This window comes from Pollicipes pollicipes, unplaced genomic scaffold (assembly GCF_011947565.3).
Source record: "Pollicipes pollicipes isolate AB1234 unplaced genomic scaffold, Ppol_2.1 Scaffold_4881;HRSCAF=5763_pilon_pilon_pilon, whole genome shotgun sequence".
Taxonomy (NCBI): domain Eukaryota; kingdom Metazoa; phylum Arthropoda; class Thecostraca; order Pollicipedomorpha; family Pollicipedidae; genus Pollicipes; species Pollicipes pollicipes.
The window spans coordinates 48514544-48584314 of NW_023596576.1; the positions used below are offsets into that span (position 1 = coordinate 48514544).

General features: G+C 52.8%; 4 protein-coding genes and 1 long non-coding RNA gene across 6 annotated transcripts; 2 read left to right on the forward strand and 3 right to left on the reverse strand.

Annotated features, from left to right (window-relative positions):
* Positions 1-10329: 10329 nt before the first annotated feature.
* LOC119101340 (translocon-associated protein subunit beta) lies at positions 10330-15585 on the reverse strand. 2 transcript variants are annotated; one of them, XM_037224654.1, is made up of 5 exons: positions 15478-15585; positions 12831-12959; positions 12171-12446; positions 11646-11729; positions 10330-10739 (listed from the first exon to the last, which is right to left on the reverse strand). In XM_037224654.1, the coding sequence occupies exons 2-5, from the start codon at positions 12954-12956 to the stop codon at positions 10605-10607; spliced, it is 621 nt and encodes a 206-aa protein (XP_037080549.1). In that variant the 5' UTR covers positions 12957-12959; positions 15478-15585; the 3' UTR covers positions 10330-10604. The 2 variants fall into 2 exon arrangements, with proteins under 2 accessions (XP_037080549.1, XP_037080550.1); XM_037224655.1 differs by having other exon boundaries at positions 15539-15584.
* A 492-nt stretch (positions 15586-16077) lies between these two features.
* LOC119099852 (uncharacterized) lies at positions 16078-17938 on the forward strand. The gene is made up of 3 exons (XR_005094421.1): positions 16078-16161; positions 17443-17541; positions 17860-17938. It is a non-coding gene; the product is annotated as an uncharacterized LOC119099852 (long non-coding RNA).
* A 2119-nt stretch (positions 17939-20057) lies between these two features.
* LOC119100516 (dual specificity protein kinase TTK) lies at positions 20058-28186 on the forward strand. The gene is made up of 8 exons (XM_037223603.1): positions 20058-20256; positions 20765-20910; positions 21817-21983; positions 23093-23217; positions 24141-24224; positions 25802-25888; positions 26661-26834; positions 28175-28186. The coding sequence occupies exons 1-8, from the start codon at positions 20134-20136 to the stop codon at positions 28184-28186; spliced, it is 918 nt and encodes a 305-aa protein (XP_037079498.1). The 5' UTR covers positions 20058-20133.
* Positions 28187-29092: 906 nt separating this feature from the next.
* LOC119101379 (argininosuccinate synthase) lies at positions 29093-35898 on the reverse strand. Its single transcript, XM_037224714.1, has 9 exons — positions 35567-35898; positions 34880-35006; positions 34511-34629; positions 32603-32748; positions 31770-31891; positions 31300-31442; positions 30714-30852; positions 29817-29918; positions 29093-29314 (listed from the first exon to the last, which is right to left on the reverse strand). The coding sequence occupies exons 1-9, from the start codon at positions 35879-35881 to the stop codon at positions 29157-29159; spliced, it is 1371 nt and encodes a 456-aa protein (XP_037080609.1). The 5' UTR covers positions 35882-35898; the 3' UTR covers positions 29093-29156.
* A 7581-nt stretch (positions 35899-43479) lies between these two features.
* Positions 43480-50214, reverse strand: LOC119101539 (photoreceptor-specific nuclear receptor). Its single transcript, XM_037224885.1, has 6 exons — positions 50056-50214; positions 49491-49594; positions 48693-48793; positions 45000-45095; positions 44216-44459; positions 43480-43790 (listed from the first exon to the last, which is right to left on the reverse strand). Exons 1-6 carry the CDS (start codon positions 50205-50207, stop codon positions 43552-43554), a joined length of 936 nt encoding a protein of 311 aa, XP_037080780.1. The 5' UTR covers positions 50208-50214; the 3' UTR covers positions 43480-43551.
* Positions 50215-69771: the final 19557 nt, after the last annotated feature.

Sequence of the window (69771 nt, forward strand, 5' to 3'; positions counted from 1 at the left end):
AAGATATTTCCCTTTGTTTAGCATAACTACATTTTGAGGCAAAAAAATCGTTAACCAAATGTTCTCCGCGATTGACAGCCTGAGTGCCGTTACTCCAAGCTGGGCTGCGGTCGTTGAAATCGTCGAGGATGAGAAAGGGTTGCGGAAGTGTGTAACTAGGTGGTGAAATTGCCGTGAGAGCTCCACTTTATCATAACTGGGGGATGTACAAAGATCACACATCGGTGTTGGGGCTACGAGGTTCCACAGAATATGCAACAGCTTGGAGAGGTGTGGTGAGTGAAAGGTGCATGTGTGTGATTTCATTTTTGATATACAGCGCCACAGCGCCTTGGCGACGTTCACCGCCTGTCTCGTCACCATGACATGAGGAATGGTTTGGCATTTAAAGTTGTGTGGACGTTAGTACGAAACCCTGTCTCCTGTACGGCGATGAGGATGGGAGGTAATACTGCAAAGTGTTTTTATTTCAGACCGTTTTGTAATAAGAATGTGGCAATTTCACTGTAAGACTTGGGGCATTCAATGGTGAATGGACCCGTCTTCACCGGTTGCTGGGAATCAGCCGAACGGAACGTACCGTGGCCGACCCATCGCCACCCTCACTGGCGGACGAGACCGGCGGTCTTCGTCTGGGTGTGTTACGGCAGGTGTTGTCATTGGGACTTCACGCACTCAGCCACTGAACCTGTATGACGTCGCCTGCCTCTCACCCTGATAGGAAGCTCTGGCACCGCGGGGAATCGAATCCCGTACCTCTGGTTTCCCAGACGCAGGTGTTGTGCTGGGAAACGCGAAGGAAGGGCCGTTCGTGTGATGGCCAGAGGGACCCGGCTGCCGACCGTTCGTGGCTGGAGAGCTCGGATGCAGGGCGGTCTGAGCCGCTTGCGAACCATGCGTAGCTGGCGGGCTGGAACGCCAGCCGGCCTGGGGGCGGGAGGGTGTGGAGGGCTGCGCGTGCGAACGCGCCTGGCCAGGGGTGGCTCGAGGGAACAGGTTTGCTGGGTTTGTGTGTTAGATGTGACCGAAACAGTGTTGAGTGGAGCGATAATTTTGAGCGGAGGTAACTGGGGAATCGGTGCTGTCTGTGAGCCACATGCCGCAACTTTTACTCTTATTGCTTGCATGTATGCTTTTGTGGAAGGAGAAAAGCATGTTTGCCTCCACAGTGCGTCGTGCCGGGAGGTAAAAGACACCAGTCTTGGCCTTTTCGGAGGAGATCTATGTGATCTGTTTTGCAAGTCGGGCACTGAGAACAGAAAGTATGATACTCACTGAGATCGACAGTCCCACAGCTGAGGAATTTTGGGGGCGACGTGAGCGCGGACTGCTCCTCGGGAGTGGTCTTGCCGCACGTTAGGCATCTTGGGCTCTGCTTGCAGAACTTGCTGCCGTGCTCGAACCCTCGACATGTGAAGTAACTGAATGGATTGGGTATAAATACCTTGGCTTGATATCAGAAGTAGGCAGCTGTGAGGACCTCTGGGAGGCGGGTGGTTCCAAAAGTCAAAACAAGTAAGCTGGTGTCCTGACGCTGTCCATTTCGGAACGTGGTCAGTCGGAACATGACAAAAATTTCAGCTCTGAGGTCCGCCAGAATCTCATCCTCCGTTATGAAACGGAGCTTAGGTGCAAAGACATTACCTTTGGTGGTGGTTCTCGCGAAGTGAGAAAAATTGACTTTCTTGCTGCCAAATTCGGTGTTTTGGAGAAGATCCTTGGTCTGAGCAGGAAAAGTTGTTTTGATCACTAGTGATCCAGCAGCTGGCGCGTCAATTTCAAGATTGCATGGACCAAAGATAGCTTGAATTTGCTTTGATGGCCAGATGACTTTGATTTTTGCGAAGGAGACATTCTTGTCACATGATTGCCCGACAGCGAAAGGATCGAGTGGATCGAGAATGGGTTCAGAGGTGTGGCGATCACTGTCGATGGTCGAGCAGTGTCAGCATCAGCAGGCACCGCAGGGGTCGAAGTCTAAGGAGGGTCAGGACCAAGGCCGTTGCACGGAGATGGGTGCTGTGCAGACACCGCTGCGGAAGCGTGGGTACCAGTGGAACGGGCCTGGGGCGTGCGTGTGTCCTCATGTGACGTGGCAGTGAAAGTAGGGCCGACGACACTTCCGTTGTCTACATCCAGGGAGGCATCAATTTCAGAGGTGGGGTTCGAACCAGCGTCAGTGTCGCCGTCTCGCGCTTGCCACGCCTCTCGACAATGAAGAGCATGAAGGGGTGAACGAAAACTGAATAAAAAATGTGTGATTTAAGAATGATGACCGAAACGCGGCGAAAACGACGAGGGAGAAGAAGCTCCTTGGCCAGCAGCCGCTACAGGAGTGAACCCTCAGCGTATGATGGTGGTCTAGCAGTCCGGGTTTTGGTACAGAACGGGTCAACTATGCATCCTGATGTGTTATCCAAACAGAGATTATAAGCGTATGCACGCTTGCTTCCCTGCGCTAGTGAAAAACACAAAATTTTAATTATCTGTCTTTTGCAGATTAAATCACGGTATAGTCAGCGCTCCCACAGCTGAGGCACTTCTCGGCAGACGTGCAGACAGAGTTTGTCGCCGCACTCGAGACACTTGCCCTTTGTTTGCAATGTATGCTGCCGTGGCCAAGGCCTTGAGATTTGAAGCATCGCAGTGTGTTAGGTATGGATGCCCTGGCCTCACAGCGGAGATGTCCGGTGTGCAGATACTCTGGAAGCCGCGCCGCCTGAAAGGTCGTGACAAGCAGGCTGGTGCCTCGCTTCTGCTCGTCCCTGAATGTCGTCAAAAACCGGACATGGCCAACATGCGCATGCGTCAGGCGAGGGAGGCAGGGGCGCATCCAGTCTTGGTAAGATGGGGAGGAGACACTGGGTTGGCAACGGATGCCTTGCTGGTGACCTCCCCCTCCCCCCCCCCAAAAAAAATACTCTGTTTGGTCTGCTTGATTTTGAGTGGCACGTTTTTCTTCTTTTTCATGAGTTATTTTCTTTATTTGAAACAGAAGCTATAAGCCGCCGGAAGATTAAATCCAGTTGTAGTTTGAAATCAGTAAACTGAAGGAGCTAGCGCCAAAAAATTACATCTTATGAACCTTAAACATTTTCATGTTGCAATGATTCGGTTAACTCTTGGTAAAACATATAACACTCAACGGTTTTCCTGAATTTGTTCGGGGCTCTACAGAGATATTGACGACCCTGTGCATGGAATGTCGAAATGGGTGAAAACTTTGTGCTGAGATAGCCAACCCACATCTGTATGGAGATGTTCATCATTTATATACAGAGAGGAAGGGAAAAATATGGCTGTTTTAGACGCGTGCGCTCGCAGATCCTGGAAAAAGGAGTCCCGACGCCCAGCGTTGCAGTTTCCGTCGGCCGCTCGTCGGCTTTGTCTCTTAGTAAAATGGAATGTTTCACATTTTAAGATATTGAGGCAAACACCATATACGACGAAATAAATTCAGGTTGCAAATATTGGTTTGCTTTTAACTGCAAAAGACTACTTAAGATAACACAATTCCATGAATTGTTAGATAAGTTACCCAATGCGTCAACATTTCATTATTTCACGGAACGTTTGCATGATGCCAGGGTCGTTGCCAGATGGCCGCGTCAGAATTGCCACTGTAGTGGACGAGCTGACTTATCTGTGGTACCTCAGCGTGCCGGGACGTGACGCGTGTGTTTGTGCCTGCTGGCGAAACCCTGTGTATGTTTGGGTGTATGTTTTTGTCCTTCAACATGGTGTTTTTGTATGCTCGTTTTTATCATGTTTACTTGGATTCCAATGCTCGGCTATGGCGCTATTCTTACGTTATATGATTTCTAGTCCTATGTCCATCATAACTCGTATCACTGCTCAAATTCCTGTATAACACAGCACAAACCGTGACTCATGTTTCGAAACCTGCCCTCGACGCATCAAGGTGGTCTAAGGCTAGCTGACCACTGAAACCGCGAATGGTGCTGACGCACGCTAGGAACAAATAATTCGATGATTGTATTCGTTATCAGCACTAGCACTACATCGCCAATGGAGCAACGCTATTTGTGTGACGTTTGTGTGGCGTCATAAATGTCTAGGCGACCTTGAAATAGTCTGCACGAAAGAGTGTGCACATGTTCGCGGCTATCAAGCTCAGAAATCTGAAGGACTTATGCCATAAATGGGGCATGGCTGTCAACTGCGCCTAAGGGTCTTCAAAATGGGTATTTCAGTTCAAAACCATACCCAAATGTGGAACACTCCAAATAACACTGGGTGCGGCTAACGGGCGGACGAAGTGATGACGTAATTTGAAAAGCTGCCTTTGAACGCTTTATGCGTCAATTTGATTGTGTAGCAGATAGTGCGGGTCATTCATTTACCCGTGTACTTTTCAGATTGTTAATGGGAACGGATTTAGAACACTTCAAATTCCTAGCGTGATGATGAATTCTCTATTTTTTGTTTCGGGCTACTATCAAGGGTTTCATTTTTTAAATCAGTTAAAGGAGGGCCAAAACGGGGGCCTAAACTATCCCAAAAACCTGATTTCTCCCCGGATTTCGGCCATCTGAATTTGCGTGCTCGATTTAAAAATGAAAACAAATTGCAGGTTCGAAATTGCTTTCATGCGGAGGAATGGCTTCCCATCTCAAGTAAATGTGAGCTACCTTTTTGTGAAAAGTTTAAAATTGGGTGCAAGCCACAGAAAAAACATCCGAGCATAACACGGCAAGGGATCAGTGATTACTACCGCGGTTGACGATCGTGTCGTATAGCCGCCAAAGTCGCGATTATGCAACAAATACACTTGCCACTGTGGGGAAAGCATGCGTTCATCTGCATTTATTTGGTCGAACATTTCCCCTTTGTTTGTATGCATTCAGGGGGCTCAGAGGAGCACTGGGGGTGGGGCTCAAGGCAGCATTTGAGTGCTCAGTCTCTGCCCCCTCCCCAAAGTATATGAAGTGATGCCCCCGGCTGCTTCAACTGTTAAAACTGCTTACAAGACAAGCCCTAAATTGTGCAGGTGGAATGCACGCTCGCTCATACTTAGTAAAGCAGTGTATATGTTTTGAAAAGCTTTCCGGAGCATTATTTCGTGACAGATGGTCGCTCTCGGACGCTTGGCTCTCGTCGCTCTGATCACAACTGCAACGTCGGGCGTCGACGTTCTTTCTCCTGAAGATTCAGAGCGCACAGGCTCAAAGCTTTTTAATATGGCCGGTTGCACTAGCAATTTCTGAAGGGGATGGGGGTCCTCAGGCAGACAGGGTGGGCTGTGTCAAGGAAGTTGTTTCTCTCATTTCGATCCGTCCTTTTGAGCACCAAGGAGACCCGTTACCTTCCCCGGGCAAGGGGCTTCATGGGTAGAACACTAGGGGTACATAGACTTTCTCGGTCAGGGGCTTAAGGGCTCTTCTGTCCCAGTCTGGGGTACATTCTGGCTGTCGTTCTGGCGAAGCGGGGGTCGGGGCGGAGAGAGCTCTCCCCCTTCGGTACTGGAGTCCCTGATTGACACAGGGCCCTTCCATTTTATCTTTGAATATGCATGTGTGTATGTATTTGGTCTAAAACTCAGCCATCAAATGTCGCATTCGAATTTGCGTCCAGTACATGAAGTACTGGGGTGCATTTGTCATTGAATGTGCATGTGTATATGTTCTTGGTCTAAAACTCAGCCATCTGATGTCTTTTTCGAATTTGCGTCCAGTACATGAAGTCACCACAATGTAGGAAAGCTAATCGCTTTATGCCTATCATTTAAATACAACATCAAATATGCGATACTGCCAGGAACCAAAAACAAGGTACAGACCTAAAAACACTACAAATATGTAAATACAAAAAAGGCATGCAGGTATGAGTGTGCACCAGCCACAAGATCACCGCATCGCAAATCTCCGCCCAGCTGTTCACGTCCGTCGCAGCACGCTTGAAGGCGGACAGTGAGCGGTACTCACGTACACCTAATGTCAGCCTATTCCACGAGGACGGCGCTCGGTATCGAAAGCCCCCTGCGAGCATGTCAGCCGGCGTTTTGGCAGCTCCAGCCGTCCTGCTTCCGTGGAGCGAGTGGCACGGTGGGACACCGAGGGCTTGGCGGTGAGCATGCTACGCAGTGCGGGGGCTCCTTCTGGTAGTCAAAACCCTTATAGACTTTGATGACGCCCCGCACCTCGACTAACCGCTCTTCTCGGTCCCATCTCAGAGCCTGGAGTGCCGGACCAATCCTGTCCTGACGCGGTGTCACTGTCACAACCCTGGCGGCAACACTCATCGCTTTCCGGATCTTGTACAGTCGATTTTTGGCCGCGCTTCCCCATGCCCAGCAACAAGGCAGAGCACACGGGAATACGTGGGTTTCTGTCAAAAGTTTTAACATGTGCTGGGATAAGTGGTGCCGCCGGCGAAAAAGATATATTAAAAGGGCGTTGCACGTCTTGACCACTTAACCAATGTACGAAACCCAGGACAGACCGGGGTCGTTGACGACACCGAGCAGCCGAACAGAGCGAGAGGGTGACATGCGGGCGCTGGCGACAGCCGAATGAAAGCTCTCGCCCTTTTTAAATTTTGCCTTCTTCCAATAAGAATGAACTCAGTTTGTTAGGGCTCATTTTGGGAGTTCGGGGGGATCAGCTCTCCGTGGTCGCCGAAGTATGCTCAATTTGCGTCTGGAAAGCAGTGAGCTTTCGGTCACCTGCCTTCGCTCGGCCCAGTTTCTGGGTGTCTTTAGCGGACATGATGACTCGACAGTTGGGCGAGTAGCACGGCAAGCCGTTTGTCAGACGACTGAACCGGATCGGTCCGGCTGTCGATCCCTGTGGTACGCCGTGGGTGACGGACAGGGAGGGGGGGGGGGGGGTCGCACTACCATCTCTGGTCACTTGACTCCGTGCGATGAGGCAGCTTTTGAACTACGGGGATCAAGTTCATATCATACCAGCTTGTTAAGGAGGACGCCGTGGTTGACGCTGTCGAAGGCTTTGCTCAGGTCAGCTGCTGTGATCGATGATGTCACCGCTGTGTAAATTGTGCGATGCCTAGTCGACAGCGTCGCGTACCGTATCCGCCGCAGAATGGCAGCGGTGGCAGCCATACCGTTGGCCGAACATGATACCGCTATCAGTGAGGTTCCGAGATGATTGGTTACAAGCTACTCTTTCAGTGACTTTGGGTATGTGAGACGGCAGGGAAATAGACCGAAAGTTCGACGAAACTTTGCGTCACCAGGTCCGAAAATTGGCACAACAGCAGCCACTTTCCAGGATTCTGAGAACGCACATGACGCGATGGTTGTGTCAACGAGTCGCAGCAAGTGGAGTGCAAAAACAGCCAAACAGCGTTTCGCCGCTCTCAGAGGGGCACCGTCGATGCCGACCGCACCCGACGCGTTCATAGCTCTCACGGTGCGGCCCAGCTGCGGCAGTTTGATCGGATGCGGCTTAACGCGGCCACTAGACTTCCTGAAGACTCTTTCACCGTAAGTTCTGATTGATCATTCCACTCTCAGAAGATCTTTTAATGGTCCAGCATAAGGGGGCCCACTGACATCTGACGGGGTTCTGTCCTCGTCCCTGTTTATTGGATGCGCCCTTCGCCGACTCGGGTCCTCGTGCCAACACAGGACTTCCTGTTAGGCACTGTGGGCTCCTGACCGACACAGCGTGCCTCTCGTTGTCCCAGGGGCCCGACCGATGTAAATCACAGGTTCCGGTCTCGTCCTTGCATGGGAAATGGGCCACGGCGCCCCGACTGTTGGTGGTTTTTGTCGGACATAGAGGCTTCCTTGCCTCAGGGTGCCTTGATCAACACAAGGGGCCCTCATCCTAGTACTTGAGGGCCCAGGCCTGCGGTTCCGGCCCCTGAAAGCGACTCGCGATGAGCTCTTTTAGCCTTGATCAACGGTCCTAAGGGGCCCGAATGTCCCCTCGGGACCAACAATCTCCTACGCCCTTGCTGCCAAGAGCTCCTCACTCATGTGGCGGAGCTCAGGGGTGAAAATAGTGCTTCTGATGGTGCTTCTGGCGAAATGAAACGAATTGGTTACCCGTTTACCGCAGAATTCCTTGGTCTGGATCAGCGTTTTGTCTGAGCTCGCGTCTCAGTTTTGATAATCAGCGTGCCGCTAGCCTGAAGTCCAATTTGAAGGTCAGATGCGCCCCAGATCTCCAGAAGTGGCTTCGAGGGCGAGAAGACGCTGATTATGCGAAACAAGACCCTCTCACTCCTGGGTTGCACTACCACGTAGGAACTAAGTTGATCTAGGCTCTTCTTAGGGGCCTGCCTTGGCCGAACGCTTTCAGAGCACTAGCTGCCGGCGCGTCACGACAAACTCTCAGCAGAGGCGGAGTCAGAGGCCGTGGACGAGCGTGGGTCAGTAGGGTTGCGGGCTGCGAACTCGGCGTTCCTACACCCAAACGCGGGTGTCGGAAGCTAGCGAGTCGACAGGTGCGGGCGCACAGCGGTCAGTGACGGAGACGGTAGAATCAGCGCGCGCGGGTCATCGCCGTATGGTCGGTGTTATCCGACGGGCAATTCATATCGCAGGCCGGGTCCGAGTCCGTGCCTGAGTTATCCCGCTTCCTTTTAGCACGTCTCTCGCCCATGGCGGACAGGAGTGCGCTCAAGGGATATGAAAAGTTGAAAACGTAATTTTGGGAACGAAGACGAAAACAAGCGAAGAAAAAAGTGGCACAGATCTCCTTGGCAGAAGGCCGCGACAGTGTCAACCCCAACCTCGACGCGCAGGAAATGTCTCGCCATACGGGTGAGGCCACGGATTTGGGTCGACAATATCTGCGATTATCAATGTGGGCGGTGCAGTGCTTTTAAGAACCGGAACATCACAACCCACGCGCTCTTAGGCTCGATGTCCCGCGGTGTCCGCCTTCCCCGTCAGGGTGAGTTTTGCGACGCCTTAAAGCCGCACCAGTTGAGTGCGTCGTAAAGCCCCAATGACACCAACTCTTGCGCTGGTGTGTCCACCGCGCACTTGCGGGCACACCGCACGTTTGATGTAAAAGGGGACAGGGCGTTTTTTGAGTCTGATGAAATCCAATGTCATGTATCACATCACAGGTGACAAGCACAGTTCCATCCCAAATGGCTAGCCCGGTATAGCCTTTTCCACGTGTTAAGCGTGTCCAACACATGTTCACATGTGTCACCAGCACACTTGACCTCGGCACACTTGAGTTTATCCCAAACAGTTAAGTGATAGTTAACCTTGGACAGTCGGGTCACATCTCGCACATAGCTAGGTGACAGTGCCTTATGCGACCAAGCGAAACCTCGCCTTACCCAGTCGCCTGCCTTGACCCCGCAGGAGCGTGAGAAACTCTGAACAGCAGGGCTAAAGCGATAATTGCTCTAACACTTCGTTGAAAATGGCTCAGAAAATGCAGGAACGGTGGGTGCCGGATAGCCAAGACGCGGAGATCGTCGGGTTGGAGGGCGCCTTGGCGTCCAATGTCACCGCGCACAGACATGAAAGGGAACCGGTCCGCGCACATCATTAACCCTATTTCTGTCGGATATGCGATACCGTGTTGGCACCAAAAAATTATAGGCACGATATAATAATAAAATGGTCCCAAAATTTATTTGCCCACCAAATAGTAAACGCTGCTTTGATTATAGTGGCAGTTTACCCAAATGGACTGCTACTTTTGCGAACCGATTGTGCGAACATTCATGGTAAAGTTACGCACAGTTTAGGCTTTCGCCTGTCGACATTTGCGGTGGACGCGCCAGGCCGCAGGACCATTATGTGGTTTCCGCGACGGCGGTGCTTTTCGACAGCAGCGGCATTGTTTTGCGAACTATTTGCGCCCACAAACACATCGGATGCTCTCCTCAGCTACGGGCAAACCTCTGTAGTCTTGAGCAACAGGTCGTAACATGGACTTTCCCCAAAGCGTGCCAAGGCTACAAAGCATGAGGCTAATGCAACCGCAGTTTTAGCGGTACATTAGAGTGCCCCGTTACATTCTTCAGTACTTGTCTGCTACCTTGACTGTCTGATCTCTGCCATAAATCCAGATAAAGGAGAGTATAATTTACTTTGCAAACAACAGCGGTTGCCATTTCGAACGAAAACGAACACATGCGAGGCATACACAAAATGAGGAGGGGTGAATTTTAACTGAAATGCGAGCCAGCAGAAGGCACTTCTACACTATCGCATTGCACACGTGCCGGCGCAGCGGCACCAGGTAATACTACGCGGATTTCAGTTGGGATCGAGGCCAGCCACCACATTCGAGTGATAGTTGTCACCAAACCGCGATGAAAGGCCATGGCTTCAACTTAAGACATACGGACATGAACAAACTTCAGAGCTTCAGTTCCATTTCATTATATTAAACCCCACCCGGCCAAGTCAAAGTAACAAAACCGCGCTTGCATTCTTGTCGCATCCAATTGAACCATGTTGCATACGACTGGTGTTCAAAACTGGCAACAGGAAAGTTTTCTAAACACCACCCGCGTTCAGTCTGAGCAACATGACCACCACTCACGGAGGCTTCGCAAGCCGACGCACCAGGAAACCACCAGTGTCACACAGCGGCGTTCACTCAGACTTAAAGTTCTCCCACCACCCGCTAGGTGACACCCTACTCGCGCTTCTTGATGGCGTCAGCTCGCTTTTCCCGTAGAACGGTGTCGTACTTGGACTTGGACGAATACCAGAGCATGAACGGGATGCCAAGCGAGGGCAGCGTCATGACGGCGAACACGATCCAGTCGAGCTGCAACAGACGACGCCACGTCTCAGGGATGAGGTACACCAGCTAGACCGTCACGGCTGCGTTGCGGCCAAAAGTACGTATGACAATCGCCCGTCAGATAAAGTCCGCATGACTTAATTTCGTCAGGATTAGGTACCCAGGGTATCAAATTGGTAACACCAAAAGTTAGCAATGAAAAATAAATGACCTGTTCAGGAACGATACCATTCATCCACCATCCCGAAGTCCATTTTCTGCATGGATCGCCTTAGGCTTTATGTTCGCCAGCCTCGGAAACTGCGGGTGAACCCACGGACCCCCGTTCCCACGCCTATGTTGCTCAAGGATTATTCAGTTAGTACATTTACTAAAACACACACACAATGCTGTCCTGACGAACTTTGTTGATGCAAACATTTTGCATGAACACTTAACACCACACAAACATTTGTTTGCGGGCTTTTGCGCACGTTCTCTGGCCATGCTGAACTAAATGCCTTACGTACATTTTCTTGCGAGAAAATGCGTACGTATTCTACGCGTAAGCACCTTACCGCGCGTACTTTTGACAAAAAACCGTCAGGGCAGGTCGACAGTGTTTGCTGGCGGGATAGTGGTGCGAAGTGAAATCTCCAGGTATTCGGAATAAACTAATTGCAGTGTCTGCCAATAGCCATCACTATTGAGATGCCATTGGTCCCAACTAACGAGTCAAGGTAGAGGCCTGAACCATTGTCTCTGGGCGGCAAAGCCGCAGCAAGGGCGTCCCAGCACAGCACATTGGCCTTCTCAGACCAATACTTTCAACCAAATACAGTGATTCAGAGGTCGCTATCATCGCACACGGCGACTGCCTCCCCGCTTCGCCCGTGGCCAGCACCAGCCGGGCGCCGGAGGGCGCGCTAGTCGCCAGGCGGCGCCACGCACCAGGTGCGGCGAGAACTTCTTGTCGTAGTCGCGGAACGACACGATGCCGCCCTCTCCTGGCTCGCTGGTGAAGCCGATCGTCGGCTGTCGGGCAGGGGAGGGAGCGGTCGGTCGCGCGCCACGTCAGCACGGCACGGCGCGAGCGGCAGAGGCCGGGGCCGCTGCTGGCCACCGCCAGCTCAGCAGCGCGCCATCGGCACGGCTCATCGGATCACTCATCACGGCTCGTCGTCAGCACAGTCGGCACGAGCGGTGATGACAGTGAAGCGCCGGGTCAGCTAGCGTCAGGTCAGACGGGACTCGAGGTCGCCCGGCGTCTCAGTGCATTCACAGTCGATACAGTCCAGAGCAATGAACACAATTATCATGCACTTGGTAACTACAGTCTAGTGACATGAAGCGAAATAACCAATCAGTGTTTAATCATGCAGCACCAAAGGTGTGCCCTCTCTCCCCGACCCATCTCCATGGCCAGCTCGCTGGCCAGGTAGGACACCTGGGCGTGCGTTCTCTCCCCGGACCCACCTCCGTGGCCGTCTCGCTGGCCAGGTAGGACACCTGGGCGGCCGTGAAGTTGAAGTAGCCGTACTTAAGCGGTCGCACCACCAGCGTGTGCGAGGCGTTGGCGCCCGGCGCCAGCCGGTCCAGCACGAAGTGCGACTGGCCGGCGACAGTGGTGAAGTCGAGCGGTCCAAAGCTGGCGTCTTCGACCTGCACGTTCAACGCCGCCGCCGAGCCGACGTTGTACAGGGCGTACCGCACCACCACGTCCATGCCCTCCACCAGGTACTTGTTTAGGATCTGTGTGCATGGAGTGGAGGTCAGTTGTTGATGGATGATGTATCTCTGTAAGACTGGGAGCATGTGTCTTTAAACAAGTTCAGCTGCATTAATAGATGTGATGACAAATTGCACCAAACTGATAGCACAAAGGCTGGGATATGCTTGCTCGAAGGCAGTGAACATATTATGCAGGTGAGATTCACCTGTAAATCTGTCAATGTCTACACATAGTCACTACTGGAAAATACAAAGTATCAAGCCACATGAAAATATCATACAGCTGTAAAAGACATTGTGTTAAATCAAAGTACGCATATGCACACATTTAACAATCTCATCCTGATGTCAAAGTTCAAATTACATTTATGTGAAACTGTGTTAGAATATAAAGTAGAAGCTTACCAGCTTAGAAACAAGTATCCTTGCAACATTGTCCTCCTCCACTTTAAACTGATCTTCTGCTGTGACATCACCAGTTCCAGGTGCTGACAGGGCCAACAAGCCAAGGAAACACAACCACTTATGCATGATCTGAAAAGGGCATCCACAGTTCATGAAACTAGCCAATGATGCCTGGTCGCTTTAAGAACAGGACATGTTGAGAACAGTGAGCACATTTTACAACATTTTTCTTAAAGTTTACACAAAGGCCTGTGTCCCACCTTAAGTGTATGTAAAACTGGAATGTATTTCCCATTCATCATGACAATGACTGGGGTGAAAGAAGCCATTTCACAGATCCATTGCTTAGTTGGTTATTTGGGCTTTGGGGTGCATCAACTGCTTGACGTATTCATTGGCTAGTTGTGGGACTTTTGTGGACAGAAAACACCAGCTTTAGAACAACCTGGGCTGTCAAACAACTTTTACCAGTATCTCCCAAATTTGCACGTGCTGTTGAAGTTAAAGATAATGAACTGTTCCCAGTTTTGCAGACATTTTTTAGATAAATTTGGTCCGAATCTTTTGAGTGGATGGATTTCTGGGATCAGCGCTCATGCTAAGCAGTGCTTGTTGTGTGAGCCCTGACCCCCACCATCTGATCGCGCAGTTCCAGGCAACGGCAGAATTTAGTGGCGAAAGCTTTATGTGCCGCAATGCTTGGCACAGTCCGTCCTGCCCTCTGACGTCAACTGACCTTTAGCGCGACCGCTGCCACCGGCTGCAGGCCATACCTGCCAAGGGCAAATAGCGAGCGCCCTAAAGCGACCCATCCGGACGGATGAGTGGGTCGGAATGCAGGCGCTCTAACCAACTGAGCCACCCGGACGGACATTTTGAGGCAAAAGAGATATAATTTTTTCCTACAAAATTTGACCTGACAAAATTTCATCAATGCAAACATCTTCTAAAAAAATTTTGCACCAAACATCTGCTCACAGACTTTTGGAAGCAAACTATTGCGCATATGTTCTTACCATACCAATTTGTATTACACCAATGCAAAGGCCTAAACCATTGCCTGTGGGTGGCCAAGCCATAGCAGGGGCTTCTCAGCACTGCATATTGGCATGTATCAGGCAAATACTTCCAGCCAAAGGCAATGATTCAGATGTGCCTATGTGAAGATACATAGACCTAACCAGAGCCTTGACTATGGCTAGGCATGGACAGACATGTGTGTAGATGTGGCTTACACTTCCATGCATGTATGTACTACTACATCTGCTACACCCACATCTGCACATCTTCTGCACAAATCATTAGTTGTAACACAGAATACAGGCATTTGGATAGTCTTCCTTATTATGATGGGCAAGAGATTGGGAATGGAATAGCATTGTAACAGCCTGCATCCCAAAATGCAAATGCAAGTAAAAAAGCATGGCCACATGGGTAATAATGCCACAAGAAAGTGCCAAACTGTTCAAAACATGATCAGGCATGCATATGGCACCAATACCACCTTGCATCACAGGGAAGAACAAGCAAGCTGGCCTGGCCTCTAAAATAATTGCAAAAATAGCAATTTTAGCAAGGAGCTTTGAAGTCATAAAAACTTTCCTTGAAACTGTCAAACTATGCTGCACTGAGGGGCATTTTTATAAAGCTTGTTTTGTAAACAGCATTATTCTGCCCTAATAAGCATGTCAACAGTTACAAGTAATCTAAGTTCCATCACATCTCATGCTTATTTCAATGTTTTCAAGGTGGAAAATGTAGGATGTGTGCCACACAACATTATGTTATGACTTTTCAAAAAGGTATTTCAGGAGGAAAATGTAGTTATGTTATCATATGTTTCATTATACTATATTTTCTTTATCTCCTGACAATATAACTGTCCTTATGACATATCTGTTACCTATGTTATAAAAATTCCATTACTGATACCACCTCTGACATATTTTGGTCAGTAAGCAGTATCTCAGAAGCAAAAATACCAGTTGCACATACAGCTGTGCATCCACTGTATACATCTGCATTGTATTTATGCAACATATGGACAAATTCATGTTCTGATAAGATCTGCAGTCAGCACCATACAGTCCCTTAGGAATGGGGTAAGTAAGTTTGCCTATATAAGGGACAGCCTGCTTGACGGGTATGATGAACTATTGCTTTAGGTCACTTATACCACACTTATCCCAGTATCAGCCAGTCAAGCAATTGGTTACCTTAACATCATAAATGCTGATAAGGCAGACCACATTGTCAGCACATTTTTTACATATTCATATGGAGAAGACTTGACCAAGAACAAGTTCAATAGTCCTGCATTTAGAGTAAAATCTAACACGTTAAGCACCTACCAATATCATGCATTAAAACATGCAGAAGAGGGAAGGGAGCTGGAAAATAATAATTCATATAAGGAGTTCAACAGCCATTCCACACACTTCTCAACAAACGGGAACTAGCCAAGAAATTGGTATTTTAGGTGGCTGGCAGTAGTAATTCAAAACATACATGGGTACAACGCTTAAAGTCAGTGTGAGCTGCACGCAATATGAACACATCTCAACGTCAAAACGTGGTCGTAAAATCTCGCAGCAGAGCAACAAAAAACGAAAATTTCAACTCGCCCAAACTCATAATCATGACTAACCTTTCCGTTTAAGTCTAGGTCTCACCCTAAATGAAAAAATAAAACGCCGACTTATCCCTACCGCAGAATATCGAAGGAGCCACGGGAAAGGACCTCTCGGCGGAGACTTGAAGCCGGGGAAAGTGAAGCATTTATCACGCACTGATACAATTTTGGTGTGTTGACCAGGAAATCCGTTACGTTAGGAAAAGTGTGAATGCTCGGATGAGTTTAACAGGTGAAACAAAGCTATGATGTAAAAATTAGCTTAAAAATAAGATAAATAATGGTTTTAAAAGATCAATGTTCTTTTTTAGGCAACACAATTTGCAGAACATCAACGTGAATTTTGTTCTGCTTAGAGGGAAGAATTCAGCGTCATTTTTCCTACTGTTTGGTAGCATGTTCTGTCATTGGAGTGTGGCCGACGTGGAAACCGTAACGCCACATAGCGAGGATAAGAAATTACTATTGTTACGTTCAATCTACTCACTGATTTCTTATCTATTGATAAAAAACTTCTCAAAAATTTCTGATTAAAACTCTCATGACAAAAACTGATATATTTTTCGTTGACATCTATTCCATTTAATAAACAACTTGGCTTTCAAAAAACATGATGCGGCGAAAGCGGCATATTTGAAAATAGTTTTGATGCACATTGCTGGAAAATCAAAACATTATATCCGCGGCCAGGTTAGAAGTGTACGTTTCCCCCTTATTTCCGCATGAGGACATTGTTCGTACCTTATTGGCTTGCATGACCGCATCACATTTAAGTGCTAGCTAAGGGAGTATGGATATTTTTCTCAGCTCAGGGGAATGAGCTAAATGTACGGCGCATTGGTTCGAGTTTGGCAAATTGGCAATAGGGACAGCTGTGGAAGATGAGTGCAGCTCACTTTTTGTTATGCTAGATCCAGCCTCTAAATTAAACCCCCATATCCTGAGCTTTAAGAGGGCAATGTTCTGAATTTGAGGAGAAGCAGCATTTAGCATAAATATGGGGATAATTGTAATAGGCTTTGCTTGGGTCGGCCCACTCAACTGCTTGAAATGATCTTGGAAAACTATGCTGTCATGCAGAGCTAAGATGCTGTTCAAAGTTCATATGATATTTACAACCTTTGGTGTTGCCTTGCCAGAAATCCTGCCAACGGTACAAGAGATGGCTGAAAGGTCAGCCTGTTTTGAGCCTGGGTATATTTGAAATATGCTAGATGAATTAGTTCTTCTAGACCTGCTGATAGGCTTGAATTATGTCAGATGAGTTGGCTGTTCTTGACATGCAGATGGTTTGGTTGTTTGTTTCCTATTATGTCATGCTCCAAATGTGTGCTACAATATTATGTTGATGCATGATGCCATAAGATAACATGGTTGTCATGTTTGAATCTGATTTGACAAACTGCTGACTGACCATTATGGATGAGCTTTAAGCCACACAATATTATGATGTATGGTACTTTCCTAGTGGAACCATGTGTACCAAGTTTATTCACTTTTGATATTTTTGTGTTTTTACCCACACAAGATTTTGGTATCCTCATGTCAATATAAGAATAGGCAGAAAGCTTGTTTTGTTACTTGCTACTGCATGTTTGAAAAAACATGAAGACACCAGATTATTTTGTCAGTGGTTACTTTTTTAACCATGTGCACTTATGTACTGAAAACTGACTTTGGAATGGGTAGTTGTTAGAGTCAGATCAATCATATCCCACCCCTAGCAACCACAAATGCTGTGGCTATCTGTTCTGTTCAGCAAAACATCAGCCAGAAAATTTTAGCAACTGAGTTTTAAATCACTCAGTGACAGAATCCCATGGATTGTGGTTACATAACTCATTATGTCCTGTTCCCACATCCTTAATATGTTCTCTAGCAAGAAGACCTTAAGGAGAACTTATTACACAGAACCCATGTCTGCCCTAGTCAGCTCTCAATACATGATTTACCAATTGGAGGGACTTGATGTTTTCACAGTCGCTGAATGATGGAGTCTGAGCCAGAGGAGGCGGGGCACTCCCACACTGGCCCATTGTCACGTGGCCCCTTCAGCTCGAGGAAGAGCCTTGGACGATGGTGAGTAGCAGTGACAGCAGCTGTACTAGTCATTGCCTAAAAGTTGTTGCGTATTCTGGTATGTCCATGACTTTTGAAATGTAGTTTTTCCATATCTACTGTATTATGTCCAGGACGATTTGCTGCTGCGCCCAGAGAGCTCTCCTTGTGGTCAGCCCATACCTCTGTGTGGACTGTGCACTGGCACATGGCGCGTTCTCAGTGTGGGCACACACTCCTCTCGCTGCCGTGGACCAGTGGCCGGCGCCCCCGCTGCCGCCGTCCGCTGCCGCCCGCCCCCGCCCGCCCTCACCTGGCCGCTCTGATCTCTCGTTGCAGTCTGACGCTGCAGGCGCAGCGGGTGCCGGTCAGCTCGATCCAGGACGGCCAGAGCGACGACGAGGACGAGCCGGACGAGGCCACGCCGTCGCTGGGCTCGGCCACGGCCAGCACCGTGTCGGCCATCCTGGCCGCCGGCAGGTCAGCCGCCAGCCGTCCCGGCCGTAGCCCGCCGCTCGCCACCAGCCTCAGTGGCAATGGTGACAGTGGCAATGGCAATGGCAGCGGTGTCAGGCGTTGGGGGTGGAAGGCATTTTTTAATTGGTTAGGTGCGATGGCTTTTTTATGAATAGTTTCTTGTGCAATTACCTCTTGCACTTTGCGATTGCTGCTAATGATGCATTGATGCACGTGCCCGCGCTGGATGGGTGGAAACCGAAGCTTCGCGTGGTAGGTAATTGTCACGGGACGCGAACGCGTGACCGCCTCAAAGTTGTATCGAAGAATGGGATGATATCGCCAATGGTCTTTGTGTTGGAGCGATGCATTACGTTACATCATTTTGCCGTAGAATCGTCCATTCCCTCGCACTTCGTTTGTAATGAATATCTCATTCTATGTATCTTGAGCCAGGCGCATGTGACGAATGCAGCAGCGTGCCTGAGTCGGTATGGTACAAGCAACCGCACCAGGCGCCCCGCCTGGTGCGGTTGCTCGGCGTGAGGCCGCGCCTCACTCCTCTCCCTGCCGGCAGGCGCCTGGGCCGATACCCGAGCGGCGGCGACCTGGCGCCCACCGACAGGACCGGCTCCGGTCCGGACAAGGAGAACGCCGCCGGCCGCCGCGCGCCGCACCCGTACGACCTGCTGACGCCGATGCCGCGCCGTGGTGCCACCCCCTCCGCCGGACGTACTCCGCACCTCATCACGCCGTACAAGGACACGGCGACGGCGGCTGCTGCAGCCGGCCGCACGCCGCGCCAGCCGCTCGGAGTGCTCGACACGCCGTACAAGGAGGCGGCGCCGCCGCCGCCGCCGCCGGCCGCCAGCGCTGTCAAGCGGCCGTTCCTGTTCGGCGACGGCGGCGGCAGCGGCGGCGAGAAGCGGCAGCCGCTGACGCACGCGCGCTCGCAGGCGTCGCTGCCGGGCGAGCGGTCCGGGGCGGGCCTGAGCCGCGTCCTGTCCGAGGGCTGGCTGCCAGGCCGACCGGTGCCGCCGCGGCTCCGCGCTGTGCCCGAGTGCCCCGACGGGCCGGCGGCGGCGGCGGCGGCAGCTGCCGGCACGCCACCCGAAGCGGCCTCCCTCCACGACGCCGTGCTCACGCCACCAGACCAGATGCTGCCGCGCGCTGCGCTGCCAGCCTCGGCGCCGTCGGTCGGCCCTGCCGCGCGTAGCTCACCAACGATGTCGGCGACGACAACGGCAGTGACGACGGCGGCCAACGCGGCTGCCCGGCCCGGTGCCGAGGCAGCGTCTCGTCCCGCCCTGCATCGGACGGCCGTCGGTCCTGACGGGCAAACCGACGCCAGTGCGCAGGAGTCTCGTGCCGGGCCCGGGGCGCGGGGTACGCCGGCCCCATTCTCGGCCCCGGCTCCGGACGGCCGCGCCAGTTACGTGCTGCAACATTCGATGGCCGCCAGCGCCGGCTCCCGAGCCGGTGTCGGTGCTAGTGCCGCGACGCAGGGAACTCGTGTGGGGCCAGGCTCGCAGTGGTCGGCGGTGACGGCCCCGGGCAGTCGGCTGAGTCACGCGCAACAGCCGCCGGCTCCGTCCGGGGGGAGCAGCCGCACCAACGCGGCGCCGTCCCAGCCCGTGGTCTCTGGCCAGAACGGTTGGGCGGACCCCGCGCCGCAGCCCAGCCGAGAGAGCAGTGCGCGGCGGCCTGTGGGCGGACCGCTCGCCGCTGCGCCGCCGCCAAGACCCAGCTCGCTGATGGCCGCGGTGGGCGTGCCGGCGCCCGGACCCACTGCGGTGACCGCGCGACCGGTCGCACTGCCCCCGGCGCCAGTCAGAACACCGCCGGCGCCCGCGGCAACCCCCAGCACCCGCTCCCGTGGCCGCTGTAGCCGCCACGGCCGCGCCGGTGCCCGGCCTGGCGACCCCGCGGCGGGCACTGGCCGCGCCCCGGCCCGCCCCGCCCGCCTCCGGGTCGGTGGCGGTGACCCCGGCGCCCACCGGGTCGGCGCCACGCTCGGCAGCCGGCGCTCGGGCGGCAGTGGTGCCCGTGAGAGCGCCAGCCGGGTCCGCCGGCCCGGGCTCGGCACGCGTCCCGCTGGCGGTCGGTCGGCCGGTGCCGGTGGAGACCGGTACTCAGACGGAGGACGCGGCTGCGGCCATGCCGCCGCCGCCCACCGAGCTGTTCTTCGGCAAACGACAGCTGCGCACTCTGACCGTCAATGGCAAGGACTACATCGTCATGAAGCAGATCGGCCGCGGTGGCTCCAGCAAAGTCTACCAGGTGAAGTATTGTCACTGGATATATATATATATATATATATATATATATATAGATAGATAGATAGATAGATAGATAGATAGATAGATAGATATATCTATATCTATATCTATATCTATATGTCTATATCTATGTCTATATATATATATATATATATATATATATATATATATATATATATATATATATATGCGTGCCGTTTCAGTGAGGCGCGGGGGGGGACACAGAGACGTAACTTGCCGTACGATAAACGAGTTGGAGGGCTCGATCACAGGCGGTATTGCCGTCATCTGGGGCGCTCCCTCTTTCCTCCGGTCCGCTCCACACTCTCCCATCTCTGGTGGGTTAGTTCCACATGTATGCGGCTTCTCTGACGTCGGTCGTGGCTGAACTTAGGCATCCGACGCGGCCAAGGCTCCGTCGGCGCTCCCGGGCGCTGACGCCACCTGCGGCCCCCGCTGGTGTCGCCCCCGCGCCGCTGACGTCCCCGCCGCCGTCCGCCCCGCCGCAGGTGTTCGACAGCGACATGCGCTCGCTGGCCATCAAGCAGGTGTTCCTGGAGAGCGCCGACGACGCCACGGCCAGCGGCTACAAGAACGAGATCGCGCTGCTGCGGACGCTGCAGCACTCGGACCGCGTGGTCCGCCTGTTCGACTGGTGGGTGTCCCGCCTCCCGGCATCGCCGGCGCTGACGCCGCCGCAGAGGTCCGGTCGGATACCCCCCCCCCCTTTCCCAGCTCTCCTTCCGTTCTCGTCATCGCAGCCCGGACGCTGCGACGCTACACAGATGAGCTGGAGCAGCATACAACGGGATGGGATGGGATGAGGGTAATAGAGAGGGCGGATAACACTCAAGACGCTCGGCTTGGTAGAACCTGGGGGGGGGGGGGGGGGGGGTACCGCAACCCTGGAATGACAGATAATGCTGCTCAAGTTTTGAAGTGACAGCAGCGCGAGGTGACGTCTCGGTTTACATGTACGCTACTCCGCGCAGCGCGAGTGGGCTATCATCTCAAAACCGGCTGTCGGTCGAAGGCCAATCTCTTGAGTCGACCGCCAGATGGCGCTGGCTGGCGGTGAGGACAGCCGGTCCGCAGGTGGTGTGGGAGACGGGGACGGGCGGCGGTGCGGCCGCCACACCATGGACTGACCTGTGTCGGCAGGGCGCAGCCGCACTGCGGGACTGCTCCGATGCGGATTTTGGGCTTGTTGCTGTTCCGACCAACTGGCATAGCTTGCTGACAGTTTACACAATGGCGGCGTTTATATTCGACAGTATTCATTATGTTACGGAACCTAGCTTGGAAGTGCATAAAGTAAGATGTATCTCTGCTATTCCTATGGCAATAGAAGGTCGACTCAGGGTGGCGTAGAACCGGGATTTTAAAGGACGTCTCTACTAGTGTATTTGGGCTCAGAGGCCGCCGGGCCGTGCTTCTTAGCCCTGCGATGGCTCCGCTGACCCCCGGCTGGCCCCCGCTGAACCCCGGCTGACCCTCAGCGGAACCCCGGCCGACGTCCGGCTGACCCCCGGCTGACCTCTGGCTGATCTCTTGCCGGCAGCGAGCACCGCGAGGACCGACATATGCTCTACATCGTGATGGAGAAGGGCGACACGGACCTGACAGCCCTGCTCCGCTCCTACACCAAGCTCAACGAGGTGGACGCCAACATGTGCAAGTTCTTCTGGGGCGAGATGCTGCGCTGTGTTGACGTGATACACAAGGAAGGTGCGTCGCTCGCGGCGCGTTGCTTGGAAGGGTGCTGGATTACGAGCTACGAGGGGTGCGAGTTTAGCGGGCTGCGGGAATAGCGGCGTTTACGTGAGATGTTGGTCTGATGAAAGCAACAATGCTGGCTGGGCGATTTTCGTTGGGAGTTGAGGTTGCTTTGTGTTGCATTGGTTAGTTAGTAAGCACGTGTTCACGCCCATGTCCGTCTTCATTTTGTATGATGCGTCCACACAATGACCATTTGCTTACACCCAGTCAGTACACTGACAAAAAATATCCGCATTTAGCGCCACACGAAGGCGTGCACCCATTCATTCACGAAGCCAGTGATTGCAACCATAGAAAGCGAGGTGCCGGTTAGCGAGTGATGTTGCCAGTGGGGGGCGACGGTATGCGCAAGCTGAAGAAAGACATTAGTACCATGTCCAACTGGTCGTTTTCTGTTTCGATGTGCCCATCAGTGGAACAGTCATTTCTCACGTCGTGATTGAGGGCCCGTTCGTCTCTCCGGTATGGCTTCGGACATGCGCGTGGATCAGTTTCAGTCCTGGGCGCTGCATGACCTACAGCAGTCGATGCGCCCTGAAACCCCAAATCATTATCATCCTCATCATCAGTTTCAGTCTCGCTTTTCTGTATCTTTCGTATCTTTCGTGGGTCGTCCGCTTTGACCGCACTCCTCTGCTAGCTCTGCGCTTGTTTTGGCGGTTGTTGGACACCGACCGGGGTCTGTGTCTCAATCGTGTTGGTTGGCCCCGTTGCACTGTAATGTGGAGTGTTGAGTCGAGTCGTGTCTGACCTCCGTGAGAGGGTGGTGCTCGGATCTGGCCATCGTTGTCAGCGTGCCGGTATTGGTGCCTGGCCGTGGCTGGACGGGCGTCGTTGTCCGGTTCCGGTCGGCAATTTGTCCGTGTTGCCAGTCTGAAGCCAGTATTTCAAGGCAAAGTTTAACCTCACGCCAAGCTTTCGTGCGTACTTTGGATTCTGCAAATTACACATGGAGCTTACTTCTCAAAGCCGTCACGTGACCCCTGTGCGAGTGTGTGTTGGGTGTGGTTGTGTCCGGTGCGTCAGAGCCGCGACAGACCGGCCCGGTATCTCGGCAGGCATCATCCACTCGGACCTGAAGCCGTCCAACTTCCTCATGGTGGCCGGCCGGCTAAAGCTCATCGACTTCGGCATCGCCTCGCAGATCCAGTCCGACTGCACTAGCATTATCAAGGACACCCAGGTGAGACGGTGGCAGAGACGGGGTCATTCGCGGGAGGCCCAGGCCAGGTGACATCAGCGGTGGGTGAAAACGTTCAGGGGACCCCTGGTCAGGTCACATCAGGGCCGAGTGGGAACCTTCGGGGAACCCTTGGTCAGGTGACATCAGGGGTGGGTTGGAATGTTCAGAGGAGCCCCGGTCCAAGGTCAGCACGGACAGCTGGAGAGCCACTGGTCAGGAAGCGCAGGCCAGGCGGTATCGTTAAGGACAAGATGGGATCATACACCAGATGTTCGCAGGGGGACGCGTCGTCAGCAGCACACGAATGTGTACACAGCAGGAGGAATGCCGATGGGAGCGCTTCGTCGGGGATGAATAGACTGGGGAGAAAGCTGCATGCTTTACGGACACGGATGGCCGCTGGGGTTGAAGGCGGATTTCTTCTCCCAGTGATGAAGATCTTCTCCATAATGACCTCGAAAGAGAGCTGGAGAGTCATCGGGACTAAAAGTCTGGTCATTCTGTGTGAGCAGTTTTGTTTTGCAGTGTGCTTTTTAATCTTTCCTCATCTATGCGAGGCTCTGCATATGCCAAAGAAGTCAAATTGTGGATTGCAGAGGCATGTATTTTCCACACAGTTAAAAGGCCGCTCAATTTTTTGGTACACAACCTGATGCATGATCATTGGCGATATGACCGCCATAACAACAAATGAGTGAGCCTTGTTCGTGACGATACACTGCGTTACTGCAAAGCACTGGCGAGTCACGCTGTCATGCGGCAGTCGGTTGCACCGTGCCAAACAGTGGCAATATCGATGTATTGGTCGGTAATTCAGGCTCCGTCACAGCACCGGCGAGATACACCGCTCACCCTGTGCCGTTCATGCGCTCAAGGTGACCTTGGGCTTCCGATGTTCACCGGCTGTCGTATCCCGCCCGCAGGTCGGCACCTTCAACTACATGAGCCCCGAGGCGATCGAGGCGCAGCAGGTCACCCGTAACGGCTCCTCCCAGACCGCCATCAAGGTGCGTGCCGCCGCTCCGCGCCCCGCTCGCGTCACGTGCCCGCGCGGTGTTTATGTGTTCAAGCTACGAGGCACGTCACGTCTCGTGTGCAGTCTCGCTGACGGTGCTGCCCACAGACCACCGCGAGGCTTTCCGAGTACCCGGGATTTACGCTGGGCTGTCCCTCGCTTGCGATGCGGGCGTGCTGACCGGGCGAGTTATGGTGCTCTGGTCGGAGACGTGTTGCAATGGGGGAGTACTCGGAATGCCCGCCCTCGCGTCACGCAGGCGGGACATGTGGCATGGCTAGGATGACATCATGAACGTCAGGCTCCTACGTCTTATAGACTGAGGAGCGCCACAGACGGTCTGTCCGCGTATCTCAGGGGCGTGGGAACGGGCTCCGCGACATTAGCGCTACAACAAAAACTCCTAGCGCCAGCAGTGCTACGACATAATTTCTACTAGCAATGCTTATACCCACAAAGTTCGTGCTGGGAAAACTTATACTCGTCATTACTTGTGCAGTCATTACTTATATACATTACTTCTATCGCAAAAACTTATACGCGACATTATCGCTGGATGACAAAACTCATCCTTCAAGAACTTATACCCGACATTACCTCTTCCGCAAAAACGTATCCAGCCTTTGCATATGAACGGCATTGCTTTCTATTGAAAAGCTTATACGTGACAAGTGCTACAGCGAAAACCTGTGGACAAGTCTGTTGTATAATGATGACGAGTATAAACTCTTGCAGCACAAGTTTTGTCGTATGGCACTCATGTCGTGTATGAGTTTTTGCAGTAGAAATAATGATGCGTATCAATAAAGACAAACTTTTGCAGTAAATAATGACATGTATAAGCTTTTGAAACACAAATTGTATCGTGTGGCGCTCATGCCGTGCATAAGTCTGCAGTAGACGTAATGCCGCGTATAAGTAAAGTTTGTATAAGTTTTTGCAGTAGATGCGATGTCGCGTATAACTGATTTAGCAAGTCTGCCGGCAGGAGGTTTTGCCGTAGCACCAATGTCGTGTCGTGGGAGCGTGGACATCATATTCTTACTTCCCATGGGCGTGAAACGATGGGCGGGCGTGATATCTGTCCTTTTATCTTATTGGCGTGATGTCCGTCCTCACGTCTCCCGGAAGTGGTATCACCCTTCACGTCTCACGGGCGTGATGTCTATCCTCACGTCTCACGGGCGTGATGTCCGTCTTAACGTCTCACGGGCGTGATGTCTATCCTCACGTCTCACGGGCGTGATGTCCGTCCTTACGTCTTACGAGCGTGATGTCCGTTTTAACGTCTCACGGGCGTGATGTCCATCCTCACGTCTCACGGGCGTCATGTCCGTCCTCACGTGTTACGAGCGTGATGTCCGTCTTGACGTCTCACGGGCGTGATGTCCATCCTCACGTCTCACGGGCGTGATGTCCGTCCTCACGTCTCACGAGCGTGATGTCCGTCCTCACGTCTCACGGGCGTGATGTCCGTCCTCACGTCTCACGAGCGTGATGTCCGTCCTCACGTCTCACGGCCGTGATGTCCGTCCTCACGTCTCACGGGCGTGCTCCGGCGGTCCGCAGATCAGTCGCCGCTCAGATGTGTGGAGCCTCGGCTGCATCCTGTACAACTTCGTGTACGGCATCACGCCGTTCGGCAACATCAAGCAGGTGAGGCCGGCTGCGCATTGTGCTCATCTGCCCCTCCCCCCTGCCTTTGCGCGCGTTCTCCCGGAGCGCAGGTCTCGCCCCTGTACCAGTCCACCCCTCACCCAGCCTATACGATCAACATACTGCGGACCTTAGCCGCCACATATTGCCGGGTGGTTCGCGGTCCTCACCAGACCAACAGTCGCGGTCCTCACCAGACCAACAGTTCGGCCTCGTTTGTGAACTGCTCCACCCGGCGCCGGTCAGCGAGGCGGCTGGCGCCTGCCAGTGGCCGGCGTCCGGTGTCTGGCCGGCTTGCCGTGCGACGTCGCGATCAAGGGCTGAGTGGACGGAGTCTTCTGCCGCAAACGACTTGCCAGTCAGACGATCGTGACGTCACGCCATCATGGTGGCTCCGCAGCGAAGGCAGCGGCGCCATTGCCAGTGTGGAATTATTTGCGCGGCAACTTCGTATTTGTCGCGCCTCAAGGTGCTCAGGTCGAGGTCAAATCGCTGACCTGGCCACGTGGTGCTCGCGAGCGTCCTGTCAATTTGGAAGTGACTGGAGCCATTTCGCCGCCTGCCTGTCTATTTGCGACCCTCAGTTTACAAACGGGGCTCTGGTATCTGTCTATGCTGTCACGTGTCGAACGGGCGCCAGAGGAGCGGACGTGACCGCGGTGCGGGACCGGCCGCCGCACCCAGCCAAACACGAGACGTCCGCGTCGACCCTCGGCTGCGGCGGCGGCGCCTCAGATGTCACGTGACGCTGGTAACGCTGTGTCCGCCGCAGGTTATGGGCAAGCTGATGGCGATCATCAACCCGAAGCACAGCATCGAGTTCGGTCCGCTGTCAGACTGTCACCTGCTGACCGTGCTGAGGAGCTGCCTACAGCGGGACCCGTACCGGCGGCCGAGCATCGACGAGCTGCTCAGCGACCCGTACCTGACCGGCTGTCGGTGTCAGGTGGGTGGATGTGCTCCTCCGAACCCATACCTGACAGGCTGTCGGTGTCAGGTGGGTGGGTGTGCTCCTCCCGGCCCGTACCTGACCGGCTGTCGGTGTCAGGTGGGTGGATGTGCTCCTCCCGGCCTGTACCTGACTGGCTGTCGGTGTCAGGTGGGTGGGTGTGCTCCTCCGGGCTCGTACCTGACCGGCTGTCGGTGTCAGGTGGGTGGATGTGCTCCTCCCGGCCCGTACCTGACCGGCTGTCGGTGTCAGGTGGGTGGGTGTGCTCCTCCGAACCCATACCTGACAGGCTGTCGGTGTCAGGTGGGTGGGTGTGCTCCTCCGGACCCATACTTGACCGGCTGTCGGTGTCAGGTGGGTGGGTGCGCTCCTCCGGAGTCCGTACCTGACGGGCTGTCGGTGTCAGGTGGGTGGGTGCGCTCCTCCGGGCCCGTACCTGACCGGCTGTCGGTGTCTGGTGTGCGCCCTAGAGAATCTAGCCTCTCAAGAACATATGACGGGTGTCAGGACTTGTGCACAAAAAAATCGAACGAAAATGGTCGTAAGCGATAATCATCGATGGGATAAAGGTCATGGGGAAAAAAGTAAAATGGCTTGAAAGTCTACCGGAACAAAATTGGAAAAGTAAAAAATGCCCCAGTCGAACTGGAAAAGGCTGCATGGGACGAAAGTTAACAGAGACAAGTCAGACTGAAAGAAGTTTAACGGTCAAAACGTCCACATGCTGTGAGTGCCCTGCTAACTTATGTATACCCACGGAAATTCCCTGCGTATTGCGAGTTCAGTTCGTTGCGTCAGTTCTGGTGCTGGACAGATATGTACGTGGTTCCCAATGTTGGTTCGTAGTTCCCGCTTCCCCCTTCTGAAAACGAGACCTCGGAGCCTTGGTTCCGGTCAGTTGGTTTATAAACCCCACCCCCTGCCTCATGGTCCTCACTGGTTTATTCGCAAATGCAAATATGGGTTCCTCCACAAACACCAAAGTCTGCGCTGTTGAGTGTAATAACGGAAGTCGCAATCTTCAGCGTGGCCTTCCATCCATTCTGATTTACAAGGGGTCGTTCAATGACTAGTAGCTGCATGTGTCGCCCGGGCTCATCGGGGACCCGGTGCGGATAGGCATCTGGGTCACAGGGGCGTCTGCTGGGTCACGGAGACGTATGCTGTGTCACGGAGGCGTTTGCTGGGTCACGGAGACGTCTGCTGGCTCACGGAGACGTCTGCTGGGCCACACCCGCCTGCTCGGGTCGCGTCAGGTCCGGGACGTGCGACTTGGCCGCGCTCCGGCCGCGCCGTAGCCGGCCGCCCATGACCCGCCACCCCTGCTGTCTCCACAGTGCCAGCGGTGAGGGCCGGCGTCGCCACCTCGGCCAGTCGAGGCAGCGCCGCCGGGCGAGAGCGGATCTTGCCGCACCTGTACAAAGCCGGCCCGCCTCTGGCGCGTGGGCGCAGAGGCAGCGGTGAGACCTTGTTGATGCTGTCCAGGCTGGCCCGCGCGGCCGACCAGAACGTTATTGTGCGGCACATGATCTGGGAGTTGGCCGGGCTCGCTTCACTCTAGTGTATGTAGCCAGCCGTGGTCTGTATAATACTGTGTGGCTTCGCCAGTAGTGTGCATCCATCGTACGTCAGTGTGTAACTCGAATGCCTACGTGCTTACGCCTAACAAAACAGCGCTGCGATCAGAGCAGAGACTGCACTGCGCTGTATCTTTATCAATAAACGCTGGAAACTGCGTCGATACTGCTTTTTTGTCACCATCCAGCAGACTGTTGGCTCGATAATGTTACGAAACATATTGACATGCGATACTTGTACGTGTGTTGTGCTCATGGCCGTCGCTGCGGCTGCATGGGGCGTCTGCGCCGGCAGCGGGTAGGCGAACGTTCAGTCTTCGCTACGGATACCTTCGACAAAGTCTGCCGTCCAATATGAAATCGTGTGCGTGACGTGCAGCGCTCGCAAACACTCGTGTCTGGCGGGTCCGCGCTTTCTCCCACGGCTCGTCGACACGAGCGTCTCAACAGCGGACTCGTCCATGCCCGGCGTGGGGTTCAGTAATGCCATGTCCATGCTGGGTGTCTCAGACAGCGTACCCCAGCGTCGTGCTGCCGTCGCGGCCGGGGAGGGGTCGCTGCCGGCTCGGTCACGACCCTCACCGCGCAGGCCAGTCCCACCTCCACTCCATCCGCGCGCGCCGCCGGTCTGCCTGCCGGCGCGGCCGATCGGCCGCTCGCACCGCCTCAAACGCCGGCACCGCTAGAGAACGCCTCGTGTATTCCCGCACTCGCCGCGGCCGCGCCCGCCGCCGGCGCCCGCTCACTGGGCGCCGCTGATGCGGTGATGCTCACGCAGCCGGATGCCGTTGATGAGGATGAAGCCCTCGGCGTCCTTTGGGTCGTAGTCGCCCTGCACGTCCATCGACACCAGCTGCTCGTTGTACAGGCTGACCGGCGCGTCCCGGCTCAGGATTTGCACTGGAACAGCGCAGTACGGCTGGGGTGTGGCGCAGACACGGGTCAGAGGCCGTCCGCCACGGTCGGGGCGCTGGGCCCATGTGCAGCTGCTCGCTCGTGTGAGGCGCACGGCACGGTAGCCGTGCTGAAGCAGTGCCGACGAAGCGAAATGTGCGGGCTTGCGAAGCAACCAAGAAACCTGATCGGCTCTGGTTGCCCAACATGAAGATTCCAAGAAGCCCATTTCTGTGACGGCGGCTCCGCCGCGGCCTGTTCTAAGCGTTTTGTAAGTATTACATGTCATCCGGTGGATGGCGATGTGTTCGCCAGCAGACCGATATCTCATTCTTCACTCACTAGTTTTTCATTTATCTTTCATTATGCTCACCTCGACAGCCGTGACTACATCGCAGAGAGAACTTACATGAAAATGCACGAGAGAAAAGTTCGTTAAAACTACGGCGTTCTGAACTACCGAACCGCGTTCTCTGGGTCGGCGAACGGGTCGTCACCGCCCTCTGACCTGAGCCCTTGTAGAGTTTGCAGCGGACGGTGCCGGTGACCGACGTCTGGGAGGCCCGCACACAGTCAAACAGATAGAGGCCTTCGGGGCTGAACCAGAACCCTGCCGGCAAACAGAGCCGTCGCTTCCGTCAGCGACCGCGGACGACGCGACCGTCGGTCACGGGCGCCCCGCTGGCCGGGGCTGTCCTGGTCACGGGTGCCCCGTTGGCCGGGGCTGTTAGTGGTCACGGGCGCCCCGCTGGCCGGGGCTGTCCTGCTCGCGGACGCCCCATTGGCTGGGGTTGTCATGGTCACGGGCGACAGCTGGTCACACGTCCAGGGTACAAACCACGCGGTGCTAAGCGATGCTTGGGTATACAACGCGAGCCGGACCGGCCGACAGGGGGCGCCCCGCCGCAGCTGGGAGGGACGTGACTGGGTCGTCCGACGTCCCAGACAGTCCGATGGAGGACAGTCCGATGGAGAAAACCTGTCTCGATGAAATCTTGAGTCAACACGGACGTGGGAATTCTGATTAGCTAACAAGTGGCCACTGACACGGCTGGGGCACGCGAGCGCTGTGTTTGTCAGTGGGACGTGTTGATGTTAGGACTAACGTGGCGCGATGAAACGCTCCACAAATATTTCTGTAATCACTTGAGAAAGCATAGTGAGTGAGCATTAGCATAGTGAGCATTAGCATATAAGCATATTACGTTCCGTTTGCTAGGAAGTAAAAAATGTAGGAAGTAAAAAAATGTATGTAGGAAAACCTTGATAACTCAGATACCACACAGTGCAGATGCTTTATCGCAGAACTGCGGTATAATCACATATGGCGACTGCGATGACGTTTGTGCGACATGTTTGCTGACATCTACCACGTGCGTCGTTCTGCGGTGGCGCCCACCCTCACCGCAGTAGACGAGCTTGGCCAGCTTGGACGCCAGATCCTCCTTGAAGTGGAGCACCTCCCGGTCCATGGTGAACGTCTCCAGGTCCAGGTGAGCCTGGTACAGGATCTCACCGCCCGGACACTCGTAAACGCCGCGGCTCTGTCGACAGATGGGCCCGTTATCGGGGATGTCGGCACCCGCGTACCCTCTCACTCGCAAACTCCGCGACTCTGCAAACAGATATGCCCAGGAGATAGGACTCCGCCAACTGGACACTTAAACTCCGCTTCTCTGAAATTTGACGCATCCGGAAAAGAGGGCGTCTCCTCCCATATGTTTACCACCCAAACCTTGCATTCGCTTTAAAAGCCATGATACGCTCGTAACATACAATGTATTCACACCCGGACGTCTGGTGTCAGTGTAACAGTCCGTGACGCCGACGTACCTGTGACCTCCACCCCCAAAGATCGTCAACCTCGGACGGACCAACATATGTGGTGCCGGGCATACCCGACCTGGCGTTTAAGGTGTCCCCTTCCCCCCCCCCCCCCCCCCCAGGCCGACGCCTCCCGCCTGACTCGTCGACACCCAAGCTGGGCTGACCTTGAGCCCGACGAATCTGTTCTCGACTATGTCGATCCGGCCGACGCCGTGCTGGCCGCCGACCGTGTTCAGGTACTCCAGCATCTGGCGCGGCTCGGTGTACTCGGTGCCCGTCGTGTGGTCGGTCACGCACACCGGCACGCCTGGTGATGTGGTCCGGTCAGGCTCGTGACATCACGCTCATGCTGGATAGTGGCGCCACAGGACGAGGCGCGGATGTCCCCACATTCCTACGATAGATATTACGTTGCAATGTCTCTCGTGCACATTTCATAAACATTTGACCGCAATGTTCTTGTCAGTTACCTGCCGGGCTCCCGTACACAAGAGAAGACGGACTGTGTCAGTCGTCTTAAAATCCCACGCGGAATTTCACGGCACATTTGAGATGTCCTTTGTCCCCGCGCACGAACCCCACCCGACCTGGTGCCGAGCACCTCTCCCGAACCCGACGCCCCCCGACGGCTGACCGTGCTCGAAGCGGACGCTGAGCTGGTGCGGCGCGTCGGGCGCCTTCTCCGGGTCGCAGGTCATCTGGTAAAGGTCGGCCGGCGCCGGCGTGCTCGGCTTCTCCAGCACGCCAGACTCGTAGCTGCCGGCCGGACGCCGGGGAACAGGTCACGCGCACGGCAGGCATGTATATATCGGGTTATAAGAAACATTATAGGAACTCAATTTGGCTGTTGGCCATCTCTTTCGGCTGAGGCATCTGTCAAAGTGCGTTGGGTTTTGTTCTTCTCCGTTGGTCATTGCTTTCTGACGTAGTGGAGATCGATCATATTCATTGCCATGGCTGATTTTCCTCTGAATTCAGTAACGTCCGTTTCCCGTGTTGTAGACGTCTACGCAACACTAAAGCCAATGAAAACAAATGAAAAGGTCTTTCATCCAAACAAAACACCGGGTGGAGACCAAAAATAGCAATGCCGAGCACAATATGGACAGCAATGCGTGAAAAAAAGAATAAACTCCTTTGACAACATTGTTCCACTGTCCTTCAGTTCACGCCGCAGGACAGCTTGGCATACGCTCGGGTTACCTCATCAATTCCGCCCGAGATATACTGATGCACTGAATGTTTACTGTACAGTGACCAGACGTTTGGCTGGCTCATCGCGACCGCCGACGCTCGAGTCATCGTGACATAACGTCCTCAGCTGCTGCAACCCTCGATACACAGCCTCACGATTATTCTTATGCCACGAACAGTCGAGGCATTCACTCAGCAGAAGCCTTTCTGTGATCGCCTGGAAAGCTGACCTGACACGGACCCAGCTACCCTGATATGATCTGACCCACTGACCTGATGTGGAGGAGGTTGGCGTCCATCGACCACGGCTGTTTAGGTGTGACGGGCAGTGGGATGCCGTTCTGCTTGGCGTACTCGAAGAGGTCGGTGCGCCCCTGGAACCTGTTGTAGAACTCTGGCATTCGCCACGGCGCCAGAATCTGTGGGATGAGCGGACGGAGACGTCAGGAGGGTGGGACGAGATCTGAGAGAGACGTCAGGAGGATGGTACGGAGACCAGAGAAAGATGTCAGGAGGACAGCACGGACACCGGAGAGAGACGTCAGGAGGACAGCACTGAGACCGAAGAGAGACGTCAGAAGGGCGGTACCGAGATCGGGGAGAGACGTCAGGAGGACAGTACGGAAACCGGAGAGAGACGTCGGGAGGACAGCACCGAGACCGGAGAAAGACGCCAGGAGGACAGCACCGAGACTGATAAGAGACGTCAGAAGGACGGTACCGAGATCGGAGAGGAACGTCAGGAGGACGGTACGGAGACCGGAGAGGGACGTCAGCAGGGGAGGACGGTACCGAGACCGGAGAGGGACGTCAGGAGGACAGTGCGAAGATCGGAGAGAGACATCAGCAGGACGGTACGGAGACCGGAGATAGACGTCAGGAAGACGGTATCGAGACCGGAGAGAGACGTCAGGAGGATAGTACGGAGACCTGAGAGAAGTCAGGGGGATGGTTCGGAGACCGGAGAGAGACGTCAGGAGGACAGTGCGGAGATCGGAGAGAGACCTTAGGAGGACGGTACCGAGGCCGGAGAGAGACGTCAGGAGTACGGTACCGAGACCGGAGACAGACGTCGGGAGGACGATATCGAGACCAGAGAGAGAGGCGTCAGGGGGACTAGAGGAGACCGGAGCGTGACTGGGGGACAGGCGGACTCCGATCAAACGGCAGCGATGTAGCTACGCTACAGGCTTAACGGCTTGGCGCGACCCAGACCCGATCATCACTGATGTTTTCTATACCACTCCGCGCGTACTCTCCACGTCAGTCAAGTACATCAAGTGTTTCGGTGTCTGTGCTTTTTATTTGTTTTCTTTAAGTTGCTGTCAATATGCGCAGCCAAACGCGTCGTTAGATCAGACAGAAGTACACTAACGCAGCATACGTCCGTCACAAACAGATCGTTTGCCGCGACGCGACGCCGGCGCTGGTCGCCGCTGTTTGTTTGCGGCAGGGTGCAGGAGCCCTTCGCCGTAACGCCCCGCCCTCGCCACACCACTGCGCCACGTGTTTTGCTGCAGAACTGCAGTGTAATCATATATCGTGGCCGCTGTGATGTTTGTATGATGTGCTGCTAACGTCGGACACATGCGTTGTTCTGCAGTGCAACCCAGGCTTACCGCAGTAGACTTAGTAAAATACGGGGCGTGATGTTAGGAATAATGGTAGTAAATAAAGCTCAGTGGTCCTAATACAACCAGTAGTAATAATTACATTAACAATAACAGTGATGAAATACAGGCCGTAGCCCATGGCACGCGGGGAAGCACCGGGTGAATCGGCGCAGGCGGGGCCGCCTGGCCCGTTCCAGCGGTGGTACACCACGGGAAGACCAGCCCGCGACGCGGAAGCTCTCGCAGCTGTCGCGCCTTGTGTGCGTTAACTAAATACTGACTTCACCCAAACTCTGTCAGGAGCTCAGACGCGGGATAAACGGTTGATTTCTTCGGGTGACCACGAACTAAGTCATGAAGCAGGACACCGTAGATTAAGTTCTTAAAAGGTGTGATGCATGTAAAATCGCGAGCACAACGAACGTCTCAATAAATCAACCAACTCCATTCATGCCATCGAACACTAACCAGACAATTAAACGCCGTCATTCCCCATTCATAAACACACTCGACGTACCCGCCCGCTCGCGTCGTAGCCGGAGCCCACGTGGAGCCCGCCGCCACTGACCTTGATCTGCGGTGCGAGGGCGGTCACGCCCAGCTCGAAGCGGACCTGGTCGTTGCCTTTGCCGGTGGCACCGTGGCTGATGAATGAGGCGCCGTTGTCGATGGCCGCTCGCACGATTCCTGTCGGGTGTGGAACGCTTGCCACATTCGGAACACGATAACGAAAACATCGCCGTGACATTCCACACGTCGAGAACGCGGACTGCACCCGTCACCATGGACTGTCGCGTTGCCTGGGAAAGTAATCAGCGCTTCAAATTCAAGCTGCTTTAGCCACTTCCTTTCCGTTAAAAGCGGCCGAACGGCACGGCGCGGACTGGCCGGCCGCCAACGCCGCCGCCTCGCCCCCCCCCCCCCCCCCCTCCCGTACCCTGGACTATGCACGGCCGAGCTATTGAGGTCCCCAGCAGGTAGCGTTTCTCGTAGATGAGGCCGCACTGCACGGCCGGCCAGATGAAGTCGGTGACGAAGCTGTCCCGTTGGTCATCCACGATCACCTGCGTGGTCGGCGTCAGGGGCTGGTCAGGGACCGCGCCGGGGATATCTCGCCAGGGACCGTGGCGAGATTAATCCAGCAGGCACGGTGGTATCCGTATGGGCCCCGGAGAAGCTAGTGTCACTGTAGAAACTGGGGGAGAGGAACAGAGCTTCCGCCAAAAGCTACAGCTTTTGCTATGGTAATCGACACGGACGCAACGTATCGCGTCAGAAACTCGTGGTGGTTGAGTTATATCGGAAAGTTGGGACTGTTGACGCACTAATAATTGTTCATTCGGTGGTGCTAAAAGAATAAATTCAGCATCATTTTTAAAGATAAATTTATTGCTAATCTAAAATTTATTACAAAATTTGTCATCGAATTTATCATTAAATTTCGGCGGTGTTAAGCCAACTTCTCTGCGTGCAAACTGAAAAGACTACAGACGAATAAGTGCGTGGCATCCATAAAGCCTGCTGCTATATAAAACAGGAATTCCAGGTTATGGAGCCAAACATAAGTTATGCAGAAAAACTCAATGCCCGACTTCATCGTCTGCTTTAAGTCTACCGAGCAAACCTTGGCGGCGCCGAGTTTGGATGCCTTGGCCTTGGCGGCGACGAAGTCCTCCTCCTGACCGATGTTAGCCAGGTACGCTACCACTTGGTAGCCCTGCTCCCGTAGCCACACGAGGATGCACGAGGTATCAAGACCACCTGAATAGGCCAGGACTACCGTCTGCTGCTGCCGGCTTTCCCTGAGCGGCGCCATCTTGTCCGGCAGGTCGCGGTGTGAGCTAAGGTCAGGGGTCGCGTTCGTCGAGCGCGCGCGGCCGCCTCCGTCGGCTCCGAGAGCGGAATGTGCTCGGCGGCCGGGCGTCGCTCGTGTAGACATTGGACTTGAGAGCACGTGCTCGCCGCTGGGGAGGGGCGTTCCCGGCGTAGACGCCCCTCAGATGGCGGACCTCGTGGCCGTGACGTCACGCATGAGTGCCGCTGGGCTGCGCAGATGTCATGCACGGTCCATCGCCGCCGGTCTGTACGCGGTGGCGGCGGCCGTCGCTCCGAACAGTGTCGTTTGAGGCGTAACGACCTTCATTTCCTTGGGCAGCGGTGGGCAGGTGGCAGGCAAGGACCTCTTCGGGCCACCTGTTACCTTTTTTAAGCGTCGTGCTTTGTGCCATGCGGAAGTTCTGGAACAAGAGCCAGGCGCGGGCGTGGGATGGTGGGGGTCGAGACGACCCATGCAGATGCTGCAATCAACTATCAGTGTTCACGATGCACCGCGGCGACAGCTGGCTCCGACGGGGCCTGGTTTGCACTGGTTTGAACCGGCTCAGGCCACAGCTCGACGCCAAACGCTCCGGAAATCGGGGGCGGCCCTACGCGCCTCCGTGGACTGAATGCTCGCAATCGCAAATGCAAATGCAAACATTCACAAACGCACGTGCCGAACGCGTATACAGAGCCTGGGCTGTTAACTTACGTAATTAAAATGCTTATGCGTCATGAGCTGATACGACGCTATACAGTTACGTGTGCACTATCAGATGTGACTGTCCTTGGCGTCGTCCTGTCAGGCCTCCACGTTGTCCAACCCTCGGACGAGCCACCCGGCCACGTCTGTCTGGCGGCGGTGGTCTGACCGGCGCCTCAGGACCTGGTCGGACCCACGTCATACGGACCGGCGCGACCGCGACAGGCGATGTGCTTCGTGAACTTAAACATGTTTGTGACGGGTGCCGATGTTACAGCGACGGGACGATCCGTGGAGACTGTCGCCACCCGTCCGCGGTGCCTTGTCGGAGAGGGCGGCCCGTGGCTCACTGCTGTTGCCAGGCCGCCCCCAGCGGGGCACGAGGTCCTCGCGCCTGCTGCTGGCAGATCGTCCACAGGGGCCATGAGGTCGTCATGCCTGCTGTTGCCAGATCGCCCCCAGGGGACATAAGGTTCTCGTGTTTGCACTGACTTCACAAAGCTTCTTCTTCGGGGGACCACTGCGCCCTCTCATCACGCGGAGGCAGTCGTTTCAGCGACACGCTCAGAGTTTTGCTTCTTCGCGTCCGTAGACGCGGAGTCTGGCCACTGGACTGACAGTTCGGGCTCTGCTGGACGGTACGTTCAGAGGTCGCCTCTTCGCGTCCGTAGACGCGGCGTCTGGCCACTGGACGTCCGGGCTCGTCAGTCCGGGCTCCGCTGGACGAAGACTGCCAGCGCGTCACAGTCATCCTCACCCCGCGGAAGGCCCCTTCAATTTCCTCAGAATATCCAATGGCCTCGTCGCTACCGGGCATGAATTTATCTCAGCAACGTTGTCAAAGCGCCTGACGACATGCTGGTTCTTGACAAGGGCTGCGTAGCCCGTGATGAGTGAGTCCGGGACACGCTGCGGTGCCTCCGGGGTCATCAGGTCGCTATGGAGAGGACCAGACCGCCCCTAGTGGAAGCAGAAGTAGACCATCATGGATATCAAACATCCAGTTGTGGCTTCAAAGTATACTGGAGGTCTTCAGGCTAAGATTATCTTTACCCAGGCCATCGGATACCCATAACCCGCCCGCCACCCATTCCTAATCAGTTATATCTTCTCTTTGCCCATCCGTTTGCATTTTTCAGCGCAAGTTCTGAATTTTAAGAAGGCTTCAGAAAACATCGAAGCAAAACTTATCCTTTTTCGTCGATGATTCTAATAATAGTGTGAATGGAACAGCTGCGTAGCCAGAGTCTTGGTAGGGGGAGGCTTAAGGTGACAAAGGGCCCTCTGATGGCGACCCGCCCCTCCCCCCGCCTCAAATAATCGAATCACCGTGTATGATTGATTTGAATTCAAAGGTACGATTCCCTTCCTTTTATTACTCTTTTTGTTTTTTCCCCCCAGACAGATGACGAAAGTCACCGGACTAAGCTATTCGGCTCGCATTTTGAAGTAAATAAACTGAGGGAACCATGCTTTAAATGGCTTCATTTTCGTTAAGCTTCATAACGTTGTGGCAAAGTCATTGGTGCACGGTGAGTTGAGCGCCCGTTCCATCCTGGCGATTAGATGCTTTAAATCGTTCATTTTACCGCTGACAAGGATCTGCGTGCCATCCGTGATTTGGATGACAGTGACGTCATGAGACTGGCAAAGGCTAAGCCGCTGGCAGACCGGATGAAATAGATGCAGCTCAGAGAGCTGCCGTGAAAAACACCGCTTGAGCTGTTTCCTTATTGGGACGGAAGCGGCGAGCCGGCCGATCCCCGCACCTGACTCTGTGTGCAGCCGACCAGTTAACTTCGGAGCCAAACCGCATCAACACCATGCGGAGAAAGTTTTCAAGTAGTTTTTCTTAAGGTATTACATTGAAGCATATGAAAAGGCTTAACAGGACAAGACGAGAAGTTTCCCATCTTTCCATGGCCTGCATTGCGTTGTCAGTGATGGTGTGAAACGCTGATTCCGTTAAAATCTTTTGACGGCAGCTGTGTTGGGCGTCAGACAACAATCTTGTTGTTTCGGGATAGAAGGACGGCTGTTTATGGACTGCTCGTTCGACCACTTTCATAATGGCAGGTGGAATATATGTAGGATGTGTGTCAGCTGGGTTCTTGGACGCTTTTCCTTGGGTATTGGTGTGACGAGTGCGTGTTTCCATGCAAGGGGAACAATACCGGTGACCAGGCTAACGTTGTCATCGTCAAGTAGCATAGGACTCTGAGATCATAGGACAAGTGATCTGAGAGTTACATTCAGCATGACCACATCAATCGGTTACACCTCTAAGGGAGGGTTCCACATCTATATGGAGTTTTAAACTGAAACAGCCATCTTGAAGACCTCTCGGTGCTGTCCACAGTCCTACCTTTCTTAAGACCTAAGCCCGTCTAGTATCTGAGCTACACGCCCGCGAAAATGGGGAGAGCTTTTCGGGAAGAGTATTTCAAAGTCATCTTGGCATTCATGGTGTCACAATAACGCCATTCAAATTCTGTCATTGCATACATTATGCTGCGGTGAAGCCCAAAACACAGGACTGTTGAGGCGTTCGTGTTTGGCGTTCGTTAGCACAATTTCAAGATATTACGGCCGACAATGAGCTCTAAATCAATGTTGTGCGAGGCACGATGACGCAATCAAACCATGACGCATTGACGAGCATATTTACTCAACAGAAAATTGTGCTGTCTAGGGCAGTTTTTTCACTTAAAAGTATGCCTATAGTTGCACGTAAGCGTGTTTCGTCATATCTGATGCTTGCTCCAATATCTTCAAATGTGAAACATTCCCTTTAATCGTGCTTTATGTAACACGGCTCAGGCGTGTCGGCTCTGGTGCTGTCGCAGCCGGTACGCTGGCAGCTGTAGTGGGCCCACTGCGACATAGCAGTCGTTTAGGGCATCCGGCGCGATGGTGAGCGTTTCACACTGCTGCTGCTTACGTGGCCTATCACGGGCCGGAGCACTCGCCACAGAGCGCTGCGATCGCCCCAGGCTGTCTCCCGCCCCTACAGCGGTCGCCAGTCGCGGACAGCGGCGCGGCACAGTTGGTTCGCGCGCTTGTACTCGAGGCGATTGTTTGCCGCCAGGACCGCGCGGCAGCCCCGCAGCAGCTGCTGGGGTTCCGTGGTCACAGTCTGTGGTTTCTGCTGCTTGGTGCGCATGTGTCGGAGCGGCACTACAGTTTCCAACTGCTGCAGGAATAATTGCCGGAATTCGTGCCACTTCATGTCAGGGTTTGTCAACGCAGCGACGAGGCCCATGTGGATGCTCTTGTTATCAAGACGCATGGTGATGCGCGTGAAATCGTGAGGGTCGCCGTAATGACGCCGCGTCACTCCGCTCCTGCGCGCGAGATCGGCACGGTTGGTAGTGGTTACATCCAGCAGAGTTCACTGGGCGATAGGTGTGATGGACACTGCTGGTCACATGCGTGGCGTACGTGGAGAATGTCCGGAGCAGGATGTGATCTCCGGTGCTATGTCGAACTCTCAACAAACAGCTGTCGAGATCCCCAGCTATCACCTCGTGGATAACTGACCAGCATGAACTGCAACCTAGTATTCTAGATCGTCAAAATCAACAGCTATCTGTCGCACGCTGCTGTTAAGCACGCGGTTCACATTTGTTGCTAGTACTGACTGATGTTTGTTGAGGTGTACTAATAGCCAAACAAGATCTAACTCAGGTGTTTGCGAACCAGCATTGTCACACTCCCTATCTATCTTCGGGTAGTTTCTAATCGCTTAGTCAAAAGGCCCTCTGACTGACATTTGGGGGCCGGGGTCTGAAGGCTGGGGCCCCTTGATGCGGCTTTCGGTGAGCCCTTCGTGTCCTTCGGGCCTCAAATCGAGCCCTTGATCGTCGGTCCCGAAGGGAGGGGGGGGGGACACGTGAACCCTGTGCCTCCCCCTTCCTGCACCGTTGGAATGGAATCAGTTATGACTAAAAGAAGCGCAAGCAGCAGGTTGGGTGGTATTTCCTGAAGTATCTGCCTGACATTTTGTTAACGCCTTACCCATGTGCTGGGCTATCTTCACCCGTGCTTGTATGAAGAAATTGTTACGCGCTGTACCCATGATTTACCCCCAATGATCCAGAATCTAAGAATACCAATCATCAGATCCATGAGCTGTGCCCAGTCTGGCACGTTACGTATGTGATCTGGGCACCCGTGGGTGCCTAACCCGTGAAGGCCTCTAAAGCAGACGCATCCAAAATGAGGATAATCGCAGCTTTTCGACTACCTCCAACATCGCACAGCTGTGCCGTTTTATCGCAATGACTCAGCAGCTAGCGAGCTTCAGTTCTGACATCGTGGTCACTGCCGAACCCCTGAGGCATTTCGTAAAGGATAACGAGTGTTTTTGGATACCAGGGCACGACATCGCCTTCAACAGCGGCGCCAGGTCTGGCCCACTCTGACCCGGCACTGCCGACCGAGCTTCAGACGAATGCCACGTGACACAAGGGGCCAGGATCCGCCATACTGCGGGAGCATGGGGTCACAGCCTGCTGTGACCTCTCGGCTTTCGGTTCCGCTGGCGGGCTGTGTGGAATGGAGCTCAATTGCTGGTGAGGCGGAGACCCGGTACCCGGGTATCGAGCCGGAACTGCTGGCTTCAGTGTGAGTGCTGTCGATGCCGCGTTTTGAGTTCTTCAGCTTACCTCTGCCTGTGACGGATGTACGTTGTACGGGCAAACGCAGTTGGAGTCTGGGGCGCAACAATCACCACACGTGATTGGTCATTGGGAGATCGGTACGTGAATGCTTACTTCATCTCAACAAAGCATCCCGTGTCCTCAATCACTGATCGGTTCATCAGCCTGAGTGTTTTATGGGATAGGTAGGCGCTGGTATTGTGGTCCGGATACAATGCATATCTATTGACGCATAGCCCCGCGGTGCTATCAATAGACGCGTGCAATCGTGAAATATCCTAGCAAAATAGAAAAGAAGTGCGCGTGAATGAGTAAATACGCGAGCACAGAACATGTAACAGATTAAATATTTTTGTATGATGTGCTAACATGTACAGTATGACATCAAATATTACCTTACCAGATAACAATTTTGATAGGTTGCTAAGCAAAGTTTTATTTGGCGATGCAATTTAAACATTTTGTTCTCATAGCATACATATGAATATATCTCACCTTTCATCTGGATAAAGTCTAAAAGCTGTATCACGGTGGGATAAAAATATCGTAATTGCTGTTGTGTAACTGCTATGTAATATCCCACTCAAATCACCCGACGCGCTTGTTAAGGTGTCCGCCGTTTGGAAAGCTGCCTGGTGCAATACAGAGCTCGAATAAATGTGTCAGAGGGTCATCAATATATATACATGACCATGAAAAAACTTGCATGTGGTCAGTTTGCAGCAATCTAAGACCGATGTCAATGCGGTCAAAGCAACCACCAAGGCCTCGCGAAATATGTTTATTTGCACACCAGACATCAACAACTACACAGACAAGACGCTTGGATGTGACAAATGATCTCCATGAAACGATCGCAAAAACAACAAAAACCAGCCACGAATTTGCACTGAAAACATTGGCGCGATTCACACCTCCGCGATGCGACATGCAATTTACAAGCGTTTGGTTCTCTTGGATTTCGTGAGAATATTCCTGCAACATACCTTATTCTCTCCATTGCACAAACCCGGCAAGAAACGTTCGCGAGAAAACTTTGAACGACCAAACAACAGTGGTGGTTTGGACACATCTAAGAGATCATACAAGTATGTACAACGATGACGGAAAGTGATAGCATTTGCCAACCGTCAAAAACCGGGGAAGATTCAGTACATAATTTGTGAATGCTATGGAGCGAAAGAGCATTTCATATAAACACAGTTATTGCCGCGTTTCACGAGGAGAGGTTACAGCACGCCTACTGGACCATTGCCCTAAAACGCATCACTGCTCTCGGTGGGCAGCGTCCAAGTCAAGTCAACTCACTGCTGACAGGGCTACCGTTCCCCTACTGCTCGGCGCGTGCCGCACACAACCCCTGACACTGGTGCCGGCGGTGACCCAGAGTCGGTACCGACGAACGCCACGCTTGCTGCCCCGCCCGGCCAGCCGGCGCTGCCGACACGGGGACCTGACACGGGAGGGGAGCCGGCCTGGTCCGGCCCTACGTAGAGGGGGGGGGGGGGGGCCGACCGGGCCGGGTCTCCTTGAGGGGAACCGACCCGAGCCAGACGCAGCGCATCCGGCAGCCGGCCCACAGGATTGAAATCCCTGACGCAGATACCGCTGTGCAATGTGTTGAATGCGTGTGACGTGTGCTGTGGGACCTGGGATCACAGTGATGGTTGTGACGTGTGCTGTGGACCCGGGATCACAGTGATGGTTGTGATGTGTGCTGTGGACCTGGGATCACGGTGATGGTCGTGCGGACGCCAGCAAGACTCTGTAGCCAGCTATGGTCCTTTGCATCGCATAGCAAGTGCCGTCCGCTGATGATAAACATTGCAGGGTGGCGAACGTAGACGATGAGACGAGGTCATCGAATGACATCATGGGGCGCGAGGACTTCGCACGTTTATGTTTGAGGCCTCGGCTAAAGGAATCTAGGTGCGAGAACGTCAGATAGAGCGAAATTCTCGGAAATCTCGGCTTCCACTTTGAGACCCTCACGACCAGCGCGTAAGACATGGGCACTATTTGACTGAAACCCGCTTTGATCCCGCTACGCTTAGGTTCGGACTCCAACCACAATGAATTTGTAAAATAGTCTGTTTAAGACGAGGTCATCGCCTACCGTGGCATTGAAGCCTATTTCAGTCGGGTTCTACTTCTATTAACAAATTTAAGCCATCCTATAGAAACACGTTGCGAAACATCTTGCAGTACGAGTCGGTACACATGGTGACGCGTGTCAAGTGCATGCTTCGGCCCAAAATTGGAGCCTCTGCCCACCATGCTTCGCGGTGAACGACCACGTGTACCTCTGGGACAGTGGCTTGACTTGCACGAACACGGCGCGTCAGAACACCACTATAACGTACAAAATTATCCAGCCCTGCCACCTTGGCGGCCGCTCGTCCCAGCGCGCGCGCCCGCCGGCGCCATTCAGCTCTTGAACATGTCACATAGCAGCTTCTCCATGGGTGTGTTGCCGATGGTCCTGCGGAAGAAGATGGCTTCGACGCGGGCGGGCGGCACGGCCTTCAACAGCGGCAGCATCAGCAGGACGCGGCCGAAGCGGGCCGGCTGGCCCAGGTGCTGGCCGCGCGTGTGCTGGCCCAGCATCACCTGCGCCTGATCCTGCAGGTTCTCCACCTGTGCCGGCTCCTTCAGGCCGCGTGTCTCTGGAGGGGCACGGGATGAGGTCAGACAGAGACACGGGAGGAGTGCTGCACCCTGTGTGGGAAATATGGATGACGCCGGACAGTGTTGCGGAAGCCGGAAACCTTTTCTGTCGTCCTGGAAGTGACATAATTCACTTATGACCGCATCCCATCAAAGACATGTGTGGGCGAACGTCTCAACTAAAAAAGGTGGCCATCGGCATCGCATGTTTTTATTGGATATTTATACGAATTGACCTCAGTCGAAAGAATTGTGAGACCCATGCACATCATAAGCTTCTTCCCCGGCTGTTTAACAATTGGTCGCCACACCAAACGCGGCCAGCCCTTCCACCTTCCACATCCCATCTGAATCTCACTTCACGACGCCCACTTCGACCTCTTCCTCCCCCCCCCCCCCGCCGCCTCTGACCGTCAGCACTGACCTGACTTGAAGAGCACGACCGCCTTGAGGCAGGCGAACTCGGCCGGGTCGACGGCGAGTAGTTTGTACTTGGCGCAGATGTCGGCCAGCCGGCGCACGTCGGCCGCCACGGGGCCGGCCTTGCCGTCCGGCGCGTGCTGCAGGTGGTCCGCGACACTGAACAGCGGCGGCGTCTCCAGCGGCAGGCACCACTGGATGGCGCACAGCAGGAACAGCTCTGACCACGCCTCCTCCAGCAGGATTACCTGGGCAGGTGGGTTCGTGCCGTCAGGGTACGCGGAATAAGCGCATGGTCGTCATGGACCATGACCTCCTCTCCACCTCACCCTAGACGCGGTGAGGTGGAGGGGAGCTGTACAATAAACTCATCTCCATAGGGATAATCCACGCAACAAGTACTGGTGAGGGATAACTCTGACCTTATCACCTCCAGCATGATTACCTGGCGGTGAGGGCTGGTGAACATCCGAGCCGCACCACTGCCGGTTGCCCTCTCTCCGCTCACCTGATCTCTGACGGTGAGGGCTGGTGTACATCCGAGCCATGCCTAGTGTCGGCCATCCTCTCCCCATTCACCTGATCTCTGGCGGTGAGGGCTGGTGTACATCCGAGCCATGCCACTGCCGGCCACCCTCTCCCCACTCACCTGATCTCTGGCGGTGAGGGCTGGTGTACATCCGAGCCACACCACTGCCGGCCACCCTCTGCCCGCTCACCTAATCTCTGACGGTAAAGGCTGGTGTAATCCGAAACACGCCACTGCCAGCCGCCCTCTGCCCACCCACCTGATCTCTGAACGAGAGGCTAGCGAACGACGGCAGGTTCTTGGCCCACTTGATGGCCATGAAGAGGAGGCGGGCCGAGTTCTCGTAAATGGTCTCCTGCGGCGGGCTGCAGAAGGAGGGCCGCTCCAGGTAGGCGGCCGGATGGAGCGGCGGCCAGCCGGCCGACAGCGGCAGCGTGGGCGGCACCAGTGGACACGGCTCCTCTGGCTTCGGCTCCGGGCTCGGTGGCTTGTCTGACGGCAGGAGACAACGGGTCAGCATGACCAGAGAGTGGGTTAGCACCAGCAGCAGAAGGTTCAGCGCCGGCAGGGCAGGGGTCGGCATCAGCAGATAGTGGGTCGGCACCGGCAGGAGACAACGGGTCAGCATCAGCAGAGAGTGGGTTGGCACCGGCAGCGGAAGGTTCAGCGCCGGCAGGGAAGGGGTCGGCATCAGCAGATAGTGGGTCGGCACCGGCAGGAGACAACGGGCCAGCATCAGCACAAGGTGGGTCAGCACTGGCAGGAGACAAAGGGTCAGCGTCAGCACAGGGTGGGTCAGCACTGGCAGGAGACAACGGGTCAGCATCAGTAGAGGTGTGTCAGCAGCGACAGGAGACAACAGGGCAGCATCAGGAGAGGGTGGGTCGACGTCCGCAGGAGACAACGGGTCAGCATCAGCACAAGGTGGGTCAACAGTGATAAAGGACGGACCAGCATAAGTAGGGAACGGATCAGCACCAGTAGAGGGTGGGTCAGCATCGGCAGGAAACGGTTCAGTATCACCAGAGTGGGAGTCAGAAGTGACAGAGGACGGATTAGCACCGGCACGGAACGGTTCACATTAGCAGAGGGTGGCTTAGCAGCGACAGCGAATAATTTAGCTACGTTTGAGCTTTTCCACCCTTAGTCATTCATTGCTTTAAAGGGCTGCGAGAATTGTGCGGGGCAAGTGGCTTAGAAATACTGCAACGACCGTGACCACCTGTACCGAGTCCTACGTCACAGGAGAACCTCACGTGAGGGGGCGCGCGCTCGGGTGGGACTTCCGATAGGGTGGCTGTCAGTCTGACTCACGGCAGGCCGCCGCAGGATGCTCCCCGTAAGACGGGGCCCTGCCTTACCGGCAGCTGACAGGAGTCAGAACAAAGCAGCGAGTGGAGAAACGGGGACGGATCTGACGAAGGACGTGGTGGTGAGGATATCATCAGGCAAGTAATCAGCAGATAACCTTGCAGAAACAGATGGCACGTCTAGCATTCATCATCTGGCCCCTTAGAACATGTCAGCGGAGACAGGTGCATCAGCAAGGACAGAGGTACGACACGTCAACAGACACAGTGCGCGTTGGGTGAGATAGTCATCCAATCACCCCAGTGCCGACACGGTCCGCATAGGTGGCGCTCGTGCTAGAACAGAGGGCGCTCCCAGTCAACTGAGCCCGAGTCTGGTGCCCGGACCTACACTGGTTTGTGAGCACTGACAACCAAGGCTGGTAAAGTTGGTGGACCTTGAAGGGCGAGGCAGCGATCGCTGACCGAGTAGTCAGAAATGATGCCTCACTCGTCGGAACCCGGTATTGGGATGCATCATTTAATAAGAGCAGTCCTAATAGCCTTATTCGTCGTTGAAAAAGACAAGGAAAAAAGAGCGATGCATTAATTTTCCAGTTTCAAGCCTTTGTCAAAACCATTATGAGCAGAGAAAATAAAACCACCGGCGTATCCCACTTTTTTAAACAGTGAGTCGCAGTTCCAACAGGTCACCATCATTCCGAAGATTATGCAAAGAACAATTGCCAGACATTAATGCGATGCAGCGTACCTATAGCTAAGGATAAAAATGTTATAAAATATCCCCACACACGAACATTTCAAGTCGATACGCATCATGTATGCATGCAAACCATTTCAAAAACACAAGCATCACGGATACAAGCAAACGATTTCAAATAAACACGCATCACGGCTTAAGACGCCAATCACATTCGCATAATCAGTCATGAGGAGCCCTGGTCGTCGAGGTCCGGTCGCCAACTTCTTATAAAAAATCGATAAATGATGATGATGATGCGCGTCTACTTGAAATAGTTTGAAATGTATACATGCGATACGTGTTTACTCGAAACGATTTGTGCGTAAGCGATTTTAATAACATTTTATAGCTCTTATATTTTATATCGTTACAGTTTTTATATTTTTCATCCTTAGATACATACCGAATTGCAATAATGGTCGACAACTGCTTCCTGTATAATTCTGGGAATGCCCGTGGCCTACTGAAACTGTGGTTTGCTATTTCCAAAAAAAGTGAAGAGTCGAGTATGGCCGGCAAGCAGGCTTGAATTCACGTTTCAAAGTGGTTTTGACAAAAGCCTGCAGACAAACTTTCATGCAGCTCTCCTTTTCTCTTGGGTTTTCAGCAAGGAATAAGACCATTATCGCTGTTCTTATGTATGCTGTTTTCTGCAGCTGTACTAAACAACTTGCGCATGTTTCCTTGCTGTAAAGCTAGCTTAGCCGCCGATTTTTCAAGGTTTCTGGCTGTCAACTTACTTCTATGCACCGCTGTTTGAAAGCGGTTGTTACGATAACGGTAAAGGCCAAAACATAAAACATGTCAGACAAGGATAATGTTTTGCAAAACAAAGTAGTTATAACAGCGTAATAAAATTGCAAAATCGCCATGAGTAATAACATAATTAGGCTCATTAGGGCCGATGTCTGCGTTGAAACCAAACATGCTTTTGTAGCCAGCGTAGAGTTTGCTTAGTTCCAAATTTGTGTAAGTCCAGAGCAGGCGCTAAGTGAACCGCGTTGACAGACACAAGCATTGAGACCACTTAAATCAAAAGTTAATTAACGACGGACATTCTCATTCTGGCGCTCCTGATTGTGCAGCAAATGGAACAATGGATGTATGGTTATCTTATAATCAAACGTCCTTTGCTCCTGCGACGTGACCTTCGCTTTGATCTTGGGACGGTTAATCTCCTGAGCTACCGTCACGCAATCGACTCCACTGGAACCGATTCCGTCCCTTTAGAAAATGTTGTCGGACTGCGCCGCGGTATCCCTTAGCCGTCCGCTCAGAGGCCGCGTCCGGACGCGCGCCATCTCGGAGCTGGCGGCCGCGGACGCCGCCGCCGCCCGCCCCCGGCCGGACAGGCTCCTCCCCGCGTACCGTGCTGGTCGGCGGGGGCGCCGGCGTCGGTCGGCTCCCGGCGCACGCTCATGTCGAGCCCGGCCGGCTGGCTGGAGCTGGGCGGTGCGCCGGCCAGCGCCGGGCTCGGCGACGCCAGCGACATCGGCACGCTGCTGCTGGGGTGCATGAAGCCGCCGCTCATGTAGTGCTGGTGCGCCATCATCGACATCGGCGGTCTGGCGGGCGGGGGTCAGCGGTGGGACCAACCGGCATCGACATCGACGGTCTGGGAGGGGGGGGGGTGACAGTGGGGGACCAGCTGGCATCGATTCCACACATTGCGAACCGAATTACACGTCACAGAGAAGAATAAGATTGCCAAGTTCTAACGGAAAAGGAGATAGACGCATCATCCGGAACACATCGCTCTCCGGCTAACTTATTCCGAATTCAAAACGAGACTCAGAGCAAATTCATCCCGCAAACGGCACGCGCCGCTCGTCGAACAGAATAACGTGACGGCGAGCCAGGCGCGGCGGCGCCGCCGTCATGCTCACGTGAAGACGCCGACGGCAACGGCAGCCTCTCTCATGGCGCGATCGTGGTCCATCTCGGCCAGCACCTCCGGCCGGATGGTGGCCGTGTTCCTCGGCTGGCGCTCATTCTGCACGGCTGAAACACAGATTGGCACGGTCAGACAGGACACCTGAACCACCGGACAGGGCGGGCTTGGACGGCCTAACCACCGGGCGGGGCGGGCTTAGACGGCCTAACCACCGGGCGGGGCGGGCTTAGACGGCCAAACCACCGGGCGGGGCGGGCTTAGACGGGCGAACCACCGGACAAGACGGACTTAGATGGCCTAACCACCGGGCAGGGTGGGCTTGGACGGCTGAACCACCGGGCAGTGTGGGGGCCTAGACGGCTGAACCACCGGGCAGGGTGGGCTTGGACGTCCTAACCACCGGGCAGGGTGGGCCTAGACGGCTGAACCACCGGGTACGGTGAGCTTAGACGGGCGAACCACCGGGCAGGGCGGGCTTAGACGGGCGAACCACCGGGCAGGACGGGCTGAGACGACCAAACCACTGAGCGGGGCGGGCTTAGACGGCTGTGACGGGAATGGACGTGTGGTTTGAGCAGTCAGGATGAGTCGCTCCCATGAGTCGAACACCGTATCTCTTTGTGAGCCTCGCTTCGCTTCCCATTGTTCATTTCACACCCCATCGTGAAGCTCGACCATCCCAAAAATCTCAAAAAATGCAAATGCAATGCGTGACATTGATGTGTTTGTAAACATATGGTTTCTTGCTTTTTCTCCCTCCTCTTCTTATTTTACTGGAGCTGCACAGGTTCGTGAATGACTTACCGTCCTTGTTCATACCCATGATGAGGCATTTTCTCAGCCGGCACGCCTGGCACTGGTTTCGGTGGGCCTTGTCTACCACACACTTCCCCGTCCCCGCTTGGCATCTGCAGTAAAACAGAATCGTGACTACAAACAAAATAAGAAAATACTGGACTTAGCTCACTTGGATAGTCAGTGGTGGTTCCATGCACCAGGCAGTCTGCTTTTGGGCGATGGTAGACACGCCATATTTTGCAAACAATTATTTAGTTAAGGATCACATGAACACAGTGCATGAACGCAGGAACACATGGTGCATGAAGGCACGCAGGAGCGTCAATGGATTGGTACAGCTGCTTTGTAACGGTTATTGTTTCATGAAGGGGCCAGAGGGTGAGTGAATATAAATAAGAATAGATAAATGAGCAGAGAACTACCGGCGTCTGTTGCGCTGTAAGCTATTGAGCCTGGCATTGCAGAGAGCGTATACGTCTCATTTCTGCGCAATTTCAGTGGCCTTTGAAGGAGCTCTCAAGACGACCCAGCGAGGCATATCATCGCGGTGCGCACCACTCCAGCCACCGACCTGTAAATGAGTCTGCGGCGAACGCTGCGCTTGAAGAAGCCGCTGCAGCCGTTGCAGGCCATGATACCGTAGTGCTTGCCGCTGCTGGTGTCGCCGCAGACGACGCAGCAGAGGCCGGGCGATCCGCGCCGGCCGGTGGAGTACGGCGCCATCGGCGGCTCCTCCCGGCCCGCCTGCACGGCGCCGCCGAACGCGGCCGAGGCGAACGGCAGCGGTAGCGGCGGCGCCAGCACGGGGGCCGGGCTCGGCGGCGTCGGCGGCCGGCCGGCTGCTGCCGCACCTGCCGGGCGACAGGCGCCGCCGTCACAGGGGTACGGCGAACAGAGCGCGGCAGGGACGGGGCTGACAGAGGTCAGGCGCCGCTGTCTCAGAGGTGCGGCGAACAGAGCGCGGCAGGGGCGGAGCTGACAGAGGTCAGGCGCCGCCGTCTCAGAGGTGCGGCGAACAGAGCGCGACAAGGGCGGAGCTGGCAAAGGTCAGGCGCCGCCGTCTCAGAGGTGCGGCGAACAGAGCGCGGCAGGGGCGGAGCTGGCAGAGGTCAGGCACCGCCGTCTCAGAGGTGCGGCGAACAGAGCGCGGCAGGGGCGGAGCTGGCAGAGGTCAGGCACCGCCGTTTCAGGGGTAAGGGGCGTGACGGACGGAGCACTGCGGGGCAAGCGGGCGGTCAGGCATCACCGTCTCAGGGGCACGGTCCAAATCACCTATTTTTTACAAACTCACGGGCACAAATCAGGCGGCGGACGACCTACGCTACACACTGCGCTGCCGAGACTGCTTTCAACCCCACTGAATATTTTCTGTCGGAGGCAGTGTATGCTACGCACGGATGGCTGTGCAGGCACGACGCACATTTTCGTTTTTAGCTGCTTAAAATCATCAACAAGATGGTGCATTTAGAATGGACCTAATGTTTCTCAATCCTGATCAGCCTTTATCATTTCTTTCGAGCAGTCTGATTTCGTTTCTTTAAAGACGATTCATTGGTAGATCAAAGCCATATCAACGACTAGCGCAGCTATCCTTCGGGTTCGTTTGTTTTGGAATGGCAGAGACAGAACGGCAGGCCAATTCTCTAAGTACTGAAAGCAAAAATGCGTAAGATACCGATGCTTTACGTCAAAAACTTTTCTTTCATAATCCTAATCATAATCCAATCATCTGCCTCCGTGGTCTTGGGGAAAGATGCTGGACTCGTAATCCAGCTGCACGGGGTACGAGTCCCAGAGTGGGCGCATTGTTTGACCCGACTGAAACGGAAAGGCCAGCTGGCAACTGGTCAACGAGGCTCAACCCAGACCCGAGGCGGCCGTGTCGCAGCATTGTGCGGCACGTAAAACCCTCCGCATTCCTGTCCGGCGGAAGGGCGGAGGCAAAATTAGCTGTTGAACTGGGCGGCAAGCTTGGGTGGTGGGTTTGGGGTACACGCAACAAGCTATGCTTAGCAGGTACTCTGAATCCGAAATCACCCATACAAACCATTCGGGATAAATTTATTTTTTTTAATGATGATTTCGTATACAGCTGACACTCTGTTTTAATTATGTAACCCGAAACGTTCCATCATCAAATGCGTATTTGAGTTCGAACGTTTTAGTGCATGAGAAGAAAGTCGTGCGAAGGCTTCTCCGAAAAAAAAGTTTGTCACAATAACAAGTCGTTAATCCTCATGCTGGTCATGGTGCGTAGTCGGTCCAAGCAGCAGCTTACCGGATGCAGATGTTGTATCATTGGAATATAAAACTGTTGTTCTGGCAACAAATTTGGAGCAAACGCGTCCCATATCTCCAACACCGACTCCTATCCCTCAGTCTCCCAACGAATGGCACCGCCAATGCGCAATTCCTACCGTCACCCCACGTTGCGAACGATGTTTCTACGCAGGGGTGGAGTGGGGAATACGGTATGACAGATGTGGCAGCGGCCATACAAACTCTCAATGCTATCAGTAACATTACTGAAGTTTTAAACTCTTCCATTGAAGGATATCCACTCCAGAAGCCATACAGCACCAACATTTTTCAGCACATTTCACCCGTGCATGCAGATCATTATTTTTGTCGCAAAAAAATATTTCGTCACATTGAACTAATACCAAACATACTCTATTTTGATAATGGGTATATCGGAGTTCAAAGGGAAGAATATTATTGAGAAGTGTTTCCTATTGTCATTACTTTTGTGCTTTGTATATCATATTGGTTACATCTGGGAGAAATCGAAATTAAAGAGGCTTAGCATTTTTTTAAGGGAATGCTCCACATTTGAGGCTAATGAAGCGAACATCAGATGTGACGGAACGAGCTCACCTCTAGCTATTGATATGCTCATAATTGGAAAGTCTACCGTAAACAATACAATTTATATATTTAGAAAATATGCTCCTCACTACGTCGTTGTTGATTGCGTCATGGAACATGTCCGTGACAGCACCAACCGTAGTTATTTTCAATTTCCCGAGAGGTGGCCCACGGCGGCGCTGGATGTATACTGAGTCTAATGCCGTTAGGTGCTTGTGTTTTGTCCACTTCTCGTGGTACTCTTGCTGTTTATCCGTGAGTTTAAGGTGGTTACTTGTATTCACATACTCAGGTTATTGTGACATGTATTATGCTCACGTGTTGTATTCACACACACACACACACACACACACACACACACACACACACACACACAAGTTGTAGCGCTATTCTTAAGTCATTTGATTGCAAATGTTATTCCGTAATAGCTAGGAAGGATGCATAACTTCTTTCTTGCGTGGTACTAAACGTTATTTGTGTTAGTCATCCGGCCCTCTCATCCTCTTTCTCGTTTCATCCTGCATCCTCCCGACATCCCGTTTGTGTGGAGCAGGTTACGCGCACCATCCACGAGTGGACCGAGAGGTCCCCTGAAGGGGGACCCCGACCGGACGCCCGGCGCATACCCCGCAGAGGGGTCCCTGCGCGGGCTAAAGCTGTGCGGTTGTCCCCTCTCCCCCTCTCCCCCCCCCCCGGCGTATGTAGTCTTGGCCCACCGTTATCCACTCTCCTTCGTCCCATAGCTCTGAAATGCTCACTACTGGTCGGAATGGCTCTAATCTAGGAAACGAACGAACCAAATCGTATGGAAACGTCCTCACGAGTCCAAGGTATGAACCACTTGGCGTTTGTGTATTTCTTGACCTTGAACGCCGCGAGGCTAGTGGAATGGGATAATTTGAATGGCGTTATTATGGCGTCATAGATGTTTGGTTAACCTTGCAATAAGCTGCACGAAGTCACATCTTCGCGGGCGTGTAGCTGAGAAGCTAGAATGTTTTAGGCCCTGAGAAGGGTAGGCCTGTGAACTGCACCGAATGATCTTCACGATAGATCTTTCAGTTCAAAACCCCATACAAATGTGTGAGCACTCCCTTAACCTTTACCAGACTCGGTCGTTTCGCCACGCTTCACAACTCATGAAGAGCATTCTCCTCCTGATTCACGCATGGCGTGCTGGGCGCATTGCCTTTCTTGAGTTGCTAGACATGTGCATGCAAACTGTGTGAATAGCCTATGTTGCTGTGTGAATAGCTAATGTTGCAAATAGCAATGTTGCAATATTATCATGACTTAACCTTCAACACTTTACTAACAGAACAGTCAACAGGCAGACCTCGACAACCCGACGATTTCATTTTTAAGTTGGGCAGTGAAAGGTACAGCTTGCAAGCCGTAATACAAATGAGTCTGTGACGCAGGCCTTTGGTTCGGCAACTTTAGTTCGGCGACGTTATGAAAAGGTCTTCAAAGTAAAACAATTCAAGTTGGATGAGATTCTTCCGAAATAAAGGTCAGGAGTGCCCCAAAGATACGTAGTGAGCATATTGACCAAAGGTTTGCAAACGAACAGCGATCCGGAGAATCGGTCTTCTCGGTACAACAACCTGTCTAACTGAAGTTTCAGTCTAATTAATTTAAGACAGATTCGTTGATTGACTTTTGAACGGATCGTCGCGCCGTGCGTCAAATGCTTGTGGCGAGGGGTAGCACTGTCTTGCATCGGTTGGGGCGGAGCCAATATAGTTGACCACACCTACCCCGAAGTCCTGACACAACCCTGGGTTTCAGCCACTTGGATTTGCGTCTCCACTGCCAAAATTAAGATTAAGAAAACAATATTTGGCCGGTTCTAAAATTGGTTTGATGTTGGTGAATGACCTCCCATTGGAAGCCAATGCGATTGTGTTAATGATGACGTACGATGCTAATCATATTTATAACGATGGGTTGGGGTACCTTGTGTACCAGCAGCTGAGACACTGGCTACATTTCATTGGCCCAGCATTCCCTTTTTGCTCATATGCATTGGGGAAGAGAGCCCAGAAGAGCAGCGAGGGGCTCAGGTCAGTATTGCGGGGCTCAGGTCTTCTCTTTTAAAATGTACAAAGTGACACCCCTGCTTCAAGTACGTGCTAAATGCACAGATACGCGAAGGATGGACGGAACCAGGAAAGACAAACCGTCCGAAAGGCTTAAAGCGTAGTTATTGTATGAGCCTCTGAAAAGTTCGACGCAGGTGAATACTTTTATGTTATTTTCGAGCATGTGTTAAATAAGCGGCCGTTTTTTGCCACGACGGGAACAATGGTGGATACTTTTAAGAAACTGAAATCTGAAATTGCATGGATATGGCGGTGGTATGCTATAGACCATGACGGAAATACAAGATCACCGTAAAGCACAACTTCATCCTCAGCCAATTATCAGATAATAAAAGCAACAGAGCGTTTTAGTATGCGTGGCGCTGCACGACAGCCAACTGAATATCTGTCAATCTTTGCATCGTTTATGGAATCACCACCGAGCTCTGTTCTTTCAGTGGTCGGTGAAAGAGCGGAGCTGGACAGTTTCCAAGTCAGTTCTGACTGATCTGGAAACTTTTATACCTCGCCTGCTTCGTCGTTTTTCATAACGCGGACGGATAGGGGCGTGAGTCGTTGCGATCCCTCTGGACTTTTCAAAATAAGAAAGATAAACCTTAGCTGAAAACACCAATAAATTCGCCTTAATAACATCTCCTGACCGGTACTGATTTTTATGTGGCTTAGTCATGAATCTGCCTCATCATGTCATGTCAAAGGCTAGATTGCCCCGAAAATCAAACTTTTTCGCCGTTACAACCTACCGCATTCGAGATTATGTCTTGTAAAGACAGAAACGCTATCCAGCGGTATTTCTTGTTCAATTCTGAGTACAATGGTGTATTATTTTATGTGCTTTGACCGGATTTTTATTATGTACGCCCCCGTTGATGCAACAATGTCGGCCAGCCGCGCGCGTTCCGCGGTACCGTTGGTTGCCGCCCGTCTCCCGCGCCGGCCTTGGATCGCCGTGCAGTGTACCTCAAAAACCGCCGCTGCTCCCAAACCAGAAAGGCTATGGCCGCGTATTTTGTGTTTAACATTTGCAGGGGATTCCCTATATACTGTGCTGAAAATTTGGACGCGATTGCATAATACACCGGAAAGGTATTCTCGAAAAACCTTAGCGGGGTTGCATCGACTCCCCCCCCCCCCTCCCCCCTACCAAGCGTTAAGGGAGTATGTATCACAATGCATGGTGGCGCGGCACTGGACCGTGGTCCGGCAAAGATGGCCCCTGATTGTTGCTTTGGTCAGTTTCCGGTGCACTATTTTGGGAGTGACCAACATGAAAATCACCACTAAGTCGTCGGCCAACCAATGAACGATTAGCACGATTTTTCGTTGTGCGAAACGGGTATCGAATGTAGGTCCGCTTCTCCCCTAAATTACTATCTGGCCCAGTCGTGAAGATGACTGCCTCAATGGTGCACTGGTGCACAATGGTGCACAATGGTGCAATGCACGTCATCGCCATGGCAGCTCATTCAGTGAAAAGTGCACTCTTGACGCGTCTGAGCATTTGTGTTACTGGTTCCATCCCGTTGAATTGAATCACATTCGGCGATATTTCAGGTTGAGATAACGCAACGCAATCCACAGAACCAATCAAATGCAATGGTCTTTCGGTGTGTGCTATAGCTTTGCTCTGCGTACAAAGGCTCGACCCTTCATCGCAGCAAGCCATCTGCCGCCCCGAGACGTCACCCGGCCCCACAAATACGCTTAAGCCTCCGGCTATTCGTTTCATTCCTCGCCATTGTGCCGAAGCGCGCGGATAAGCCGGGCTGTAAGCCAATTCCGGCCGGAGCCGCGGCCGTGTCCGGCCAAACCCCATCGACCGCGGCGACCGCCAGAAATGGCGCGCCGTCGGCGGCTGGCGCGCTTTTCCGTGGCGCCAGTAAATCCCCGGGACTGAATGTCGCTCCCCAGGGCGCGGGAGCATTACTCTTTTGATGAATCCGCGCCCGGTTTGAGTGTCTCTCCCGACGCGGCGGTGATCCCTAATCTGGCCGCGGCCACCTGCGTCTCGCCGCCGCCGACGGGCGATCGTCGGCGCCGACGGCCGAGTCGCGCCGGCCGAGGGCGACCGCTGGCGGACGCGTGCGGCGGTGCGGGGCCGCGGGCGTCCGACCGCCAGGTCACCGGGAGCACACCTTCGCACCGACCGACAGGTCACCGGAAGCACACCTTCGCACCGACCGACAGGTCACCGGGAGCACACCTTCGCACCGACCGACAGGTCACCGGGAGCACACCTTCGCACCGACCGCCAGGTCACCGGGAGCACACCTTCGCACCGACCGCCAGGTCACCGGGAGCACACCTTCGCACCGACCGACAGGTCACCGGGAGCACACCTTCGCACCGACCGACAGGTCGGCGGGAGCGAGTCTCGCAGAGCTGTCGCCGTCAGCCTGGGTGTGTCGGCGAGCAACGGAAAACGCCATGTGTTGAATGATTATCCGAGTCATGTGTCGATTCTGAGATGCCCAACGTAGAAATGCCTTGGTGAATATTCGTTCATTCATCGAAATCGGTCATTCACTCTGAAGTAATATACACATGATGAACAATACTGTCTTTTGTATACCTTTTGTCAGCTTGATCGAATCAAAAGACGTGCGTGCACTAGAGAGCGATCCGTTCGGTCGACTCGAGGTCAACGTGCGAAAACCCCTTCAAGTGTACCCAGTCGCGTCCCAAATCACCAAACTCATTAGTTTCTTCAACTCAGAACATGTTTGATGATGAAGCATGTTCCGACTCGTTTTCAATGCATAATTTCCTGCCATGAGTGTGCGACCTATGATGAGCTGAACAAATGGATCCCAGTTTGCCAGTCCTTGTTCGTCCACTACATGCATCAGCGCACCGGCCGGCCACCTCCAGCACGGCGTCGGAGTTTTCTTGCGATAGTTTTTTGCCAAAAAGTTCGTAGCACGTCAAGCCTATCCATGTGAAATTCACCTTTTATAGCACGGTGTTACTTACCAAAATCAGGCTCAATCGCTGGTAGTTGTTATCCGAAATGGTAATCTCGCCAAACAAAGCAAGTCTGGAACAGCATTCCTCATCGCGTCTCCGCCTCGTTCAGCCTAGAGCTGGGGGGTACCCCACTCCGGCCACTCCGGCCACTCCGCCGGCACCTGCCACTCGTCCGCCGCCCGACCGGCCGCCGATCGCGGCGGTGCCACGGCCACCGCCGTCGCCGCCGCCGCGTCAGCAGCGCGCGCCGCTGCGCCGCGGGCAATCGGGGCGCTCTCTGATCAGCCGCCGCCGGCACGTCACGTGACCGGACGGCCGCCGCCGGCGCCGCTCGTCACTGAGTCGCACGTCCGGCGTGCTCTATCTCCGGTAATGCCACTCTGCCAGCGCCAGCGCCGATCGGAAATTAATTGCGCCCTGGGGCGCTTCGACGGCTTTTAATCAAGCCCAAATGGTATCCGGGAAAGATTGGGGGGTGTTATATGCTAATAGAAATGCTAATGAAATCTGGCAAATAGCATTAGACCATTTAATTTCAGTTGGCGCCGGGGAGTAATAGACTGGAATGCTGCTGGAGTGGTGGCGGGGCCTGCTAACAGGTTCATTGTGTGCACGTGACGTTAACCGGCGGGAAAGTTTGAACCCGACCCAAGTTGCATAACTTACGATGTCAGACGAATGTGTTTCAGTAGTGGACTCCTGGTCATAGCCTACAACAAAACAGAATGCCGTCACTGACGATATTTCCTTCAGGTTTGACATCTTAGAGCTTCACAAATAACTAACAAAACAAATAGAGGGGAAAAATACATTTCAAACCCATTCCTATGCGGTTTATTCTTGCAAATGCCTTTTGATACCAGATTCTAACAAATCAGATAATGCAGTAAAGTCGGCAAAAACGTTTCATGAAAGGAAATTGCTCTTGGCCTCAATCAAGGATACGAGCTTCTGGTGAGCATTCCATTTGATACCGGCGAGGTTTGAATACCGCTCACTTTCAGTAATAATCTGTACGTGGAATTCCTGTGCAGTGTTTCCATATGAACCGGATCGGAAATGCAACACGTGCTCGGGCGAAAAATCGTCACTGTTTGCGGAGGATTTACCTGAGTGCACGAATGTTTTGATCTGGTGGCCAACAGATGCCAGTGAAATGGTTGAGACCGCACACGTACCTTACCTTCATCTACACGTAGAGCGGTATATTTATTTGCAGTTTATTTCACATTCGAGCAACTGCCCACCTCGTTGATGCCAGACTGAGGCAGCAGACGACTACACCTGATGGCGCATCACGATCCCAAACATGATGGTAAAAACGGTGCCGCGCGCCATTTCTGGAGACCGCCAGTTTATTGGTCTGCTGGCGGTGTCTCTGTTCTCCGATCCGATATAATCAGCGGAAGCTGCCGACGTCAGCACTGCCAGGCGGTATAAAGTAACGAGAGTGCACGGGGCACGACCAGTCAGGATGCTTGCAAAACATGAACTACACGCAAGCATATGATTTAACACCGGAGACGAGATTATTTCCCACAGTCGAAAAAGTAGTCTGTGTAGTTGAGAGAAACTCCTGCAGATGCCGTAATGTATTTTGACAAATTAAGCGAGGCAGATATGTCGGGAGTGTCACCGTTCTGCCGTCCAAAGGCAAAATCGCATGTGTTTATTTTTAGCCATTTTGAGTGCTTGATGTCATTTGATTCCTCTTCCCATGCTAAATTCAGTAGTTTAAAGGATTGGTTGAATTTCCACAAACTTCTAGCCTTTTCTCTAACTAAAAGCTTGTAAAATTTTTAGCTAATGGCTTAAATAGCCGAATTCAGTTTCATAAGACCAATTAAATGACATCGAAAACGCAACATGACCGAACATAGGCATATGGGGTTTTGCTTTGGACGGCAACGTTCGTCCTATCCAGGACCGAACGGAAAATGATTTGGCATAGCTTCTAAGCCTGGCTTTGTTTCCTCGCTGCGCTCAGCCCGTATCTGAGAAATCCAAAGAATCTGAACAATCAGGAATTAAGAAGCAACTCAATAAATCAGTCAACCAATCAAGAATCGCTCAAGAAACAACGATTTAGCACAACCATCAGCGACGATCGTTGCACACTAATTTGCGCAGACAATACCAACAATCACGCCTTTTGTCGCAGTTACTGTGCTTACTTCTTCGCCAAGTATCTGACTACCAGGGCATCCTTCGCTTGGCAAGTTAGCAGCCTCCAGAGCCATCCGTCGTGGCCAAGAAAATGAGCGCTTTCGTTGGCCACCGCGGCCATCCGTGTTGACCAAGGACAAGGATTGGCCAAGGACAAGGATTGGCCAAGGACAAGGATTGGCCAAGGACAAGGATTGGCCAAGGACAAGGATTGGCCAAGGACAAGGATTGGCCAAGGACAAGGATTGGCCAAGGACAAGGATTGGCCAAGGACAAGGATTGGTCCCACGTCTCGTCCGCCAGAAGAAGCAGGGTATCAATGTCTCGGGTATATACTAACACCTGTGTGCGAGCTTTGGTTTCGTGTCGACTGCACTGTAAACACCGTATCTGATCTCTAAACCCAGCCAAACATAACCCAATAACTAGATACGAGAAGGCGGTGTGTTGTTATCACTAAACGCACGGACGCAGCAAAAGGGTGAGCCACGCATGGGACGATCGGTTGGCGAAACATCGGATCCGCACCTCCATACACCGCTCACCGCGCCTCCATACACCGCTCACCGCGCCTCCATACACCGCTCACCGCGCCTCCATACACCGCTCACCGCGCCTCCATACACCGCTCCGGAGCGCCTCGGCAGGGCGTTCCGCCCACTGTGCATGCACAGAGTAGGAAGATCTGACCCCCGAGACGGGGGAGAGGGGGCATTGCATGGGCCGCTCTCCCCCGCTCCGATTCTGCGGGGTGGGGCGGGAGAGGTCGGGGGGGGGGGGGGGGCAGAGAGAGCCCTCCAGCGCGTCATGGTTTGGCGCGTTAATTCGCCACGGCGCCTAATTGACAAATGGGCCCGTATGCTGTCACCGTGGCCTGATTCGGTTAGGCCCGCTGCGCCGGCCGGAATGTTGATGGCGGCGCGGCGGGCGGCCCCGAGCGGCGCCAGCCCGGCCGGGAGCTGCGCTGATGCCATTACTGGCGGCAGGACTGGGCTGCCGGCCTGGTCCGCACCGTCCTGGTCCCGTCTGGTCTGGTCTGGTCTGATCTGGCCTGGTCTGGCCTGGCCTGGTCTGGTCTGGTCTGGTATGGGTCGATCCGGCCTGGTCTGGTCTGGTCTGGTCTGGTCTGGTCTGGTCTGGTATCTGGTCTAGTCAGGTCCACGGTGCAAGGAACGCTGGTCAACAGAAGGATGGACTGGCTTACAGACGGCCTGGCACCGAAACTGCATCGGAGAACGGGTAATGCGCGAGCCAACGGTGAGTGGCGAACCAACGCACGGGCCGACTGAGAATGGGCGGTCAAACAGGCAGACAGACGAACGGATAGGCGTACGGACGGCAGTGAGAACGAGCCGACGAACAGGCGAGGGGACGGCAGGCATACGCCACGTGTATATTCCGCGGCTGCGGCTGAAGTGCGATGACGGCCGCGTCGAGTCAGCAAATCGCCGATGAGGAAACGTCAGACCACTGGTTATCGAGCTAGACGCCTGGGGAGCGACAGCTCGCCGCCTCTGGGTGAAGAGACACCACTTGGTGAGCCATGTGTACATCATAAAAGACCACCCAGTGTGTCGTACGTGGCAAATTTCCCCGCTTTTGGTTTGTAGTTTGACTTAGCCGTTTGTGTATGCTAGGATAAGTGTGCATAATATACCCGCCATGTGTATGTTATATATATACATATCGCCGCCTCCGTAGTCTTGGGGAAAGATGCTGGACTCGTAATCCAGCGGCACTGGGTACGAGTCCCAGAGTGGGTGCATTGTTTGACCCGACTGAAAAGGAAAGGCCAGCCGGCAGCTGGCCAACAAGGTTCAACCCAGACCCGAGGCGGCCGTGTCGCAGCATTGTGCGGCACGTAAAACCCTCCGCATCCCTGTCTGGCGAAAGGGCGGAGGCAAAATTAGCTGTTGAACTGTACGGCACGCTTGGGTGGTGGGTTTGGGGTTCACGCAACAAGCTATGCTTAGCAGGTACTCTGAATTCGAAATCACCTTTACAAACCATTCGGAATAAATTTATTTTAAAAAAAAATACCGTACGCAACGACAAGTGCACATGTGCACTCACGATATTCAATATAACCCAAAAGACAACTGCATATTGTATGACTGACATCATGCTTGCTTCCAGTGTAATGCTTGCGCTTGCCCCACTCCCATACTCACGTGCTCTGCCCAGCGTGTCGCCACGTTTGACCTGCTGAATTTGCTTGCCGACGTATGCCCCCCAAGTCGGACAGCTGACACACGGTTCACAAGCTGCTACAGATCAATCCCCCATTTTTGCTTCCGTAGTCAAAACTGGCAATTAGCATAAATCTGCATAATGGAATTTTGACGGCGCCTTTTCACCGCAGCGGAGCGGGCGCCACGTCCCACCAATCAATTGTAGCCGGTACGCTGTTTCATTACAGCGGGAATCCTCCAGCATTAATTCCTGTTTTGATGTGATTTGATAGCGGATTTATGGGATTACCAGCAATCAGAGGCTGGCAAAGAAACACTGGCACGCGGGCGTCGACGGGGCGGCCGAGCCGCGCCGCCGCCTGCCGACCTCGAGCCGCAGCTCTCGGCTGCGGGGGGGGGGGGGGGACGTACCAGGGGCTGTGACGACTTGAAGATCCACGCAACTTCCATACGGATAACTCACACATATAATGTTTGCACTGTACACTGTGTAAATAAAGCGGTCCTGGATGCGTTTATAAGTAATCACATGTTGGTTGGCCCGTAGGGTAGTTTGATGCCAGTTTAAAAGTCTTCGCGGCCTTTCCGTCGGCCACAGTCGGGCGCGGCTGGTCGGTCGGCCCGCTACTGGGCCAGAGCCTCATGTTTCGTTGGAAAGTGGTCCAGAACGCAATCACGTCAGGGAAAACAAATGTGATGTCCAACTGTCAAACGAGAAATATTATGTTGAGATGCATGCGTCGAACTGAATCAACTGAATGGTAGTCCACATCGGTAAATGGTCATCGGATCATTTCTGTGGAGTTTAAACCAATGTCCTTTGTTTGATGGAAACGCTATGTCGTCGCAGTACGTCTGGCTGGCGAATGTCTTTGTTTCTGCCGTACAGACACGACCCCATTGCACTTGGACTGGTGTTGGACAACAGCAGCTGTGTAACAACCGGCCTATATCAGTACAAGGCCGCGGAGCTGCCGTGGCCTTGAGTGTGCTCACGTGGCCACCTTAAGGCAGCAGTTTCTTGAAATCTGGAGAAACTGTCAGACGCTGCCGGGTGGCGGGACATCCTGTCGGACCAAAACACCGCTGTTTTGGGCGGGCGATTCGGTGAAGGTGCGATGTGAATGCCGTCGAGCTAAAACGCCAATCACGTGTGGGTGCATCCGACGTCATCAGAGAGTGTACGGACTTTGTAAAGGTACACAAGACATGAAAAAGCATACAAAACATAAGGTGCAAAAGCAAGCAAAACAATGCATGCTGGCGTGCATTGTTTTGTGACGCAGAAGTCACGCAGAGACGTCCAGTTTAATAAGTTATAGCAAAGCTCAAGGCGTTCCTTGAGTTAAATGTCGGGAATCAGATGCTGGGCCGCTACCCCGTCTTAAAGTTTTTACTCTAGCGCATCAGACGATGAAATAAGATGGGGTTATAACGATTAACCAAGCTCTCCACGACATGGTAGTTTCGAAGGAAGATGCACCACTCTTCACCGGTCGTCAGCGCCCGCGGAGCTGGAGAATGTTAACCTACGCAATACGGGCATTGCAACGGTGATGAACTGGCGTGTCAACGGACATAAATGTATGACCTTGTGTTCAGTGTTTGTGACCTAAGGTTTTGAACTGCAGCTGAAAGACAACAGAGGCAGGCTTTACTACGTCTGGAGTACATATCCCATCTCCGGTGGCGTACCAGCATTATTTTACCAGAGTGCAGCTGCGGATTGCATCTTGGATCGCTGGAAAAACGGAGAATGGACAAATAGTGACGTGATATTTCGCGTAGGCACACAGATCAGAACAGAGACGAACCAGGAATGTATGATCGATAAAGCCGAATCAGGTGCATCTTTCCTGGGCATTAGGAGGGCAATAACAACAATGCTGTTCAGCCAGGACGCGGGGCGCTGCGCAGCTTTGTGAAAAAGGTTTGTTCGGCTTGCCATGAAACGCACTAAGTTCGTTTCCTTGTTTGCCTTTTTGTCATTTCCTGATGGTTCTGGAGACAGCGCTAACCGAGCATCAACGGGTCTCTTTTACCTCCATATTGGGCATTAAAAATTGAGGTAGACAAATACTAGCACAAACATAGATAGCCGTGACCACCACATCGTAAATGCTTTATTTGCGTCCGTTTCCTGGGGGAAGAGGCTGAACCTGTTGCCCAACAACACTGGATACGAGTTTCAGAGGAGACGCATTATTTTGACCCGATTGACACACAAAGGTCACCTGAAAACCGGACAGCGAGGGCGAGCCGGAGCCCAGTGCGCCGTGCAGTAGCATTGTGCGGGTCTTAGAACTCCACAGTCCTGTGCGGCAGAATGGAGGAGGCAAACTGGTCCATTGAACTGGACGGCACAGTTGTCTTTGTGCGTCCAGCGTACAAGCAGCGAGCTTTGTACCGAGTGCTGTTAACTTGTGTTCTAACATGTACCCCAGGCACTTTGAGCTTAGCTAAGTACTCCGCACTCGAAGTGACCAATGCAAACCGTTCTGAATAAATATGAAATAAACAAAAACGAGCCTAGAGCGTTCTAGTCCTGAACGTAGAGCGGTTTGCAGACACCTTACTTGCTATATGGGTTATCACACTATTCCGTACATGCTTAAGTAAAAGACAAGAGAAGTGACTCGTGATCAGGGATAACACCAACAGCACGCGGCCGTGGATAGCATCAACAGCACGCGGTCAGGGATGACATCAAAAGCACGCGGTCAGGGATGACATCAACAGCACGCGGTCAGGGATGACATCAACGGCACGCGGTTAGGGATGACATCAACAGAACGCTGTCAGGGATTGCTGAACGGCCCGCGGCCAGGGATGGCGACACCAGAAGCCAGCGGTCTGCCCGCACAGGTGATCGTTGATGGCCGATGATTGATTGATGGTAGGATGCCATGCCACGCAGACTTTGACGCAACAGGACCGAAAGTTTTCTTTCGCGGAGCTAAAATAAAGCCGAGCATTGCGACAAACATAAATAACATGGCCACGTCCACTCAAACGCACACTTTCAAGCATTCCTTGTTTTTTCTGATCGCCCTTAAACGTGAAACATTATTTGCAGCTGCACCGTGTCAGAAGAGGACTTCCTTGTAATCCTGGTCCAAAGTCTCAGCCCTCAGCGAAGCCGTCTGTTTAGACATCTGGACACCGCATCTGTGGATTTGTGTTCTTGACCGTTTCTGCAGTTGTTTTTTCTATATTTTTGGTTTTCATCAGGCGAAATTCAACGCTACGCCGGTGGAATTCGATGTTATCCAGGACGGCTTCTGACCAATCTATAAGGTCGGAGTAAGAATCCCGTCCGTAGTTGTGAGTGTTGTGATTTGCGGCATACTTGTGAGTGCAATGATCCCACTTTACATTTACCATTTTGAAACTGAATCTACGGCATGTAGAGAGCAGAGATAAGGAAAAAGCCGCATATTGATACTATTTTAGGTTGTTATTTCTGAAACGCGTTTTGCCCGAGCGTGCAATAAACACAGGCATTTGTGGGGAAATTGATCTAAACGATCTGAGCAATGCATCGGTGTAATAGGCTGCGCACGCACACAATGAAACTCATCATCATCACTATCATTTACATCATAATCAGCACTATCCCTCACAAGCTTTAGTTGAGTTTATCTGCGATAAATGTCCACGTAATAAGCTGGAATTAGTTAGATCTTCATTTTGAAACACACTTCACCCTTTTCAGCGTTTACGGACGCAGGTTTGACGGATCTATGCTGAGCAGACGAGTGAGAGTTTGTGAAAGAAGATGCAACAATTACTGATCACGTGGGGTAATGGTTTTCGTCGCCGAGTAGCGCAGGCAGCTCTCTTGTATCACGGCCGGACATTTGAGGAAGGACAAAATGGCAACGACTTATGCCAATGATCCTCGAGTTTGGCTGATTTACCGGTTTCGGTGCTAACATTGTAACAGGTTCTTTGGTTGACACACTGTCGGAAAGTAAACGTATTCTGGGGAACTATGAAGGCGAGTGTTCACTATTTCTCAATTTAGAAGCCATAGGTTGAACTGCAGTACACATCTTGGTTTTCTTATTCACAAACCATGAACGTGAGATTATGATGTTTTCTCCTTTCAGATTAATGGAGCAGTTATCAGTCTATGCGGATAGAAAGCATGCACGGCCAGGAATTAAAACATTTTGTTTAGTGTGGTTGGCGGACTTCAGCTGTCGTCAGCCAAAACGCTGCACCCGTCATCTCTGGTAACACTCCAAGCCAGATGCCAGCTCAACTATGTCTGCAATTCGTGATGTTAGTGTTGGACATTTGCTGATCAAGTACCGATCTTTTAGCGATGCGATGAGGAAGCTGTAATTTAGTTTTATAAAGCAGTAGTTAGATTGTTGCAATTTGTCTGTCTCTGGCCGTAACAGGTCTAAACAAGTTATTCGCTATCCAAACTCAATTCCTTGCTCGCTTCATCCATACATTTTTATTACGTGTTGCCATGCGAAATGTGTCCGCAGGGTTTACACAAGGCTGACCTCACCAAATTGGGAACCATTTCCGTCCAAATCGGCAACACCTTAAATCTTTAAATGGAAATGGTCACCTTAAAGATGTTTTATTATTGTGTATTTCCTACCATTAACACATTTTTTAGACAATTTTGCAAACTCTAAACCGCTCAAAAATAATAAATTCCGGCCGAAACTTAAGGTGTAATTTCATTTCCTAAGAGGATGCCATTTTGAAAATGTCACTACAGGCTTATTTAACCTACCTAGCCCACGCTAAGCTAAGACTTGTAGAGCTCTTGCAACGTATAAGGAAAATTCCTAGTGAGAAGACCGACACCACATGGATCACCACGTATGCCGCAACTTTTTGGGACTGTACTCACGGAATTTGCTTTCGAAAAGCCTATGTCTTTAATCCACCGGAGTTACTAAAGCAACGATCAACAGCACTTTGGGGATTATCATATACATTTTGTTTTTGGAAACCGCTCGCCTCATGCTCTACGCTACGCACAATGCCAGCGCATTTGGCACGGATATTCGGCACTTTGATTCATAATTACGTAATGCACTCTCAGCTATGTCAATACAAACAGCTAATTTGGATCGGTCTACTGGTTTTATAAGCCTGTTTTCGGAATCAAAACGATGCAATTGTATGTGAAAGAATTATTTCGGACTGCCATCGGTTTCATATGGAATGAATACTATAACAGTTGACTGAACGGCTGAACAGAATTTCCTGACACCTGCACGGCTATACCGCAAAATCGTCAGGACCCTGGGCCTTTCGCGACACATTCGATGTCCAATACAGACAAGGAGATGACTGCTAGGCATTACACGCCGCTTCAATTCGTTCGATTAAAAAAAGAATGCGTACGAATGCTCATCCCATGAAGTTATAATAGCCAGCTCTAAATCATTATCCATTCATGTTGCCCTAAGACATCTTTCATCAGAGCACGGCGTCCACAGCTTTATGAGACCAGATATATCTGATTTTAGTATTTCATTTGCCTTTTGTTGTCTTAAGTCCAGGAACGTCCATCCTCGCCTCCTTTCCAGTTTCTCCAGGGACGCTTCATAGCATGAGACGTGCGGTCTGCTCCTATAGGCAAGAGCTCGGGTTCTGACGGCAACAAATTCCACTGCTAACCACCACCATAGCGTGTGCATTTCATACTTTATACTCACGCTGCACATGCATACTGATACTGCACAGCGTTCTGTAGATTACAACGGCTGCTAGTACACATATCGTGCGCCTTCTCATTTTATAACGGGTGTCAGTTCACGAACCTTCGCAAGATTACGGCCTGGATGTCTTGTCATGGCAATATGGCTTTGAAGATATTAGTGCACTTAATGAATATTTTCTGTATTTATTTCTATGTCTGTGTTTCATGATAGTGCCGGTGGGTAAAACAGCGCATATCAGAAGAGAAAGAGACCGCAAGCATTTGTCTGCGAAAGGAAGTGTATGGGATGGCTTCCATCACCTGTTTTGACCAGTCATTCAAGCTGAGGGATGATTTGGTGTGTACCTAGACCCTAAATGCAACACAATTCACTTTTTCATGACGGATCGTCCAGTTGCATTTTGGTTATAAGGTGTCGGTTAAGTGAAGTTAACTTCGGAATCAAAAATGCGTGAAACAGCAGCGAGCTTGATCTGGAAATGCAGAGGTGCCTTACCTTGGCTGCCGTCGTGGTCTGCCGCGTTATCCGACTTCTGTGCACTATCGTCCTCCATTGCTAGGCCTCTTCTAAATGTTCCCCCGGGCGAAATGTGGCGGAAGTTGACGATTCCTTGGCTTTATACAAGATGCCTTTTTGCTACCTCCTTGCTGACGGTTTCTCCCGTGTTTGGTGAGCTTTTACTTTGGCGTGCTCTGTTATTGCTATGCTACGGCCATATGATGGCCAAAGATTATGCTCACTCCTTCTAAAAATCCTTTAACATCTGTAGTTTAGGGAACAGAACAATTCCTACGCGTGTAGGTAAGCGCGGACGCCTGGGGCAACTGCGCTGCCGAACTACAAAGAATCATGGATCCTCTGACAGGCTGCGACACCGCGAAAATCAGCGTCACTGATTGGTCGGTGGGAGGGATTAGCCGTACGCCGGCCGGCATTGATTGGTTGGCGTCTGGCGATCGAACGTCAAATGTGCCCAACCATCCCGGGAAAGAAGTCGCACACAGCTCTTCATAATGACATTCAGTTACTCCCTTTATCGTTCGGAATAACTGAAAGCTTACCGTTTCAAAGTGAGAATGTTTATGTATGAATCTGAAGCTGAGGCATTAGAAATCCACTCTGCCAATGGATTGGTTTATAATGGAAGTAAGTAAGGGCGCGTGGACTGGGACCGCCAACTGGGGTGCGATTAAAAGCAACATCGCACCTTTCTGGTACTTTCATTTATTGTTATACCAGACGCATATGACTTGATCAGTAATACCAGTTTTCTCGAAATCCTTCTGCATAGTTCAGAGATTCTATTTAAAGTACTCGAGTCTGCGGGAGAAACTTCACTCGACGCCCCGCTCACCGCTATGGAAGTAATACGTTTAATTTACCTTGTTTTTTCCGACGTATGTGCTGTGTAAGGTTCTCAGCGTACTCATGCGTCAAAATGTCCTCGTCATAAGTGCTGTAAAAGCTTAACACACTCGGTTTAGACAAAAAGATATGGGGCTATCATACCACGAATTCAACGGACCGTCTCACTATGACTTTGATTTCTCCTCTATGGCCTTTTGGCCACAGTGGCTCTTTTCGGGGCAGACTTTGTCTCTGGGGAAACAGTGTACCACATGATCCGTGTGACGCGATGGTTCAATCATAAATCAACCAACTTTTCGGTGACAGGCCCTTGCCCAGTCGCGCAGCTAGGGCGTTGACAAGGGGGGAATAGGGTTGAAGAAAGCCCCCTGATAGTGAAAAGCTCTCGGAATCGTCAGCTATGATCTATTTGATAATGAAGGTATGCTTTTAATTGACATTTGACATTTTCACCCGCTATAGCTGGAATAGAAGCCAACGTAATATAAATTCTGACCGAATTTTATTGTCAATAAACTGCAGAAATAATGCGCTAAACGAATGAATCAAACAAAACACTGACGCTCTCCCTTTTAAGATGGTCCAGTGGAGTCTTTCCAAACCGATAGGACTTTGAAACTTAGTCATCATTTTATCTGGGTTCTGCAAGAGATATTAGCAATCCCGCGAATGTACATTATGGATCAAAATCGGCTAACAATTTGTATTAACTTGGCCAAGCCATGTTCGTCCGACAATGTTCAACATTCATTCAAATCGATTAGTGACACGAATTATGTAAATAGGTTTGAACATGCGCGCTCGCAAATATTAGCAGCAAAAATGTTCACGCCAGGCGTTGCAGTCTCCGTAGCCGCGCAGCGTTAGCTTTATGGCTCACAATAGGCCGTGGCCAGCGGGTGGACAAAATGATGACATATCT

Excerpts from the sequence above, each read along its gene's own strand:
- LOC119101340 (XM_037224654.1), bottom strand. The coding sequence starts at position 12,956 with ATGCATAAGTGGTTGTGTTTCCTTGGCTTGTTGGCCCTGTCAGCACCT. Across the intron at positions 11,730-12,170 it reads CCAGCGAGACGGCCACGGAG|CCGACGATCGGCTTCACCAG; the intron begins GTGGGTCCGGGG and ends CCTGCCCGACAG. Across the intron at positions 10,740-11,645 it reads AGAAGTTCTCGCCGCACCTG|CTCGACTGGATCGTGTTCGC; the intron begins GTGCGTGGCGCC and ends CGTCTGTTGCAG.
- LOC119101379 (XM_037224714.1), bottom strand. The coding sequence starts at position 35,881 with ATGTCTACACGAGCGACGCCCGGCCGCCGAGCACATTCCGCTCTCGGA. Across the intron at positions 35,007-35,566 it reads CCAAACTCGGCGCCGCCAAG|GTGATCGTGGATGACCAACG; the intron begins GTTTGCTCGGTA and ends CCGACCACGCAG. Across the intron at positions 30,853-31,299 it reads ACAGATTCGTCGGGCTCAAG|AGCCGCGGCGTTTACGAGTG; the intron begins GTCAGCCCAGCT and ends ATCTGTCGACAG.
- LOC119101539 (XM_037224885.1), bottom strand. The coding sequence starts at position 50,207 with ATGGCGCCGTACTCCACCGGCCGGCGCGGATCGCCCGGCCTCTGCTGC. Across the intron at positions 49,595-50,055 it reads CGCCGCAGACTCATTTACAG|ATGCCAAGCGGGGACGGGGA; the intron begins GTCGGTGGCTGG and ends GTTTTACTGCAG. Across the intron at positions 45,096-48,692 it reads TGAGAGAGGCTGCCGTTGCC|GAGACCATTTACGAGAACTC; the intron begins GTCGGCGTCTTC and ends AGCCCGCCGCAG.
- LOC119100516 (XM_037223603.1), top strand. The coding sequence starts at position 20,134 with ATGCCGCCGCCGCCCACCGAGCTGTTCTTCGGCAAACGACAGCTGCGC. Across the intron at positions 24,225-25,801 it reads CCTCCCAGACCGCCATCAAG|ATCAGTCGCCGCTCAGATGT; the intron begins GTGCGTGCCGCC and ends GGCGGTCCGCAG. Across the intron at positions 25,889-26,660 it reads CGTTCGGCAACATCAAGCAG|GTTATGGGCAAGCTGATGGC; the intron begins GTGAGGCCGGCT and ends TGTCCGCCGCAG.